Below are 60,948 nucleotides of genomic sequence, written 5' to 3'. Positions count from 1 at the left end.
AATGTTGTGTTCCAGTTTCAGTAACAATTCATCTCCAGCACTCTTACCCTGTGGCCCTTTTCTGTCCTTTTACATAAACAGCAAGGGATCAATAGAGACATAGAGAGAGGCTACCAGAGTTCACTCTCAACCAAAGCGAGTTGTGCACTAAACAAAACCCATGCAAACCCAATCGTGTCCCGCACTGGTCCCCTCACGGTGCAAGTAACTTTGTTTCAATGAGTTGCAACCTACACACAAGACGACGAGTCGGTCTGCAAACGTGCATGGGTCACTGTCGCAAGTCAGCCCGTCTCTGTATCTCTGATCTGCACCCAGCTGTAGTTGACTTGCAAGCGAGAAAACAAACAGGGAAAAAAAAAAACTCCCAGAGCAAACGCCAGCAACTCCGATCTCCAGCTCGTTGTGCAGCCCGTCTTTCCTTTCTGTGGACTCTGTGATTAGCCAGGGAGATGTCGTCACCAGCCCTTTTTCCCCCTTCCTAAATGGATGGGGCTGTCCTGGTTTATACACAGTTCAACAGAGGCCAAAAGATTGCAACAACTTATGAATATCCGTCAGTTTGGAGGCTGGGGTGACGTGCAGCATGCTGGGCAGTTTCGCTGCAGCAGCAACAGATTGACTTTCTTTTCCTATCCCTAGTGCCAGAGCCGGGGAGAAGGGTTTCATTGAAGAAAAGGGGTTTAAATCGCTTTTTCTCAAGTAGATCTGAAGTGGCAGCTTTTTCTCATACTTGCTCTCACGATGGATTGTATTTATTTTACGCTGTCCTGTCTGGTCAGTTGCATATTTTTGGATTCCAGGCATTCTGCAAAATCCCAAGGTAAGGATTGTTATATTTGAATTAATAATAATAATAATAATAATAATAATAATAATAATAATAATAATAATACAGTGTGATGCATAAGGGGGAGATGCTATATTATGCAATTGCACACGGGATCAGTGAAGGACCCTTTCATTTAAAAAGCACATCTTTTGGCAGGTGCTCAAATAGATGCCCTAATTATTAACTTGTCAAAGTTGGGGGATTTTCGCTAAGGACATTTATGTGCATTTGAAAACTCAAATCAGATGTAGGGTCATAAATGTAGAAATCCCAAAGGCAATACTTTTTGGTGTCATTTGTTTCCAGGTAGATTATTTTATAAAGGCCTAGTTTAGCCACCATCATAACAACAACAACAACAACAACAACAACAACAATAACAATCAATCATTTGACAGAAGGGAGTGTTTTTCTGTGTATTGCACCCTGCTTTATCTTATAACTTTGCAATGAATGTGGCTCTGACTTATATCTGTCCCCTCAGCTAATCTCTCTGGGAAGTTAAGCGAATATGGGCTCATGGTGCCCTTCAGCACCGACGCCCGGGGCCGCTACATTTCTCATGTGGTCTCCGCGGCTGGCTCTCCCCCGGGCCGGAGACGGGTGGCCCGCAGCGCCCCGGAGAGCCCGCCGTTCACCTCGACGGGCCAACATCTGTTTTTCAATGTCACCGTCTTTGGGAAGGAGTTGCACTTACGCCTGAAGGCCAACAAGAGGCTGGTGGCCCCCGGGGCCTTGGTGGAGTGGCAGGAAGACTTTGAAAACGTGTCCAAGGAGGGCATTCATGGGGACTGCGTTTTCACTGGGGATGTAACTGACATGCCACAGGCTACAGTGGCTATAAGCAACTGTGATGGACTGGTAAGTTTTTTAGTACAGTTATTACGTGATGCAGTGGTTGCGGAATAAATTCTCATTCGTGAAGGTAAGATTGAATCAGTTAATTGCATTGCATTGCAACAACAAAAAAAGAAGTCATGCCCAGGGGTTTGCCCTAGTGATGCATCAGCCTCCACTAGAGATTTAAATATGTTTCCACTAAGTGTGTGCAAGGCCTTCTTTTGTGAGCAACACTTACATCAGAAGCTGCATATGCCAAACAGCTGTACACAGTACTTCTAAATATAATTACCCAATTGAGGAATGCGAATCAGCCGGTGCCGAATTAGTTCTGCAGTGCGTTTCAGACTCATTGATATCAGGGGTTCAAGAGATTTTCGTTTGTGCCTGGAGGGGGGACAAAAGTCAGTGTGAATGATTGCCCATGCAGTAATGTGGGAGAGTTTGGGAAGGAAGGGGGTGATAAAGTGGCTGGTCTGATGCACTGTAGTGTCTCCTGCTGACTGGCTTTCTCTGGAGAAGAGGAGTGCGCTTTGTGTTTGAGTTGCATGTGCAGCACTGTTATGGCACAAAAAAGCTGAAGATTACTGTTTGCATCATTATTTACATTAGGTCTCAATTAAGAAGATGAGTAAAATGTAGTTCTTATTTTTATTTTAAACACCATTATAGAATAGTGTCATTCCATATAGCCCATAATGCTTAAGTCATTTATTAATTATGCAGTACACAGTTATTGTAAGAAGCTCTCAGTCTGATCTGGGCAGTCAGCAGCACTTTCTGTGAGTCACAGAGCTCACATTTTTCATGCCTCTTCTGCAGCTGCAGTTTAGTCATTTTTTAGATTCTCCTTCAGTTTATAAGTGTAGCCTAAATCTGTACTGCGCTACCCACATAAGAGGACAGTGTGCTCATTTCTATTCATATTTGTCCGAATGTGAAAGGCTTAGCGAGGCACGGGACTGCTAAAAAGAGGCTCCTTGATTTGGTCAACTTTGTAACATGAACCATCTTAAAAAATGAATCTTGTCACTTCACATAAGGGCTGGGAATGACAAGTGAATGCATGGAAATGTAATTAAAATGCCTTTTGGATCACTGACCTTTTCAGCCTCATCCAAGTACAACCCCCACCTTAAAAAAACATTAACAATATGTCCATTCTTTAACCACCTTATCCCTTTCACTTGCTGTGAAAACAGTTTTTGAAAAAGCTGCTAATGTCGGTAAACGTTATTCTCTTTTTTGAAAACTGATTGTGATACAAGCCACCTGGATGCTATACACATAAAAGCCTTTTGCACTCAGACTAAATATATCATTGTTATTGTAAGTAGTTTTAAACATCATCTTAGCTAATTGGTTCTGGTTTCCTTTGCATCACAAAGCATCATTATAGTTGATAACTCAGGAGGCAAAACCTTTCTTTTTAGTAAGTAAATAAATAAATAAAGCAACAGCAGTTAAATATATTGATTGGGACACAGTGATGCAAATGTACAATCTTCAGCCTATAGCTTTTATTTGAGGAAACATAGGGAGTCTGTTTTCAGATATGTTTTATTACTTTAATGAGCCTACAGTTTTCCTTTACAGAACACTAAAGTAGCCTAGACATCATGTAGTCCAGGCTAGACAACTTAGGCAGTATCTGTATGCACCAAAAGATGTCTAATTTTGCTTCAGCAGTTTTGCCTGTAGGTATTTTAAAACTTTCATAGGTACTATTGTTTTCCTGAAGCAAGCATAGGCTTACCAGTGTTAGATAGACACTAAGTGAACAATGAAATCATTCATTCAGGAGACATTGAGTAGCCTTCGAGGTAATAGCCACCAGCCATGCAGGACAATACCATCCTGTGTATGAACATCAGTCAGTTTAGCGCCATCAGATCCTACCAAAGGCTGCTACATAAATGACACTTGCTTTTTTGAAGTCTAGCCCTTATTTTTTTCATTTATAAGCTTGAACAATATGGTTTTTTGATTAAGGAACCATTTAATAAACCATACTTTTCTCTGGTAATCATCTAACACAGCAAGCACCTTTTAATGAAGCTGAGTGAAAGAATAAACATAAGACTCACATTCTTCAAGTCACTTCTGTATACCTCTGAAGAAAATGGAGAAGTGCACTCATTTTAATTGATTAATTTTTTCTCTCTTCTGGAGGAATAGCTGATTTTCTTGTTATGACCTAAAACAAGAAACTATATTAAGTATAGTAAAACACAGGGAATATAAAGTCCAGAGAAGAACTTTGTGAAGTAAATATATTACATTATTTATAATTACTTTATTGCCTCTGTACTCTAGATTGACACTTCGTGCTGCCTGACATATATTCTTGTATTGCGAAAGAGCAATAATGTGTAATGACAACTTGACAATGTCAACTTTTCTCAAATCAGTGAAATCAATACATGTTATTTGATCCCAGAATAAATATTCAGCCTAACAATGGAAGACAGTGAAATATTGAGTATTGTTACAGAAAAATCTAATATACTCTATTTCACATGAAGACCACAAGAACACAATTAATCATTTGACAGAAACAGGTCCAGTGAACTAACTGAGTTTAGTTTACTCTCCAAGAGTTATAGCGAGGTCAAGAAAACACATTAATCCTGTTCTTCAGTGATCCCCAGGCTTATCTATTCTTCATGTAATGTTTTTATTTTATGGGTCTCATGGCTACCTCATATTATTATGAAACTGAAATCTATATTCTGAAATTGCAGCTGTGCAAATGGTTGGTTAAATTGGCAAAACGTACACAAGGGAGATTCACTTTTATTTCACATATTGTACTAACTGAGGTATGGATTTATGCTGACCTGAGCTCCCTTACTTACTATGCAGATTTATTGACCATAGAAATGATTCCAATTCGGAAGCTGTCTAATGTATTTCCTGCATTTGTTGATGTACTGTAGCTAATGAATGGACAGTAGGACAGATATTGATCGCCCCATGGGACATTTGCAATCTGTCAGTGAACCATAATACAATGCACATCTGGTGGTCTAAAACATTAAATCTAGTTCTGTGACTAATTTAATAACACAGCTGCAGATGGGTTATAATTTAGACCTGAAAACATATTTTAAGAAACATTTATAGTCTGTTGTGTGATCTGATGGAATTGCTCATAGGGTTACTAATGACACTGACTGAGGAAATCATTGTGTTTTTAATCAAAGAACACTGTAGCATTATATTTTTAGTTTTACAGAACTGTATGTAGAACATTAAAATTAGGTAAGGTTTTTAGAAATGTACCAGTATGCATTCCTACTTTTCCAAGAGCTTGTTTGAAAAGGCCTATGCTTGTGACACTGGCTTGCCTACTGCTTTTCAATTTGACGTACAGTAAGCCATACTTGGGATAGACCTCAGGTTCCCCAAGTCCCAAGTGTGATTTGTCAAATCCCTTCTTCTAATGCCACTTTTACAGCAGGTGTGTGCAATGTAAACCTGTTTTAGATCGCAGTTAGCTTTAAGCTGTCATTGCCTGCCAGTCCTTATTAGCATACCTTGAACTCAGGAGGAATAATTCATGACACCATACAAATCCTGGCATTATATTATCTTGGATCCCTGCACAATCCCGGAGCAGCAAGTTTTCTTACCATGGGCAACTGACACATGGCAGGAGTAGCATGCTGTGAGTGGAGGAATGAGGGCTATTATTGCTGGCATGTTCGCATTGGGTTTCCTGCCAATATTTTTAGAATACACAGCATGCACAATTCGATCCTGTACTGTATAGATATTATCTGAAACCATACATTGTGAAAATAAGTTATACTAGATATTTTTAGGACAGGACACCACTGGATGACACTTGTTGCTACGGGGATTGTTCCAGGGGCTGTTCTGTGTTTGAAGGATGAACACTGATATTCTCCGGTATTGTGGATATCATTACAAATGATCAGAAAGACTTACAAGCAAGGGACTGAGAATTGTGCAATTAATGGAGCTCTTTACATATGAAACTGTGAAGGGGTAATAACTTTTACACATTGTTCTGAGAATAACTTAGATTTTAAATTCATAACCTTTTTATACCCTACGGGTGATGTACATCTTGGTCTTTTGCTTCCCATAAAATAATTAGATCACTACGTGCATAAAAATGAGAGAGTTTCAAGCTCTTGTCTTGGTTATTTCTCTTTTTTATGATTATGTAATTCATCAGATGCATAATTATTTCCTTATAATCCTTTCACTAATCTCAAACTATGCATGCCATTTCTGGCACACCACTTGGAGAGGTGAAAGCAGATGAAAAGGACTCAACTGGTAATCCCCAGCTCTGAAGACCTGTCTCACAGTATTATTTCAACCTCTAACCCTGTTGAGTCAGCAGAGATTAGCTCTTAATTCATTTTCAAACTCATTGATCCAGCAATGTATAATGGGGTTCACATCTGTACTGTTTGCCTTTCTAACATTAAATTGTGGCAAATTACATTATAATACCACTAAAAAATAATAGTAACCTAATATACCAAATACTTCAAAGCATAATGAAATTTTAGGCAAATCAATTTGTATTGCTCTTAACAGTTTAGAGAATTCAATAAATATGTTTAAATAACTGTAAAGAATTATACTACTGTTCAGTAATTCCCATATCAATCTTTGTATGGCCTTTTTATTGTTGTACTTGATTTGTAAAGATGATGCTTTAATTCAGTTTGGCTCCAGGAGGTGAATACTAGCTTCCTACTGTTAATGCTTTATTTCGGAGTATAGCTCTGGTATGATATCATTGTCTCATGAATCTCTTTGATCAAAATCTATACACTGACTTTCTTCCTTTAAAAAAATGTTGTAATTATTTGCCATCTAAACATTGTACATTGTTTTATTTTTATTTAAAATTAACTATAAGTAGAAGACTTGTATCCTTTTGGTTCTCTATATGTTCCACAGAATACATTCTGCATATTTCATTTCAAATATTGAAAAAATAATAATGATAAAAACTATACTCTGCCCAGATTTTATTTTGGGTTTTTAAATAAACCATCTTGACAGTAGCTCCTTCAACTTGTGATAGTTATTGTGAACTGAAATGCATTGAGTGTGAAGTCATACTGCTTTTCTGTCGTACATATTTGAATACAGTATATATAATACCATTGAATGCAGTAAGCATTTGATATTACAGGAGTTTTCGACCACCCTACGGGCAGGACAGTCAGTGGATAGATGAGAGAGTCAAGGAGCAGGTGCACACGGGGTGTTTGGGGTAGATGGAGAGACAGCTGAGGAAAAGGGCAGGTTGTTAAACTTGTGCTTGGCTTGGATGTGGAAAACAATGTGAGATTTGGATTTTAATCCTCAATTATTAAACACTGCTTCGTGAACATATGGAAACAAAGTGATGGTGAATTTTAAGAGTTTCCATATGGTTATTTATGCATCCCTATTGATAGGAATTTTGCCGCCACATTTGGTCTTTTCTGTATGGCGTATATATTTTGTACCGAAATACTTGTGTTTCTTCAGCATGACTGTAATATATCTGAGTCTTAGATGTCTCTGTGTTCTATGCTTTCAGACCTTGAAATCGCTGTCATTTGACTTTCGTAACTTGAGTTAAAAACAAACATCAGATTTCTGGGCCAGTGAACTGTGACTGGGGTGTTAAATTAAAAACCTGATTTATTCATTTTCGTACAGTGGTGTGTTCAACTGCCGCACAGGTTATATATGAGAATGCTGTGCACAGGAAGTTCTTGTGCTTTCCAAAGTGTCTATGGGAGGTTCTCCAAATTGAAGGGTGTTGAGTTGATTGAGTGAGGAGCGTGAAACTCTATCCCCATGGAGCGGACTTCCATGAGACATTCCCATTAAAAAACATGTAGACTGTGTACACAGAATTCAATAATGAATAGTTCACACTTTCTTTACTGGTATTAGATACAAATGGGTCTCCCTTGGGAAATCAGAATTCTGCTGAAGTAATTTCATTAGTATTGTTGGTTTTGGAAATGCATGCTTTAATATTATTTTTTGATACAATGTCTGTCAGTTACAACATGTCAGTCTAGTGTATGATAAATAGTCTTTCAATGTTAACACCTTAACCCCTCCGGGCACTGTTCACTTAATCTTTTGTGTCATTTATTACTAGAAACCTTATAATGGTAATTCCATGAAAAGGTGAACTTCCATGGTACAACACTTGGCCTGTGCCGTACGACACAATTGCTGTCGTTTCCTTAATTGACTAATAGTTAGATGCTACATTAAGGGACTTGATTTTGAAACTGCTTAATCATCTTGGGATCTATTTCCACTGTGTGATTGGTTTTTGATTGGAATCAGTGATGAAAAAAGTTGTCCCATGCAACCCAAACTATTTTATTTTATTGTAATTATAAAGACAAGCAATTCCTGTCACATGCCTAGTATGCAAAGTTAGGTATTGGCCAATCTCAAAAATGAAACTTTTATTCAGTTTTTTGCAAACCTTTTGAGGATCTCCCTCAACACACATTTATATTTGCCCATATGGGGTTTTAAAAATACAAGTATTTGCATGTGGGTCTCCTGATGACATTAAGGATATTAAGTATATAAGTTGAAGAAGAACAGAAGAGAATTTTAAAATGGTAAAATATAATTCTAACAGCCCAGTATTCCTATAGATAATTGGCAAGTCACTGGAATAAGTACACATCTGTTTTATTCAAATTATGGATATTACAGGGCAATGCCATAAGGGGATGGACACAGCCTTGCAAATGAAATCCCAGTATTGCCAACATCCCTGGTGGGTACGAATGTAAATATTATGTCTGTCTGTCTTTACAGCCAGTCAGCTCTGCACCCATTTTCACACCAAATTATTACTTAAAACTGAGCAAATGTAAACCACAATTCATGGAGTGGAATCAGACGTTACAGAAACAACATGTTTTTCATTCTAGTGTACAATATGGTCTCTTAAAAACAAGCTGACTGAGTGTGGTTGTTTTGGTGTAATGTTAGTGTGTTCCTTAACCTGCGCTGCTTTGCATAAGAATCCTTAAGTTTTGGGCGAAAATTAAACTACTTTTAGATTTGTGAATGTATTTATTTTGCAAAGTGTACTTTTACTGGTCTATGAAGTTTGCTGGTCAAATGCCATCATACCAATCTTAAATCTTAAAGGGATAAAACAGAAAATATAAAAGTGTAACAGTGTCACAGTTGGCAAAAGATACCTTTGAATGATTCTGTTTATTAAATATCAATTTTTTACTAGATCTCAAAAGTTCGAAGGCATGAAATTATATATTTTTATTTCCATATTGGGCAAATTACATTACTTATCTTGCATGCTTTTATAAGCAGAACAGATTATATATACTCAAGGGTTATACTTTTGTAGTTTCTGGCCCTGTTTATATATGAACAGTTGTGTGAACATTTCTTTGTAATTATACTGTATCATGTGGAACAGACACACTTTCTGTGCATGCATTTGAATGTATCACACTATATAATAAATGAAAAGAGCCTTTTACATTACAAACACAAAAAGTATATTTTACAGTTTCTCAAGCACCAACAATACGTACAGATTTAGTAGTTTCCATAGCAATATGGTGAAATAGTAATAACATTATATAATAGATTGAATAATTATTTTTATACATATCTGTATAATTAAAATTTACTCTTTCTTTATTCCACTTTGTTTGAAATGGATGGCTCATTTCTTACAAAATGTGTACAAACAAAAGTCAGTTTGAAAGTTAACAGGGTTGTTCGCTTCTAAAACAAAATCTCTCTATAATATATAAAATATGCAGGCATTTATAGTTAGTTTTTTCTTTAAGATGATAATGAACTTGTAGTCCCTAGGCAGTCTGGCAGAATGAAATATTTATTTCTACACAATTGATTGTGTTCTACAATCACTGTAAGCATTTGCTTAAGTTTAGCATTCTGTTAGTCCCGGCTTAAAATTCTTCTAGGGTTTTTTGCCTTGTTATAGATTTGGAAACTTAAACCATGCCCTTTATTTATACTGCACAGATGAAGTCAGACAGTTGAAACTACACTGTATAGGAGAATTATGAGTTTTCTGTTTGGTTTAATGGGTTTCATCACTTAAATGGAATTAGATGCAATTAGCTGCATTATATAATGCTATGATTTACTAATATTAATAATTTGATGTTATTTATGGGAAGAATAATTAAAATTACTTCTTGAAAACAGTAAAAAGCTACATGGTGAATAGCATGATTTACGCAGAAGTCTTCTTATTGTGTGTAGAATAAGGGTGTTAATTGTAAAACAGTAAAAACCATGAAAACATGATATACAATTCAACTAAATTAAGAATCAATATACATAAATTTTAATACGTTTACAGTTTTGGAATTATGTTAAACAGGATTCTTGTTAAATGTAGATTGCTTGAACCATTTTAGAATTAGCATGGTTATGTTTTTTAATATGTGCACACAAGTAATTGTTTGTTCTTGGAATTTAAGGCATTATGTTGTTTCTTTTAAACCAATGTGGCTGGAAACTTAAAGCAGTCTGGTTTGAAAACATTAGCAACAGGACAGGAATGAATGAAGGATTATCCATCTACAAAGTTGGTAGTGATAGTGTGTGGAATGTGGTGTGTCTGTGAGCTTTAGGTTTTGATGTGTTTACATTTTTTGTCAAGGGTCAATATCTGATGTTTCAGAATTACTACCTGAAGGATTTATTACACCTGTTTCTTTTAGAAAGTCTAAAATATTAAAGCTTGTCATACACAAGAAAGTAAATACAAGTATTCTGATATACTAACATTTTTGTTAACCCATAACCTCAGTTTTTTTTTATGTATACTTTGAAATGTAATGTTGATGAATTTGTAATGAACTCTCCACCACTTTAGTAATCTAGTGTCTCCTGTCTGTTGGTTCCCAGATGCTTGGCTCTTTCAGTGGAGCAGACCGAAGGCTTGACTGTCTCAGTTCAGTTTCTCTCACTGCCTTACACAGAAAACTTCGAAAACTGAAGTGCCATTCTGGCTTTTATGATATCGTTGCCCAGCGGCAAGAATGCTTACCCCTACTGGTTGAAATCTGAAGTTAAGTTGTGTGTATCAGGCAGGTTACCTTGCAGCTTAGTCATGATATTATCAGTTAATAAAATGGTGATTGGTAAAAGAGGTAGTGCAGATATTGAAGCTAACTGCACAGTCATTAATTCATGTTCATGTAATTATGGAAAGCAGTATGAGAGTATGTGATACTCTACTTGACAGTTGAGTAGTCTGTTGTCTCTGTATTGTTTGATTGATAGTCTTGTCGCTAATGCAAGCTGATCCCAGTTGTATTTATATGAGTTATTTCAATGCATAGTTATGTCTCCTGATGTTTCATTGAAGACCTCACTTTGAATTATATAAGAATGTCAAGTAAGGGTTGATCTTCTGTATAACCCTGTATATAATGGGCTTAGTGCACTTACAATCGGTTCATTGGTATTCTATAAGAGTATTGGACCAGGTCGCATGCCGTAGTTTCATACATATATACTCCAAAGGTCGTAAGATGGTTGGGCAGAGACCAAATAACATTTTCAAGCCATCTGTGTGTTTTTATTACATAAAAGGAAGAATCCTCAAAAAAAAAAAAAGTTTATGATTGGGTCAAAGGTTTCAATTCTTATGTAAGCTGGTAAGAATGGCCAGACCTCTGAAATAATGCAATATGACTTCATTTTTGAGTAAGTGTGCTTTGAGATCAGACCTCCTTTGTAGTACTTTTGATTAAGTCGGAAGTGAAGCATTAGCACTTTTTTTTAGTGGTACAATTTAGATGTTACCAACTGACAGTATCACAAATATAGTATAGAATTTAAAAAATATATAAAAGTATTTTTTTACATTTACACTTTGATCTCAGTTTGTGATTAAATAATTTAAGCAGTTTACATCATAAAGTAAACACTAGAGATAACCTATGCTTACTTTTTTTTTAAATAGTGTAGCATCTTAGAGTATATGGTACATTATATTTAATATAGTTTACTAGGTGTAACAGTGTTTATGTGATAATACAATACTATGAGAGTTTACTTTTACTATGAGATTCTTTCTTTTTTTATAATAATTGTATAAATAATAAATCAAGATTTGTTTTAAGAAATAAGATAAATTCAAGCATTTCTAAGCGATCAGTTATATTGGTGGGATTGGGGTGTTGAAATGGCTTTTTATTCCTTCCATTAACTGTTTCTCCTATACTTGAACTGGTGCATAATAAATATAAAGAAACAAAATTACAGAGCTGGAGGTGAGTAATGATTGGAGTCAAAGAGCAACTCTGTCAACTCATATGTCATTAATCACCTCAGTATAATTCACCCATTGCTACTGGTTGCTGCTTTCCCATTAGACACTGAAGCATGTGTACAGTAGATCAAAAAGATTTCATGCAGATTACATTAAAATTAAGTAAAATGTTTTAAAATATATGTATGCTTGTGCTATATGTACAATATTCACACAGATACCACGCTCATGACAGCATGCATAAAGCACACACTTTCCTCATGATACACATTCACACATTCTGGGATAACTTGATCAGTTTGCATAAATGCAGTTTCTCTTGCTGAATCAGAACTGCACAGCAATCAGGTCAAAATACCGTGAGGAGAAAGGTCATGGCCTTTATGTGTAAATGTCATCATTTCTCCCTTTAATATTATTAAAAAGCTGCTTTCTCAAACCGCGAGTGTTAAGTAAGTCTGTTTCTGAAATGAAAACTTCACAGTTGGTGGCTGTCAGGCAGTCAAGGTAGAGCTGCCATCCTGTGGAGAATTCAGTACAATCCCAGACTAATGCAATGTCAACTCCAGATGGGTTTGTGATCATTAAACAAAGGAGAAAAAAAGTCTGAATTGTTTTGCAATCTGTACTTCAGTATCCTCCATCAATGGGAGCAATTCATGTACTTATTGCAAATTAATCCCACAGCATTGGCAGGTTCACTGACAGGCTCATGAATTTGTTATATAAATCTATGCCAAAGATGCATGCTTCCTCAAACAGGCTGTCATCTCATTAGAACTACCTGTCATCAGCATGATCACATTTGCCCTTTAATGATTGAAACAGATTACTCTACACTGCACAAGTGATTTTGTTTTTGACTCGCGTGATCCCAGTGCCTCTTTTGGCAGCAATGGAAGACTGTGAATAAGACTGGATCTAAATAGCACTTGATTGTCCTGTATAGGTACTGTTATAATGGAGAACTCGGAGAACAAGTGGTATTGTTAAACTTAAATGTTAAAGAGGACAAGATACAGAGTCTCCTTAATTGAAAAGTATGGTATGCTGATTTAAGAAGGTTTCACCCTTGTCAATATGCTCTCTGGAATTAAAGTGATATGTGCTTTTGATGTGCTGTTCATTTTTTGATCAGGTTGTCCAGTCTCATAAACTGCACTGCTATTATTTTTACACTTTGTTTTACACTTATGTTGTAAGTCGCCCTGGAAAATTGGCGTCTGCCAAGAAATAAAAATAATAATAATAATAATAATAATAATAATAATAATAATAATAATAATAATAATATTGGGAGACCAGATGTCTTATCTTCCCAGATCTTTCTGCTAGATGACACTACTAATATAGAGACCTCTTTTTGCAGGCAGGCCTGATTCGCACTGATAATGGGGAGTTTTTCATTGAGCCCTTAGAGAAGGGCCAGCAGGAAGTGGAGGAGAAGGGGCGCGTTCATGTGGTGTACCGCAGGTCCGCCGTCAAAAGGGAACCCAGCAAAACCAAGGAGGATCTCCACAATGAAGGTAGGCTTGACATCTGAATTCATGGGAACAGGGGTTGATGGCAGAGATTGTGTTTTTATGTTTGCAAATTTATTCATTTAGATTTTTATCTGCTTTCATGCACGTAATTAAGACAGCAACAATTTCACGTGCAGCAAATGAAGGCACGTTTGACGGGCAGGTCCTTTCAGTGAATAACAGTAGAGTGCTTACATCATAGCAGAAGGATTTGTGTGTTTCCTCTCAAGACCTGTTCCAGTCAATATCTGTAGGCAGATCCCTCCCTCTCAGTACTTCCACCAAAACAATCCTCCCACACAGCTGCTGCAGAGCTCAGATCAGCAGCTGCTAGAAATGAGGTATGTAGGGCTCCTATGGATGTGCTGGGAGCTCTTCAGAAAAAGAGCCACTGATTGTGCTGTAAATCCAGCAGAGCTCTCGCTGTAAACAATAGCCACAACATCTGGAAGGAAGAACTCCATTTCAGTTTTTGCTGTATGATGTTGCTGTCATGTTGGGTAACTTTAAAGGACATTGGTAGATTCAATCATTGTATTTAACCCTGGGTCATACAGTTATATTTGAACAGACACATTTTGAAAGTGTATTTTTTCTATAGTATGGCCCAGATGGAAGATTTATCATTTTGAAGTCTCAATGTCACGGGAATTTACAGTGTTGTGTGTCAAAACAGACTTTATTTTGATCAAGTACAAAAAAATACATTTGAAGTAACGTTACGAGCATAGCCAGAATACCACTGTGCCCTATAACGTGACCCATGTTCTGACTGGGCTTTCCAGCATTGACTGGTACAGTCAGTACTGGTATGTATTCATCCTTGGGCAGGTCGGTTGGTTGCTAAGTTGAAGTTGAATAAAAGTGACTTTCTTTGTTAATTCTGCATTTTGCAATTCTGCAATTCTGATGATTGTGTCCTGTATCGTCATGTTGAGGATTTTGGTGGGTTGTAGTTGTTTCAAGACTTCCTTTATTTTAGGAATGCTACATTTTATGATGAGCAGATTTGGGGTCACACGTGTTTGATTGCAAATGCAAATTTGTTCCTGTTGTCCTGTTGTACTTCAGATTTTGCACTTGAATGCATTCAAATGCATTTAGATCTGGCGACATGTCTGATGTCGATTAAAATTAACGTTAAGTATTTTAGCATAGTTTTATATTGACACAACATAGTCAGTGGTTTTGTTTCTGTAATTTTTGCTTATATGCACATTTTACATGTTTTAGTCATGAGAGTGTAGCTGGGATGACTAAAGCTAAATCTTTCATTAGTTTACAACATTATTTCCCCAGCGGTCTGTATTGGGGAAATATCTGTATATGACAGATTGCCATCCAAACTTTATTATTTTGTTTTTTATTATTAACACTGATGTGATTAAATAATTAATTAAGTACACTTGTAGACTTGCTTTCTGTATTTGCACTGATATGGACTGTCACAAACAGCTTGTCAACACATTTTATGCATCCAGGATGGGACATTTTCCAGGACTTTCATCCTTCCTGTTGTTTTGTTGCTATTTCAGCAAGCGAAGATCTGACGGTTCATTATGCAAAAAGCATTGTTTCTACATGAAAATGTTGCTGTAGTTTTATATAGCTGGATTTAAACTTGTAATATGCCAAGTTCTATGGACCAAATGTAACTGTTTTTTGTAGTATATCACATATGATTTTGACTGTGTTATTTACTATCATTTTATATTGAGGACAAACACGAAAGGGCAGCACCCGGGGTATGAAGTCTGTTGCTTTCTTCATGATACCCAGTCCAGTTTCGCTCATAAATATTTATTTAATGATGCACACTGTTGATATATACATATTGAGGGGGTTAGGTATTTCAATCATTTTCATTGTTTGACCATGTTCATGTCAATGTTGGGAGAAATGATTGAAGTCTGCATTGAAAGCCTTACTGCCTTATGTCCACATTTAAATGTTGCTCTTATTGCTGTCTGTGATGTCAAAAAGATAAATAATATCGAAAATGTATGTGATACAAAGTGAACACAGTGATAATTGTGTTTATGGTTATTTATATTTTCATGAATGCACCTCCATTTATTATTTTCTAAAAAACATTGTCAGCTTATTTCTTGAAAACGTATATAAGCCATCTGTTTGTAATCACTTCCTTTATAGGGCTACTTTAAGCTTATGTGCTGACAATGTATGGCACTTTTCTGTTCATTACATCTTTTAAAGTTAAAACTTTTTCCTTCATAGTTTACTTTAATTGACTAATAAAATATGTCTGTGAGTGGAAATACGTAAATGTATATTATGAGACAATATTCATTTCATAGGTTTTTATTGCACAAACCAGTAAAATTCTAATCTCACTTTTATAGCAGTACAAGAAATGATTGATGAAAATGTGAATTCTGTTCAGTAATCAGGTGCACGCAAAAGCCTACATATTTGCCTGGCAATTAAGAAACAAATATAAAATATTTTTGCAAGGCATTTGCAGTTATTTAATCAATTAAACATTACTTCTCTATCTAACTATAAACAATCTGTTTAATGTATATCAGTTGTACAATGTGTTTTAATAATATTTATGTATACATTTTTAGGTTCAATTAGAAATAATTGCAGTAGTCACATGATTTTGTTACACTGTTTTTTGTAAAGCATATTATTCCTGCATTAATTCAAATTCATTGATCTTAAAGAACATAACATACTTCAACACTACAAGGATTTAAGACAGCTTTATGAAGGTCAACATAAGGATACCTATTTAGGTACACTATCTATATACTGGCACGGGTAGATCACATATATATTCTCAATATAACTGTTGAAATCAGTTTACTCTGTTCTTCTTGCTCTTGATTTATTACCTTTATTATTAGTATTATTTACAATTTACTGTACAAGAGATGTAGAACTGGTCCTTTACATTATCCTTTACTGAGTAAAATAACTTGGTTGCCATTACGTTGTGGCTCTTGATCCGGAGTGCAGATCTAAAACTATCCTGCCTTTAAACTACTGTTTAACAAATTAAGCTTTTGTATCTGTGAGAGGATACCGGAGAGGTGTGCAGGAACCCTTGTGAATCTGCCGCTTCAGATTTATGACTAAGGAACATGAAAGAGGAAAAAGAAGCATGTGCAGCATGTGTCACTATCCTGACTATTCCTTTTCAAGCGAAAGAATGACCATCTTTGTCTTTATTCACATATACTCCTTGCCTTGCTTTGAATATCCATCATCAATCCTGGGAAGGTATTCCTTATTGATGCAGGAAGACTTAATTAAAGGTCTTTTAACCTTTCCAATATTTAACCAATATAGATAAATAATACAATCCTGGTTAGCGAAGGAGTCCAGTTTTTTAAATGCACTTTATTAGTGGTAGATAACTGAAAGAGTGAAACTACTGATCCGAAATGTTAAATATTTGGGGCTCCCAAGTGGTTGAACCAGTCAATACTCTCTATGTATGTATGACAAGTCAGCTGTACCCTAACTTCATGTATAGTAGTACTATTGCTCCCATATAAGTCCAGAAACACTTTTAATTAATGATGTCTACAAAGTAGTAGTACTGTCGAGTGGGACAGTATCAAACTTCAGCTCAAACTAAGCTCCGAACACACGTGTAAATGTATTATCATGAAGCATAACACTGTCTCCGTCATTTCTGTAATCTGGTGCCTGGATTCTTTTCTTAATTTTCCACATTCTCTCGGATTGTAATGGCCTGAGATATATTCTGGGGGTTTCTTTCAACAAACATCTCTTATACTCTGCTTCATCCGTACGGTGTATGGAGTGTGACATGGTGTTGTTCCTCTTGGCACCAAGAGAATGAATTATTCAAGGATGCTAGTTGTGCCAAATGGTGTCAGTAACAGAAAAAGTTATTTCTTTGTTAGGATGCCAGAGAGCATCTGTAATTCAGTAAAAACAAATGTAGCTCCTAACAAATAGGGTGCTGTAATCTAGAAACCTTAAGAAATGATAGATTGGGCCAGCTGGACACAGTAATGTGCTGTTAATACGTAATCTGTTTCCTCTGGAAATTTAAGGAAGTACTTACTTTGCAGAATGAGAAACAGGGATCTGTTGTTTTCTTATTACAGGACAAAGTAATTAGCTATCAAACACAATGTAATACTACTTTTCTTATTTTATATTTTAATAAGGGTTGTAATACAACCAGAATGTTTTCAGAGTATGTTTGTAATAATTACTCATCCGTCATAATTTAGTGTTTTATTGTCTGATGATGCACGATCACAAAACAATCAATTATCAAAGAATGTTATTATAATTATGTGATGTAATAATAATGCAGTTAATAACATATAATATATGTTCACTGTGTAAGAATAATAATTATCATTAATCAAAACGTGATTGGTATAATGTTCAGGGTCAGTTATTTAGTTACATCTCCGAAGTGTTGCTGCAAATGTCCACAGCAAAATAACTATTAAATATGATCCTATTTGACTGTATTCCACTCTTTCCATTCAATTCAAACTATTAGTTTTAACAGCTTTGATGTCAACATTTGCTTAACGGTTACTTACAAAAGTTGATCACCAAAAATTTTATCTGAAGTGTAGAAAACAAGCTTTATCTTCTCTTTCAGTACCAGATTTTGGAATTGGCGAACTACCCAATACATTGGACCTCATGGAGCACAAGCTGACGGATTCAGATCGTAAACGGAGACATGCCAAAAAAGATGACTACAATATTGAAGTACTGCTGGCAGTTGATGACTCTGTTGTGCGATTCCATGGAAAGGAGCATGTTCAAAACTATGTTCTGACACTCATGAATATTGTAAGTTCTCAGGGTTTTGTTGAATCTATTTCAGTGTCTGATAAATCTTGTGCCTGGCTTCTTCAGCCTTCTTAAGTCCTTTAGATAAGGGCAAGATCTTTGGGGAAAAAATGCTGCAAAAGGTTAATGCATTATTTGTGGGAATAAAAGATCACTCATGAGGAAAAAGATTTTGATTAGATCTTTGGGCTAAAATTAAAATAAAATATAGTTTAAGTTGGAACAACATCCAACTTGTGTAAATCTCAAATCATCTCACAGACCACACAACAGACACTAATCACATTAGCTAAATACATTTTGGGCTCGGCACATTTGTTTCTATAAGGAAAATCCAGTATAGAAAGCAGTGTAAATTAATTCAGCTTCATACTCTAAAGCTGCACCGTTCTTCTTATAGGGGAGTTTGATTTTGTGGATTTAAAACACTGGGAAGTTGAAGCCCTTATGTTTATGACATAATTTCTGACTCAAGGACTTATTATTAAACCCTTATTTTTATTATTTATTTCTTAGCAGACTCCCTTGTCCAGGGCGACTTACAAAATAAATAAACACTTGACCTAAAGTGTTACCAGCGTTTATTTAACAGTCCCGTTCCCTGGTTGTGTCACTCTTTCATTCGACCATCTTCTGATAACTGCTGACGGACTGCTTATTAATTAAAAAAAGAAAAACCTCAGCCTTTTCATTAAGGGTTCCACCAGCTCCTGCCACCTTAATCAGCTTACGTTGAGAAAATCCTCCAAGTCAGATTTTCACAGGGTGCTGGTTTCACTCTGTAACAGTTACGATTTGGCACCGGCAGGGTGGTCTGATTTGTAGCGGTAGGCCAATTACGGACATGACTGTTTGAGAAGGGGTTGGTGGGGTGAGGGGTGGGCAGCACAGGATCACAAAGCAAGTGTTCGGATTGTGCTGCCGGAGGTGGAATTCATGGCACTTAACAACAGAGATGTCAGTAGATTTCGGCAAAGGCTGTGTCAGCTATTCATCATTGGAAACTGAAAACCCACAATTAAGAGCTTTATCCTTGCTGTCATTGCCGGGATCTTTTTCCACAACATCTGCCTGAAACAATAAAGAAAACCTAAAAACTGACACTTGCTTACTCTTCCAGTAAAAATAATAAATACGTTCACAAATGGTGCAAATAATTCTGGGATTCAAATTGAACTGCTGAACATAAACCATTTTTAACGAATCCAACAGAAACAACTGTTTTTTAAATTAAAGAAGTTCACTAATGCCCACATACCACTGCGAAAGTGTCCTGAGTCAAAGGTGCTATTATAAAAATAGTTTTTGTACATGTTCTGATATATCTTCAACTATATATAATAGACCAAACTAGGTGATATTAAATCAAGAACCTAAATTGTGGAAATTTCTATTGGTTGTGTGGTTCTTTGTACTTTAAACGTAAATAGATTAATAAAATATGAGGGTTGTATAGCTACTAGAGGTTTTCCTGTGTTAGTTCAGTGATGCCCATCTACGTTTGTGGCCTTTGCGGGGATTTCGTAAGTGGGTGAAATAAACAGTTCTGCTTTTAGGACGTATGTATTTTGGCTTTAAAGTGTATGTGTTTTGAGAGAGACGGTTCAATGACTTTACATGTTGCTCAGTGGGAGGACAGCCAGCCATACAACACCCTACAACACATCATTATTTCTTCAGGGAAACCTCTCCACAGCATGACAGATTCCCACTGTGAAAGGGAGCTCGTACACTCCCAAATACAGGAGATTGAGTTGCTGTCATATTTTATTTTGCAAGGATCCTATTATTGTTACAGTCCTTTTTCCATATGCCGTAATATGTCTCCTCTCTGCCGGTAGTAGACTGCGAATTGTGCCATTGTGTAATGTTTATAATTAACCTTCTTCTTTTAAAGAATGCTGAAGGTGGAAAATAAGCTCTGAAAATGTATGACTGGTGATGTCATTAGCTGGTGGAACTAGTGGAAACTAGCACTGTGCATTGTGCCTTTGTAGTGAACCGTTGTTGAGGTAGCCAGCAAAGAGTAGGCTTTCAATACATTATACGTTTCATATTAAACCTAAAGGCCCATCATGTCTTTAAGATTTAAACATCTACCTACTTTGAAATCTGCTAGAACACTCCTGTCTGTAGAAAATGGTTTGTTAGTTACGGGGACGTCATCTCTCCCTGACCGCTGGGGAGTATACACGTCCCCAGTGTTTGGGGACCGGTCTGTTGGCGTAGCAGGTGTGTTGCTCTGCTGGTGAGGCTGTGTAGAGCAGGGTGCTCGGTGACGTGGGTTTGAATCTTGGTGGGGGCCTTTACCGCACACACGACCCCTTTCAATCTGTACACCCCAAAGCACAGGGTAGAGAGTGTTGTACCACCTACAAGATCCCTACCTTAAGGGCCAAATACTGAGTCTCTTGTTATCACAAGGCAATAGGGACCGGTTAAGTGCTTTTGCTGAATACCTTTGGTTTTATATGTATTGTATAATTTAGATCTGGCATCTAGGACTGTAAACTTAGGACACTAACTGCCCAGGGTGGCACACGTTGCTTTTCATAATTTGTGCAGATATAAATGTATGACATACTTTGCCTCTAAGTGTGCAACGTTACTATAAGTTAGTTTTGAAGGCTGGATTTGAAAGGGAAAAATCTAGTTTTCACTGCATAGCTGTGGATCTTACATTCAGTTATAGTTATTAATCAGTCCTTAACAGACATCTCATGAGGGGGTAGGCACTGTCAATGATACATGGAAAATATTAATGTGATTTGAAACCTGAATGTTTTACTGTTCCATTTGGTTACATGATGAGATGTCTTCAAATTTCCTATAACTGCTTTTTGGCACTTTTTGTGATTAAAATGTGATGAAATGGGTAGACCTCCAAGTGAATTTTTAAACCCAGGATGTTCTGCTGATAATATTACAACAAATCGTTTTCTGTATCCAGGAATATGGACACTGAATGTGTGCGAGTGTAAATGTATCTACATTGAATGCTATTTACGATGTTGAAAATAGTCTCTAGAAAGGCTATGACTATATTTAAAGATGTCCTCATTTTTCAGCAGCTGGTCCATTAAAGTCCCTACTTAAACCCCTATATAGGTCACCATCAAAGTTAGGCCAGGAATTTCAATATGTGAAGCATGTATACATGAATTAGAGACATTTAATGTATGTATTAAACTATTTGGCATCAGTTGAAAGAGGTTCATGGTTTCATTTCTGGAGTTTTAAAAACATGTACATTATTTTATTAAATTAGGGAAATGTATAACTTATTATGGATTATATGAATTATGCATTTAGAATTGTTTAAAATTAAGCATTGTATCCAGTAAATGTTTAACACCTCACATACAAATCTTACTGGTGATACAGTAAAAAGAACCCAAATCCTACAGATTTTACCTCTGTACAAATATACCAATAATATACAAATTACTATCTCAATATTATATCAATAACGGCATAAATTAGGGCTAAATTCAATTAAGGAATTTAGAGCTTCTTTGAAACCATATCAGAGTACTCAGTGTCCTTAGTACTGTGTTTGAATGCTACAGGAAATTGGAAAATGACTACATTTTTAGTAATGCATAATCCTTCTAAACAAAATGTACATATGACAATAGTCAAAGTTTGGAAGTGTGATCTATTGATGGTATGTCTAGATGTTTGCGGTGTGACCTGTCCTTTTTCAATATTTTCATGTTTCAAGATAAAACTGCAAGAAACAAATCTAAACAAAAACAAAAGACGTGTGGTATGTTCATAATTCATTGTATGACTCTGATGTCACTGTTTTTGCAAACTGCCCTTAGGAGACACCAATGCATCCTGTGAGGTGTGTTATAACAAAGCAGCTGAATTGGCATTATTGAGCAGCTGAAAGCTTGTAAATTACTGAAACATCTTGGAAAACAAATGCACCTGCGTGGTCTTTCCCAAACATGGACGTCACAGCTTTCAGTTGCTTTACATACTTTTGGTGTCATTGGTTTGCTTTGTAGGCTTATGCCATTTGGAATATAAATGCTTCTAATAGTGTGTCTAAATAGATATGCAATAGAGAAAATTGTGTTTTGGGGACAGCTTCATATATGGTTTCCCATTGTAGTTTATTATTCTTTTCATCTTCTCCAAAGGCAGCATCACCTATAGTTCTGTATTCACTTTTTTTCTTTGAGCTTTTCTTGAGAAAGACAGCTAAAATCCCCAAAGAATTGTATAGTGTCTCCTGTGGTGGTAAACTCTCTTATCAGACGTGTGTAAAGTACTGCAAACAACCATTCCCTCTTGCTCAGGACCTTCATGAATTTGTACATAATGACAATTGCCTTGTACAGCTGTCACAGATCAGAGATTGTTTGGTCAGTTATGAATGATTTTAACATTACTTTGGGGAAAAAATGTGAACCTTGACCAGAGTTTATGGATTTAGTTTTGACCAGAATTTCCAAACACTTGGTAATCCATACTAATAAATTATAAAGAGAAGTATTATGTATCTTTTTTTAAATGATTAATAGGAACTTACAAATAAGACAGCTCTTTTAGTTGGCACTTTGTGGAGCTGAAGCATTAGTTTATGCCAAATATGTTTCTTTCAATATGCAGACAGTTTTCAAGAAGAGAGAATACTTCTTTCCTGTAATGTTTAGACATATTTAAAGACATGTAGTCTTATTCCTGGAGAGCCATTTCTAATCTAGAGCCATACTGAATTGATATCCATTTGTATTTACATAAAACAAAATCCATATGTCAATACAGTATTTGCAGTGTATATTTATAGATATTTTTATGTTTAGTGTGTTAATGGATACATGTTGTTAGTCATCCAACTATAAACAGAATTAATCTTAGAGCTTTCCTTCCTTCTAAGAAGGACAGATGGATCTGCACATTTTGGAAACACACAAGAGAGTTACAGGAATATTAACTAGTATGCTTACAATATAGACAGTAATTAATTAATTAAATATCAATAACCACCATCCAGTACAGGGTCACAGTTAGGGGACAGGGGCATTCCCCTACTAGACACTTCGATGCATGTAGAATCGCGAGGATTGGGTGATTTAACAGAAGAAACCTTAAAAAACAATGGGGCTTGACAGAGAAGTCTATAGCTGTCTTTGCTTTTATCAGATTCAAAACCTCCATATTGTAGATGTCGATTACCTAAATAAGCTTCCTGATCTGTGTAGACAAGCTAAGGATTATTTCATAGTGATAAAACATGTGCAAATGGAAATTTCAATTACAGTTATTTGAATTCCGGGTTTGTTTCTAATTAGGTATCTGCATTCTTCCCTATCACTGAGTGGCCGAGGCATTTCTAGGTCAAATATGTCAGACGTTACATAATAACTGTCTACTTGTGGAGCTGATATGTTGCCAATGTCTTGACAAGATAGCACCCAGAATTGTTCTTTGAATTACAGGAAGCAGTACAGTTTATTATGAACAGCTTGTTCTGGCCAAAAAGCTTCAATGAGGTGTATTAGTGTCTGTGCTATGAATATTGAAGCGCCTCTGTCTGCTCCACAACTATTTTGGCTTTCCTCAAATGACTTTATGAATTGCAGTATCTTGGTTCTTGTGCCAGCATGAAACATATTTGCCTAAGAGGGTTTTGACTTGGCACTTGCTTTGGGATTCTTCAGATGCAGTAGAAAGAAAAAAAAAAGAATGGTGAGAGTTGGAGGAACAAAATCAGCAGGAAAACTATGACTGACAGATTCAATGGCAAATATTATAAGTATATTATTACAAGAAGCTCCAATTTCAAAAGAATGAGCAGATATTTGAAATATTACTACCTTACTAAGTTTATGAATATATGTCATGCATCATATATTAAACCAGCAGGTAATGATATTTGGTGTGGAATGGGTTTATGATAATTTTGTTTCATCTTGCACTTTTAAACTTACTTTAAATTATTTTCTACCGTAATTTCAATATTATTCAATATTTTCAATACTGTGGCCTAGATCAAATTTAAGCTTTATATTGTGTTTTTACTCATGAATAGCAATTGGCTTCTGACAGTATGATGCATATATTGACTGATTCAGTTTATCAGATTTTATTATTTGTGTGTGGGGGGGATAAAATTGTTTTTCTACGTTTATTTCCAAAGAAAAATTATAACGAACATTAGTTAATCTGCATCTCAGTATGTGTACTTGATGATGACTCAGAAGTATTAAAACAGCTGTGAGATGCATTGTGTGTATGTCCAGACAAAGATGTATTTAAGGCTTATTTTTACTATATGATAACTATATGCTTGCTTTTTGAAATCTAGAATGCTACACCAAGTATGAGAGTAACAACGTATTTCATTTTATTACTTGAAATTAATTTGTTTGAGGCTTGCCAAAGTTTGGTTTTGGATCATATGTAAAATTTAATTTATTTTTCAGTGTTGTAATATTTTTGGTCTGGATAAGTGTTGGGGTTTTAATTGGAAACAGGATCCCAGATTCAAGTCAACCAGTGTTTGAAAATGTTTTTATAGGTTCAGCTCATCATAATTTACATCTGTCACTTCGGTTATACTGCTGATTCGTGCTCAGCAACTCCAGTTTATTTATTACTGAACTGATTTCAAAGCATGCCTTGGTATATTTAGTCCTGGTTATGTTTTTTATTTCTTCAGCAATTAATTCAGTAATAACATTGTAGCTTAAATGTTTGCCTAGGCCAGTATATCCTAGCAGACTTTTATGATAGAAAGACAAATACATTAATTACTAATTCACTTTAAAATCCATACATTTAAAACCATATTCAGTGTTTGTCACCAGAATTTTTAACTTATTAAATATTGTTTTTACGAGAGTAAGCAGCAGACACGACAAGGAGTTTGTGTGCTTCTTCTTTTTTATGTTTAATTTTATTTTATTTATTGAACGTGGGCTGTATCAATATGTGTGAATGTAATGTTCTCTTCAACTAATCAGGATTGTTGACCATTTACTATGTATTGTGTAGGTCAAAGTTTTGATTTCAGAGTTGGTCTATGGAAATATCTAGACTAGGAACTAAGATGTTCTTATTAGTTGTTATAGTAGTCAGTTAGCAGGATAGCATTTATGCAAGTGTCTGACATCTCCCTGATGATTTTTCCAGGTGGATGAGATTTACCACGACGAGTCCCTTGGATCCAACATTAATGTTGTGCTTGTTAGAATGATTATGGTGGGATATCGACAGGTAAGGCATTTACAGTTATTAAGTCTGTTTTATTTTATTCCAAGACACGTGAGTTTTGTTTGCTTTGGAGCTATATTTTGCAGTGGTTGATGCCCTGGCATTTTTTTGGCCAAACAACTTACAACTTGTATTATCTGACCACCTTCCCCCAAAATACATTTTTCATACTGTGAGGATATTTGTAATTCACTAGATTAAAAACATTAAGGTTGCTAAAGATATTAAGCCAGAGCTACTTGCTGTCCTGAAATCAAGGGTACAACATAAATAAAAATGTATTCTCCAGGGAAAGTGAGGAGAAGACTTGTAAATGTGTGCTTTAAAAAATCTTTGAAGAATTGAATCCCTGCCAACAAGCAGTATTGACTTTTACTTTTCACTTTTTAACTTCAAAGTCAGCTTTGTAAACTTGGACTTAAACTGTTAGCTAGCCTAGTGGAATATTTATTTCTTTTTTTGTGTGCTAACTGTAATGTCCTATAATCAGGCTCCTGCCAGACCAATATTAACAATTTGTTACCTTGTCTGTTCATATAGTATAAGGACCACATTTATTTGTAAGAAGTATGATATTAAAGGAGGACAGTTGCAGTTTCAATAAATATGATTTTGTATATCCTCATGGCTAGGTAGTATAAATAAAGTATACATGATTTTTCTGTTCTGTGATTTTATAAAAATATCACTAAAAAGTTTAACCCACCGCACAAAATGGCGGCTGTCAATAGGCTCAAAGAGTTTCAGGTTGTTGTTGGATAACTTCCTGGATAATGAAATTTGTCTTTCCGGAGGCTAATATGATCCAACTGAACAAAACAAAACAAAAAAATAACTCACAGATACTGTACTTATACACTTCTACCAACACATGAGGACATATATTTCTCAGGCTGTATTCGTCCTTAGTTGAATTTCAAGACCATAAATCCTGAGATGCAGTTAATAGGTTTGTAAGAGTTTTATCACTGAAATAAAAAAATCTTTAGCATGTTACACAATGCATTTTTCTAAAGGAATATCAAGTACATCACAGGCAAAAACCCAAGCATTAAATTAAATATTGTTTCACCATTAATCTGCATGACTGGCTGCCTCTCATTTACAACCAAGTCTCACTTCTGGCACCTCTGCAGTGTCAGACTGCCAACCCAGGGGCAGTGTTTATGTAGCCTTGATTACTTCAGCTCAGACATACTGAACATGTCTCAACTGAGTGCAGCATATGAGGGCTTCTTTATTTAACTTTCTAGACCATTTTTGACCTAAAATCTATTGGGTTTAATTGGATATTGAATTTCATTTGAGCAACCCCTACCGTCTACAAATGAAGAAACATGACATCAAGTTCACTGACTAAAAAAGTTCAAGGGCACAGTGTAAATGTTGTGACTCTGATGCATTCTCTAAAACCTCAACCCGCCAATCCTGAAGTCTTCAAACAAATGTGCTTGATGGTATTGAAGGATATACATTCTGAGGTATCTATACTTTGACCAGGAATGGCTGATAAAATAGCACCATCACAGAAATGAAAAACAGCTCTGCTATTCTCTTTTAAATGCCTAAATATTAAGCCTTCAAAACATTTTTTTGTGTGAGAAAAAGTCCCCCTGATTTAAATTATTTTAAAACGAATGAATCAATCCCTTTCCTTGTGTAAATGTTTTTATAAGCTGTGCACCTTCATTCTTCATAGCCTCTCTTTTTTTTTCCTCTCTGTGTTTTCAAAGACTATCTTCAGTTTGAAGTATAATGTAATCATTTTGCAATTCATGAACATCCCAGACAACACAGCTTAAAGTTAAGGCGGCACACTAATCCACTTTCCCTCCCAAGGCAATTTAAAACCACTCTTAGTTAAAGGACCACCACTTGGGTGGACTTTTTTTTTCCCACCAATGCTTTAGTACTTGGATTAGTTTTTCCTAATTACTTCTAACTTGCCACAGGCCCAAATTTATTGTGACAACCAATCCAAAGTGAACATATTATCACATTTATATTTGTCCCATAAATCTTGAACTTGTCATTTAGAGTGGATGGGATACTAAGAGTGGAAACTCAGTTCAGCTAAAATTCTTATAAGGTGCATATGCTTTTGTGTCCTTGCTCTAGTTAATTGCCTTACAGTGGGTGCAAACGATCTTTTACCTGCTCACTAATAAACAGAGCTGCATGCATTGATTTTACTTTTTGTATTTCAAGGATACATATATATGCACTAAAATCTCCAGTCTCCACTCTAAAAGTGACAAGAAAGTAAAGCTTTGACATAATTGAGCTTACTGTGCAAATAAAATGAATATGGATGAATTGTATGAAGGGAGTACTGGATAAAAAAAACGTGGACCAAATATAAATAACCTTTTATTAAAACAATTGCTATCTTATATAAAACTTTCTAAACATTTATTTTTAATTTGCAGCAACCGTGTAGTTGCTATAGCTTTGCATAGATGCTATAGAAGAGTAGTCGACTATTTAATATTGCTAGGCTGTCAGGTTTCCTATGTGACTACCAGATGACATTAAGCAATAAATGAGGATTTGAGTACCTCCACAGTTCAAAGACATAGACATTCTTGGGTCTATCCCACACCATTTTTTTCGCTCATGGTTTGTATAGTGTGATGGACGGCTTTCTCAGATTGGTGAGATGTAAAAGAGGAAGGGAAACACCAATCCTTTATAGAACTCTTTAGTTCTTTAGGATCTGTGCCGAGTCAAGTTTTAGTGACTGATTATCCATATAGACCAGATCAAAAACAGGCGATTTATTATGTGATTATGTGACAAAGTCCCTGGAATTTCAAAAAACGTTATGAAAAATGTATTATAGCAATTTAATAGTACATTTAATAAATATTGATACAATTAAATAATTATTTTCTCTGGGTATGGTGGGATCTGTTACAGCACTGAGTTGTCACTATGCAGAAGTGAACTAGGTCAGTAAAATGTCCCTTTTGTCCTAATTCTGAAGTGTACAATGCAGGGATATCTATATGCTATTAGTACACCATGTACCTTGTATGTATTTGTTTCGTATTTAAGCTTTCGTTTCTGGATATGCCCCACAGTCCATCAGCCTTATAGAGCGAGGGAACCCATCTCGGAGCCTGGAGCAAGTCTGTCGATGGGCAAACTCGCAGCAGCGGCGGGACCCAGAACACGTCGAATACCACGACCATGCCATCTTCCTGACAAGGCAAGATTTTGGTCCCGCAGGTATGCAAGGTACTGTATTTTTCTCGATCGAGGACTGTGCAGACTGAGTGCTGATGAGTATCTGCTTCCGTTTACAAGGGTTGGCTTCAAGTCTTGCTCAGGTAAGGTTTCTGGAAACTTACACAATGCAACGAACCAGGGCATCCAAATTTTAGCCTTCCATGGCCTCTTCTTTTAGTTATAGTACAGAGTATTTTTCCAGCACCTTGCCGACTGGGCATTGGTGCCAACCTCTAGAAAAACTGAATATTTTGCCTCTAATATCAAAGGAAGGTTTTGGCATGTAGCGGAAAAAGAAAACGACAACTGTTCCTAACATTACTGTGGTATACATCTGAAAAATACATTTTCCAGATGAATGTCAACTTTGTTTGTGTTTCTCCTTTTGTTTGTTTTGGGAACCTTTCCTATGTGAAAAAAATGTTTTGTACTTGCTTGTGTTTTTTTTTTTTTTTTTCTATCTCAGAGAAATTTGACACCTACATATCATTAAAACAATAGCCTATACGAGTTTAATTATGCTAATCACTAACTGGAATTTATATTGTCAGCAGCTGAATTAATACACCCACTTAAACTAAAAACAATATTTCTTTGCCTGCTTCTTGATTTTTGTAACAAAAATCTCCTACACATTTTCCTCATCTTGTTGACTTTGACATGCTTGATATTTTGAAGGACACCACAACAGATGACATTGGTCGAAGTTCAGTATATAACTTCAAGGCCTCTACAGCTTTAGTTAAGATGTTGAATTTTATGTGGCAACACTTTACAATAATGGACACCAATCTTAATTAATGAATGTCTGAATCCCACATGTATGCACTTCTCCTGAATTCTCATATTTGATCACGTGTATAAGCCCTAAACCCAAACCAAGTCTGTAACCCTTGTGATACATGTGACAAAGAGCAGATTGCAGATGAAGTGCCTCAGATATTCATGTGTAATTCCTTCAAATATTCATACATCAATTTATTAAGGATTGGAGCCCATAATTGTAAAGTGTGACCCATTATGCATATACATAGAAGAAGTTGACTAGGTGCTTTTGGGCTTAGTACAAAAGAGTCAAACAATTTATCTCACAAAAGAGAAATGCAATACTGTGTCAGCACAGCCAGAAATGAACTGTGCCATTCAATTTGATTCCATGAGTCCATCAGAAATTCCTGTTTCAAGTCATTCGTTTAATGCGCTTCCAGATAGTTTTTCAAAAGGGGGATATTAGAGGTTAGTGGCAAAATGATTTCTGAAGTCAGATTCATTCAACCATTCACTTCATTTATCATTTGAAAGATGCTGCATATACAATACATGTTATATAAACCCTTGGAAAGGAGTTTTAGACATTACTTTGTCAACAATGTTACCCATTTTTTAAATCCCTCAATGCATTCTCCTCAAAGTGCTCAAATGTGCCACTCCGAGGGACACTTGCTTAGTTCCGGTCATATTCAAAGTGTTTCCATAGTTTCAGCTGTGTTTTGGTCCAAACAGCCCAGTCACCAGGTCCTTGAAGCTTGCTTGCTCCTTGTCCTTTATTCAGTTTGAGCACCCTTTCAGACAAGAAAGTAAACACAACGCTAATGTGCTAAAAGTTTTTACCAAAGTTAGTCAATTACATTTCTAAATTTAGAAGGAGGGGAGAAAATATTTTACCCTTTGAAGCATCCCTAAATGTGTCCACACAAGGACAGCCTTACAAACATGGCAAGGAGCACATCGTGTATTTACCCAGCGTGTATTCAGTGACTCATTGAAGGAGCAACAAGATCCAGTCATGTTGAGGTAGTGTGCATTAGAAATGACTGCCTGTGCTGGATGCCCTTCAAATTTAATTGTAACTCATAATGCCTTGGATCTTGGAATTCTTGATTTAGTAACATCTTTTCTCCTCCGTTTCAAAAATGTGCGAAAAAGGATATACATAATGATAATTAAATCACTCTTCTGTTTTTCAAAAGTATTTTTCACAGAGTGTCTGCAGTTTAAATCGCAAAGTGCTGTTTCTGAGGTTTTGGTGTCATTTTCAACACCAGCCATATCATGTTTTTCCTGATGGTCTTATTTATAGCCAATCATATATGTGAATTCAAAGGATGAAACTCCAAGATAATTTTCCTTGATTTCAGAATTTTCTCATGACGGTCATGATTTATTTTTCCTTGTGCATGTTTTGAGCTTATTTGAAAAAAATCTTTATATTAGATAAAGCTGTTTCTTAATTTACATTTCAGTTAAATATATTATATATTTGTGCACACTCATTATATCATCCATCAGTGCGATTCTGAATTGCACAATAGCTGAATCGCTGAATTGCAGCTATTTCCGCAATTGAATTAAACTTGAGCAGCAGTCTGCATTCCTCTTACAATTTATGACCACAGTGCTTTCATTGGCTTCTTCATTGGCATTTACTGAAAATGTTTTTTGTTTTTTTGCCCTTTCATGTGAGCTTTTTATCTGCATTTTATATATATGTTACATGCAGCTTGTACTTAATCATTTTATGTATGCCGTTGGCAAAAATCAGTTAGTGACATCAAAGCCCCCTCTTGGTGGTGGATGCAGTTTTGCGGACGGCAGTAAATAATGTTTATTTCTAAATGGCAACTGTTGTTACCCTGTCATTTTAACACTTCAATGTCTTATTTCTCTTGATGCTTAGTTTGTGTTTGTAACTGATACCTTCTGTGTTGTTTGTGTCTAATTATTGCATTTTGCCTATACTTACTGCTTTTTACCTGCATGCCAAAGTTCTTCAAATGGTCAGAAAGCATGGAATTTGTTTGAAAAAAGAAAAAGGAAAAAAAGATGATGCTTCTGACCCACATTATGCTAAGCTGAATCGCTGCACACAACTTGATCGAGTATAGTACACTTTGAGTTCATTTCAGAATATGTTCTTTGCTTTGTGAGAAATGTCTCTGACAGTTACATGTATGTCTGTTGTTATTTGCCATGCTTGCAATTGCCTATGCTGAGTTTAACACAGTGCTTGTATCCTTTCAGGCTTTTTGTCTTCTATGGGTTGTTTTTACAGGTCCTGCTGGTTATACAGCTGTATAAAATCACAAAACCACTCACGCAACAACAATTCCCGTTATAGAGATAAATTACTCCATATGCATAGTTATGTCTTCAAATATGTAATGTCATTCATCCAAATCCATCCTTGTCCTCTATTTTCCATATTATGTGGCTTATAATTTGTTGCATAACAGCTTTCTTTCACTTCTACTTCATACAATCAGACTTTTCTCTTTCTCTACCCATAAATCCCCAGGGACATTTCTCTAGAGGGATCATAGTTAAAGTCAAATGAACATTGAAAAGTATAAACAAAATCATGATTTAAAAATATATATTATCAGGGTTTAACATTTTGCATAGCTTGGATATGTATTATAGTAATATATCCACATTCCACAAGATAAGCAAATTTCAGCTTATTTTCAGCTAAATTATACAATACAATTATACAATCCTAAATTCAATTTTTTAGCAGTGGTGGGATTTTATGATTGTTACATTGTCATAAGATACAAAACTTAATACTGTCCCTAAATAATCCAGATATAATATCCGTTGTTTAAAAGCACAGTTAGGCATTTAAAATTTTAACAGTTTGTTCAAATTCTCTACATTGCACTTACATATTATATACAGGTATACCCCAGTTTACACATGAGAGGTTCCAGAACAACAATTACATTTCTTTAATGGGGATAGGTTCAATAAACGCAAACACGAATATAAAATAAGTTAAATACTAAAAGTTGTTTAATAAATGAACAATAAAACAAATAATAATAATAATAATAATAATAATAATAATAATAATAATAATAATAATAATAATAATAAACCGATTATATTTGTAATTATTATATTTTTAATTTCAATCTGCTGATGTTTCTGACTGATGCTTTTTCACTTAATTTTCAATTCTCACTCAGAACTTTCACTTTCGGCACATTTTGTCATTATAATTCATTCTTGTTCCTTTTTAACATTCTCTCTAAAATAATTTAGTTAAATGCATCTACCATTGTCAACAAGGGTGACTGCTGCGATAGATTAAGTCTCCCTGCTATGATAGATTTTTAACTCACCTTGTGGATTTGAATAATTTTGCTTTTAAATTACTGAACATAACTGAACATTTTGTAAACAGCTATGCCATCTATCTTTGCAAGGACAGTGTTGCGTTTCAGTTTCGCTAACATTTGATATATTGAAGATTGTTTTTAAATTTTATTTTCTAATTAATTAATGTAATACATTCATGCTATAATTAATCTATGCACAATGGGGTATACCTGTACTTAGTTAGTGATTAGTGTTTGGTTTAGAGTACCACCATGTTGTGGCATTTCTGACTGCTATGATGGGCCTTCAATCTGTGATACAGCCACTTGTTTGTCGTGATGCCTGTTAGTTAGGACCCACCGTTGTGGATCTTACTATCCAGACTGTCCTAGTGGACAGGGTGATCACAGTTTTCCAGGTAATCAGTGTTTGTGATATCTGTCTCTCTCAGGGTATGCTCCAGTGACAGGAATGTGCCACCCTCTGCGGAGCTGCACACTCAACCACGAGGACGGCTTTTCTTCCGCTTTTGTGGTGGCTCATGAGACAGGCCATGTGTAAGTTCAGAGTTCAGCTTGTGCTTCTATTAAGAGACTACCCAGAATCAACTATCTGGAGTTGATGACTCTTAATGAGTCAAAAGCAACAGTGGGACATATATGTACATAACATGTTTTTGTGCATGTACGTATGTATGGGGGGCAGGGAGCTCTGACAATGGGAGATGTTCCACTAAGGAATGAAAACCAAGTGAAACTACTAGTAGGAAAGTCCTGAAATGTTTGTACATCAATGCCAGGAGTATAAGGAACAAGATGTTAGACCTAGAAGCCACAGTGCTGGCGTGTGACTATGATGTTGTAGGAGTGACGGAAACATGGCTTACAGAAAATGATGGGGATGAATACAAGTTGAAAGGATGCACACAGTTTAGGAGAGACGGGCAAATTCGAAGAGGTGGTGGGGTAGCATTATACGTCAGAAATGACATTGAGGCAGAAGAACTCAAATTAGATCCTAGTAATGAAACAAAATCTTTGTGGGTAAAAATTTTGAATAAAAGATCCGGATTAGTGGTAGGAGTGTGTTACAGACCACCCAACTCAGATATTCAGCAAGATGAGGCATTGTACAGTGTAATCAGGACATGAGCATGTATGTAGCAAGGATGTGGCTGTTATAATGGGGGATTTCAATTTCCCAAACATAGACTGGGAAAGCCAAAAAAAAATAAGGACCTAAGTCTAACAATGTTCTACAATTTTAGAAAAGCAAACCTTGAAGGTATGAGGCGGCACTTAGTTACAGTTAGACTGGAGCACACTGGATACAGATTCAGTTGAAAATGGATGGTTATATTTGAAGAATATACTACTTGGGGCTTAGGAGAAATTTGTACCAAAACATTGGCCCAAATGGTTTAATAGAGGTATGCAAAAAATATAAAGAGAAAGAGAAAATGTTGTATAGCGCATACAAAAGGGATAGAGACGAAACAAAATACAAAGAATATGTTGAACTGCAAAGAGATCTAATGCAAAAACTAATGCAAAGAGCTTTTTTCAATACTACAACAGCAATAAAGGTCAAAAAAGGAGGAAGTGAAACAGATAAAGGGCAAAAATTGAAGTATCTTGGAAAAGAACAAGATGTAGCAAATGTTCTAAATGAATATTTCACAGAGGTTTTTACAAAAGAAAAAACGGATAACATGCCACAGGATAACAATCAGTCAGTCCAACCCTACGAGAGATCAGGATAAATGAGGAGGAAATACTAAAGGGACTGCAGAATTAAAAACAAACAAATCACCTGGGCCAGATGGGATATTTCCAACAGTACTTAAAGAAATGAGGTACATTATTTATAGGCCGCTAACTCAAATATTCCAAATGACAATTAGAACAGGGGATGAGCCAACTGACTGGAAGACAGCAAATGTCATACCAATCCACAAGAAAGGGTACAAAGCTGAGCCAGGAAATTACAGACCTGAGATCAGTCTCACCTGCATTACTTGTAAAATGGTGGAAAAAATGATTAGACAGAGAATAGAGGAGCATCTTAATGAAAACCATATTCTTGGAGATAGTCAACATGGGTTTAGACGAGGCAGATCAGGTCTTACTAATGTATTCGAATTGTTTGAACATGCAACTGCAGCTGTAGATCATGTGAAAGCATATGATATGATATACTTAGATTTCCAAAAAGCTTTTGATAAGGTTCCACAGCGAAGACTGATCCTCAAATTGGAAGCTGTAGGCATTCAGGGTAATGTAAGTAGATGGATTATGAACTGGTTAATGTATAGGAAACAGAGGGTGTCGATTAGAGAAGTAGCTTCTAACTGGAGTGAGGTTGTTAGTGGAGTTCCACAGGGATCAGTATTAGGGCCTGTGCTTTTTCTAATCTATATTAATGATCTGGACTCTGGGATAGTTAGCAAACTTGTCAAATTTGCAGGTGATACTAAAATAGGTGGCTCAGCAGATCTCGGCAGCACAGGCTATTCATAGGGACTTCAATGGGAAGAGAACTAGATGAAGTAACGCATGAGAGAGACCTAGGAGTCTACGTGGACTCCTCACTTTCTCCATCCAAACAATGTGGGGAAGCAGTAAAAAAGGCAAACACAATGCTAGGGTATATTGTCAAAAGTGTAGAATTGAGCACAAGGGCAGTGATGTTCAGACTGTACAATGCACTAGTTAGAGCTCATCTGGATACTGTGGACAGTTCTGGGCTCCACACTTCAAGAAAGATATCGCTGCTCTAGAGGCGGTTCAGAGGAGAGCAACCAGACTTATTCCAGGTCTGAAGGGAAAGTCCTACTGAGAGACTGAGGAACTGAACCTTTTCACCCTGGAACAGAGGAGACTACGTGGGGACTTGATTCAAGTCTTCAAAATCATGAAAGGCATCGACCACATCAAACCAGAGGAGCTTTTCCAGATCAGCAGGGACACACGCACCCGGGGACACAAATGGAAATTGGGCTTCAAGGCATTCAAGACAGAAAACAGGAGACACTTCTTCACACACAGAGTGAACAAACTCCCCAGCGATGTGATTGAAGCAAAAAATTTGGGAACATTTAAAAATAGACTGGATAGGAGCCTTGGATCACTTAGTCATTAATGGACACCAAACGAGCACGATGGGTCGAATGGCCTCCTCATTTGTAATCCAGCTTTCTTATGTTCTGATGTAAAAACAACAACAAAAAATATTGTGATTTGGGCAAACTATTTTCGTTGTTTTTCGTTCCTCTTCACGATAATCTAGATAAAAGCTCTGCTTTAGTAAACAACGATATACACTTGTTTTGATCGTTTGATCTTGTTTCTTTAAAAGTCCTATAGGACATTATGGTTAGAAATGTGAAGAAGCTTAATTAAGTGATTTCTCTGCTGGAATTAAACATTAAAACACTTTCAAAAGAGAATGCATGCACTGTCATCCATAAATTAAAATTAATGAAATCCATTAGATTCATTTTTAAATTGGTGACCCACATTCATAAGATATTTAAAAAGCTTAATGGTCTCAGTGCTTTAAGTGTATGTTTATTTTGCTCTGTACTCAAAGGCCTTTCTTCACAGGCCCTGCTGCTGCCATTCGTTCTGCAGAAAACAAATTAGTGCTTGAAATTTAGAAATTAAGGACTGAAACACTTTTTTTAACTAAATTCCTGCTGTTTGTTGACCTCGTTTTTCTTTCTTGTGGAGAAAATTATAGAAATTAAAGAATGGTCACACTTTACAATACTGGGCACCAATTCTTAATAAATTGCTGTATGATTACCCCAGGAATAGCACATGAATACCTGATGCATGGTGAGGGTCAGGGTTAGTGACAGGGTTACTGACTAGGTTTAGAGTTAAGGCTTATATGTGATCAATATCAGAGCTCAGTGGAAGTGCATGAGGCATTCATATGCTTTTCCTGTGGGATTCATACATTAATTAATTTTGAATTGGTGTCCTTTATTGTAAAATGTTACTGAAGAAATGAACAGGCCTGGATAATATCGGGCTCATTTTATGTTGTTTTGAAAAACTGCCTGTCTAAACCAATGTGATACTTTTCTTGTCCAAGGTCTGAATGACCTTCTAAAATGTTTAACATGTGGTTTGAAAAACACTTCAACCTGTGAGTTAATTTGCAGTACTTTAATATGTTTTTACCACTTATGTTGTTTGACATTTTCATACTTAGGGAAACAGTTTTAGTAGATAGAGATCATAATCGATTATTCCATACAAGTTGTAGATTTACTGTCAGAAATTCAATTGATCAAATATGAGCTGGAAATTAAGGAATTTCAAACAATGAAGTCTGCTTTTTTGCTGCAAAAGTGTCACTGTGAAAAGGATTTAATGCTTTTAACAGACTTCTTAGAGGAATGCTTTTGAATATCCACTTGAATGCCAGGACAATGAGCACTCAAACCCTGGCTCAATAGCACCGCCTACAGGGGACAGTCAGCAAACTCAAATATGAGCCACACTGAGCTTACTCTCCATTGTAACTTTAGCATCTTTTCATGTCGCTTAATTATTATTTTTTGCTTATATTAATTGGAATGAATATTAACATCTGCTTGCCAGCAAAGTATATTTAGACTTTTCCAAGAGATATTTTGCATTATGTGAAAAATTACCAAATGACAGTTCTGTAAGTAGGGGGGTCTGTATGCATTTCCAGCAACGAAGTCTTCTATGATTGTTTAAATGCAATATTGAAATAATAATATGCTAAAGTACTTAAATGCTTTTATCCTGAAATAATGATTCATTGTTTCCTGAATCAGCTTTTAATTGTGCCTCCCTTCAGACATGATATGAATATGAAAGCAAGTGCCGCGGTCTGTTATCATGAATCTCATTCAATTAATTTATGTTAATGTGAACTGTGTCTCTTTTGTCTGTATTCAATATCGATTTGCCATTTTAAGGTCAAAACAAAACATGCACCAGGAATTCATGGCGAAAGAGGCGACTTTTGACTTTTTATAAAAAAAATTATCAATCGGGTTTTGTTGTGATCTTTCCAAAACGTTTTTCCAAGATGGATGTTGATGTGATAGATTTTGTGTAGTGGCATGTACTGCCGGTGTTACAGTGTCGTTTTTGTTTGTTGCAATCTACAGTTTGTTACAGTGTCACTGTTGTCTGTTGCAATGGACAGTTTGTTACAGTGTTGTTCTTGTTGTTGTTTTTTGCAACGGACAGTCTAGGTATGGAGCATGATGGACAGGGAAACCGCTGTGCGGATGAGACCAGTATGGGCAGCATCATGGCACCGCTGGTACAGGCTGCCTTCCACCGCTATCACTGGTCACGCTGCAGCAAACAGGAGCTCAACAGATACATACAGTATGTGCTGCCCCCTGGCTTCATTCAATTCATCATTACTATGTTTAAAGAGCTGGTTTCACAGCCCCAGATTAGCACCAACCATGGGCCACTCAATGTTATTTTGGGTAGAGCAGTCTAGTGCTAAAACAGGCCAGAAATATTTTATTCAGCAACTTCTTCACAGTGGTTTTGTTATTTTTGAGTTTGGAAATTATGTGGACATCAAGAAGACTTCAGGATGTGCTTGTATGACAACATGGTCGTGTGTGTTGTGTTTTAGTCTCTTTTTTTTTGTATGTGCTTTTTGCATTCAGTTCTTATGACTGTCTGCTTGACGATCCGTTTGAGCACAAGTGGCCGAAGCTTCCGGAGCTTCCTGGGATCAACTACTCCATGGACGAGCAGTGCCGCTTTGATTTCGGTGTGGGATACAAAATGTGCACCGCTGTAAGTCTTGACGTTCACCTAAAGTTGGTCAGATACTTTACGTGAATCTGTGTTTTTGTAAAACTAAAACTACTGTGTGCACCGAAACAACGAACCGATTAGTGGAGAATGTTTAGTTAGTTACAATAACCAGAAAACACAGCAGCAGCAATTTTTCTCTTTCTATTGAAGCCTTTGCCATAAAACTGCATGATTGTTTTCTTTTCAGTTTCGGACATTTGACCCGTGTAAACAGCTGTGGTGCAGTCACCCTGATAATCAGTATTTTTGCAAAACTAAGAAGGGACCTCCTGTAGACGGGACTGAATGTGCTCCAGGAAAGGTCAGTATCATCCTTATTCTTGAATGAAAATATCAATCAAGTCTGTTAAGGAATATTTCCTGAAATCTTTGGTTAAATGATATCCATTCATGTCCTTTTGTGTTCTTTTCATAATCAGTCATCTCACTGTAACTATACATATTTTAGTCACTGTAGGAATTGTACACTAAGTTAACAAGAAGAATCTGAAGGGTATTTGGGATAATAGTAATAATAGTAATAGTAAAAATCTCCCTAGTTATCCATCTGAAAGGGCAGGCATACAAAACATTAGAAGAGGTTTAACTGTAAGGAAACAAAACCAGTTTATACAACCAATTCATTGATTTACTTCCTGTATATAGAGACTGTAGAAATTGAATTATGTAATTCTATTAAAGCCAGTATTTGTGTTTTTAGTGGTGCTTTAAAGGGCACTGTATCTGGAGGTCAGTGCAACAGCCCTACAGCCATGATGGAAGCTGGGGCTCCTGGAATAGTTTTGGCTCCTGCTCCAGGACCTGTGGCGGGGGGGTCCGCTCCCGCAACAGGCAGTGTGACAACCCAGCGTAAGTCCAGTGACGGCATTGCCTGCCGAACCAGAGCATTTGTACTGAGATTGAGCCAACGTATAAGCTTAAACAATGTGCAAATTGGTTCTCTAAACAGGGGAGTGTGCACCATACTGTCACAAGCAAAGAGTGTAACACAGAAGCTTAAACTTTGAAATCATTTCTCGGCCTGCTAAGATTCCTGATTTCAATCTAATAGATCACCTCTAAGACAAGCTGAACTGGCAAATCTTGAAGAGACTACAGGACGGTGGGAGGAAACGGCACAGTATTGCTATGGTTGTCTTTCAAAATGACGGCACACTTACTGAGGCTAGGTGTGGCTGTACACTGTATTAAATACACTGTGAATGGTGTTGTCTTAATACTGCTTGTGGCATGATTTTGATAAAGCGGGCAGAAATCATGTATATAGTGAATTAAGAAGAATTATGCCAAATCAGATTCCCGACTTCGGACTCATTTATCTTGATAATGTCACATTTATAAACCTTAAGTGATAATGAGAAGAGAAGGCATGTGTGCATAGACTTGCTACCGTAACTCCTGGTGCATCACAGTTTCATTGGACATTGTTTGGATCAGAAGATGCCTCTCATTACTGCTCTATATGGACATTTTTTTGGAATAGACACACTTGCATTTCCTATACAGTATTATAAAATGCACTCTATGATGTAACAGGTTACAAATGATACATGTGATATTAAACAAAGTATTACATGCTCATTCAATCTGAAAATCTTCTATTTAATAAGTTAAATTACAAAAGATCTCTACAAAAATGAATCTTGCATGCATACCAAGATATTTTCAGTGTAGTCTATGTATTTGTCTTTTCATTGATTCACTCCAGACCAGCGTATGGTGGAAGAGACTGTCCTGGATCTGCATTTGAGTATAAGATTTGCAATTCTGAAGAGTGCCCTGGCCCCTATGAAGATTTCCGTGCCCAGCAATGCATACAGCGAAGCAATAAATATCACCAGAATACCAAACATACCTGGCTCCCATATGAACATCCCGATGGTGAGATAAAAAAAAAAAAACATTGCACAGGACCTAAATCATGTGAGGATTGACATTTAAACGTGTGTGCAAAGAGAAAAGAGGGCAAAGTAGACATGAAAAGTAAATCAGTATTCATACTGAGTGTGTTATGTGTTTGTAATACATATAGAAAGCTAATAACGTATTTAAATAGGATGAAAATTAAATCTTTAAATGCCCTGCTGTCACTGTATTTTAGAAGAGCACAAGTGTGAGCTGATCTGCCAGTCTAAGGAAACAGGAGATGTGGTGTTCATGAATCAGGTGATGCATGATGGGACACTGTGCAGCTACAAAGAGCCCTTCAGTATCTGCGCCCGGGGGGAATGCCTGGTGAGACATCAGAACCCTTTTCATTACTTTTTAAAATTGTAAGAGGGCCTTATGAATATGATGAGATAGCAGCCTAACAGATGACCTATAAGAAGTTATTTGGGGGGGATGGAGCACTTGGTTAAAATGTCAAACGTCTTAAAACTTCATGCCAGTATTTTTTTTTATTTTTATGTTTTTATATATATTTTTGTACGTTTCTGGAATAGGTTACTAATCTTTTGTGGTATTGAAGTGTGTGTGTGTATATATATTATAAATTATGCCTGTGCTTTATGCCTGTCCTTTGCTCTTCTCTTCACCTTCCCAGCATGTAGGATGTGACAAGGAGGTTGGGTCTTATAAGCAAGAAGATAAGTGTGGGGTGTGTGGTGGAGACAACTCGCATTGTCGGACAGTCAAGCTAACTCTATCCAAGACCCCCAAGAAAGCTGGTATGAAGCTGTAATGACACTTGATCAGTTTTTTTTAAAGTAAAATGTCCTCTCACTTTGCACAGAATAACATATATTCCAACATGATTAATTGCTTGAAACATTTACAATATGATTAAGACTGTCAGCTGCCAGCTTTACTGACTGAACATTTTAAGTCAGCTTGTTTTATGTCTGGCATATTTGATGTACTAAATGTTCAGTTTATAACTGAAAACTCTAGAACAAGCATTTTTTTTCCCTTGTTGAATTTAATTTCCTTATTTTGATCAGGCATGCTGAAAATGTTTGATATTCCAATTGGAGCCAGGCACATTTTGATAGAAGAAAATATGACGTCTCCCCATGTTATTGGTAAGTGCCCTGGCGTGTTTGGAGGCACACTGATTCAATGTATAGCAATCAATTTTAGGAATAAATTCAAATGTTTATTTCCAACATTAAATGTACGGTTTTACTACCATTTCTTAGAAGTATTACTAATATAGCTTATGTCATCATTATGCATTACTACAAGTAAATAATAAGTAATAATGATCTAATAATTAGTATATCAATAGTAAATAACATAAATATGTAGATGTAAATATTCCAGACACATCTATAAAGTAACTAATACATTTTTGCAGACTCTTTTAGACTTCAGTTAAGCTAAAGTGATCATACTTGAAATGTGTGTGAAACATTCAATTTAATTTATCAGAGTGAACATCTTAGCCCATGTTTCATATGTATGGTAATAATGTGGTATAATTACATGATTCATATTTCTCTTCAATGATAATCTGCATTATACATCTCTGCTGTATTTTTAAAGAAAGGTCTCATTGGCATTGAAATGCAGACATGATACCAGATAACACAAGGAAGGGAAGGCGCAGAACATTAGGAGGGCTTAACGTCACTACTAAAGTGTAAACACTGTTGTATCCTGATTTTTATATGATCGGTGGCATGTGTGTGTCTGTAAGTGCCGTGCAGGGCCTCCGCGGTCCTGTCAGATACAAGCCAGTGTGTGTGACTCTTCATAACGGACGCACAATAGCTCTCTGTGCAGGACTGTGACTTTGAGAGTGTGTGGCAGAGTGCCAAGGCCTCCTAAACAGATCTTTCTAAGAAAGTTATTAATTCAAAGGAAGATGAGAAGGAGCTTTGAGAATTAGCGGCAAAGGAAACGTTGTGGCTCAGACAAGCTAAAGAGCTTGAGTAAAGCTGATGGACAGTTTACAAAGCATAAGGAATAATAAATAAAACATGATAGAGGATTGAGTTCACTGTAGTGTTTCAAATGTTATATTCATAATAGATTTGTTGTCAATTAAAAAGTACATTCTGGTTATCAGTATCTATGAGGTTATTTAAAAATAAAGAATGCCCAAGGAAGATATATATATATATATATATATATATATATTAGTTTTGTATTAGTTAAATTGTGTGAGGTTATGTCAGTTCTGTATAATCTGTATGGCTGTGTAAAAAGTACCAGAAATTATCTAAGGGTCTTTGAGTCAGCAGGTAGAACGTTATTTCATGTCAGAGGTCATGAAATTAGTCTTGTCTTTCTGTCTCTTCTCTACAACAGCTGTTAAGAATCAAGTAACAGGTAATTTCATACTAAATGCAAAAAGTGAGGATGCCAAGTCCAAAACCTTCATTGACAGCGGTTTGGAGTGGGAGTATACCTTTGGAAATGGCAAAGAAACCCTGAAAACACTTGGTCCCCTTCATGAAGGCATTGTTGTTTTGGTAAGAGCATGTGTTTGTATTTGATGATATTTTTTGTACTGCTACAGATGAGCTCTGCCGCCACTGGAACTCGATATTAAAACAGCTGAAGTTTGCATTTTCTCTCACCAGATTATCCCACAGGACGACGACTCCAAGATCAGTCTGACTTACAAGTACATCATTCATGAAGATCTGCTACCAGTTATCAGCAACAATAACGTCCTTTTAGCTGAGCTAGACACTTACGAGTGGGCCTTAAAGAGCTGGTCACAGTGCTCCAAACCCTGCGGGGGAGGTGGGTTTGTGGGATTTTTAAGCAAATTGTTTTGGGGAAATCACCTGACTGTCTATGAATATTGTTGATATTTGCTAAATTGTAATTAAAGTAATATGAAAAGTATGTGAAGTAACAGGTAGTATATGAAGTGAACACGTCGGTTTTAGTGCATGCCAAGAAAGAAATTCAAATGCAAAGCCAAAACACTGAACAATGTAAACTTACCTTTCTGATATAAAAACGTCTAGGTATACAGTACACAAAATATGGATGCAGGAGGAAAAGTGACAGCAAGATGGTGCATCGGAACTTTTGCGAAACAAGCAAGAAACCCAAGCCAATTAGAAAACGATGTAACCTTAACCAGTGCAGCCAGCCAGCGTAAGTTAGTCACTTCTGCTCAAATATTTAACATTTTTGACATAGAGAAATAAGCTCCCGTAGGTCTGATTGTGAACTTCTCAATGGAGCTGATGCTATCATCGGAAAGAGATGTCAAAACACTAATAACAAGAGGAACTAACTTTGAGGCGTTGACCTAGTGCTTGACAACATCAAACAGTGATTGAAATTTACTGCTAGGAGATATAATTCTGTCATAGATACTGTACTCCGTTTTGATTTGCTCTTTTTTATGTTCTATTAACCTACATATGTATGTTAATGTAAAGAATAATCTGTAAGTACTGTATCATTAACTAATAATTTCTGAAAATGTTAGTTTTACATCTTGACATTTATCTGGTACCTCTTCCAAGGAAGAAACCCCGTCTCCTGTGGTCGATATATCACAGAGGACAGTGGTACAATGACAACAGCTTGCCATCTTGCTTGCAGGTGGGTGGCAGAGCACTGGTGTCCATGTAGCAAGAGTTGTGGGAAGCTGGGTTTCCAGTCAAGGGCGGTGCAGTGTGTCCAAGCCCTCCACAATGGCACAAACAGAACTGTCCACACAAAGTACTGCACCGACGAGCGGCCGGAGGTTCGCAGACCCTGCAACCGGACTCCCTGCCCCGCACTGTGGCGGACAGGGGCCTGGTCTCAGGTCTGTTCGGAGCTCATAAGACTGAAGATGAAACTCCAGTCATGAATTCATACACAGTCTTAATACAAGTACTGGACCTTGTGCAGTGAATTATGTTATTGTAATCCTTGTGATACTAAACAGTACTGTATATAATCAAGCCATTAACCACTTATGATCTCTGGATTAATTAAATGTTAATGCTCCTTTCTAATTGTGAGGTGTATATGTATAATAACATGTGTGTAAATATAAACTAATGTTTTTCAGTGCTCTGTTAGTTGTGGGGAAGGAATCCAACAGCGCCAGGTTGTTTGCAGATCTACTGACAACAGCATAGGGCAGTGTGATGGTGAGAAACCAGAAACAGTGTTGATCTGTAAATCGGAGCCCTGTCCAGGTAATGTCTGCACTCTGTGGGAGCTTTTAGCAGACTCTTTATTTGAATGTGTAAAACATGTTAAAGATACAAGTAGCTAGAGGTTTATTTAGCTGAACTACAGTGAAATATTCATGAATATTGTTTTTAATGCTGTCAGTTTTGATAATATCACAATGTACTTGTGTGGCTAGACAGAATTCACTGCACCGCTGTGAGTAATTATTTGTACTGACGTTCTGTCTGTCAACTACTGTAATTGTTATTCCATCAATGGCACAATGAAAACTGTGAAATTCACTGAGACATGCTATTCCATGATCATACGTTCATACTATGCTGAGTTTAAGATAGGGAAGATATGAATGTATTTGAAAGAAACTATGTATTCAAACAACATCTGTTTATACAACAAAGTATTTAGATTAACTGATTTACCTTTTCTTAAATGGGCAAAAAACATTCACTCTGAAAATGAAAGAAATTGTGATTTTAGTGTAAACTATTTTTTTGTGCTTTAGTCTGCTGTTTTTTAATTCTCTGCTGGAGTCTCAAAGGTATCACTTCACTTCCTGTTGGTAGGATGGGATCCAGTAGTTTTGTTAGTTTCTTAAGTATTCATTTGTTTTTAGCAAAAGGATGAAATGGGAGTTGCCTGACCTTGAATGGGAGACATTTAGAAGAGGGAACAGTAGCTCTTTTAACTAAAGAGGAAAATTCGGGGTCTTGAACTATAAATAACCTGAAGGTTTATTACAGGTTTCTGCTGGTACTGCAAAGAGTATTTTCCTAAAGCAACAAGGGGACAAGTTGTATTTTTATTTTATTATGTATTTGTTTTTCCATATCATTAGTACAACTCAAAACATACTTTCAGATCCTAAAATTGTACAAACTGAAGATAAAGAAAAAATATAGGTCTGGTTTGTTGCTGGGTGTTCTTTTAACATGGTTAACTATGGAGGGAAATGTATCTACAGCATTGTTTCCATTAATGTTACAGGAGAATCGTTACCCTCCCCAAGTACGGAAACGGTGGAACAAGTCACCCCAAAGGTTCCCTGGGTCTCTCAGAATGTGCCAGAAAGCCCTGTTAATAAAATTTCTACAAGTAAGTATTCATCAATATCAATGTGGAAGAGCATACAAGTCCATGAAATCCTGATTCTTTAAGAAAACTAAAATAGAGAACCAGGAATAAAACCACTGAAATAAATAACAAGTCAAGTTGAATTGCAATGTATAGCATGGATATATCTTTTTATTTTTATTATTTATAAATATATATTATGTCTTATCATATGGATTAGGTGTTTGAACATATCGAAATATATATACAGTTAATATTTTACAGCCCTATTTAAAAATAAATGCTCAGGAAACGACAAGCGGACTGAAAGCAGCATGTCCGGTGAACTGATGGACTGGTGTGCTTATTCATACAGATGAGCCATGTCTTGGTGACAAATCTATATTCTGTCAGATGGAAGTCTTGGCTCGCTACTGCTCCATCCCCGGCTATAACAAGCTGTGCTGCGAGTCCTGTAACAAGAAAGCAGTTGGAACCACCCTGCCTCCGAATTTTGACAAAGCTGCTTCCGAGGTGGAGGATGCGGAGGCTACCCTCCAGTCCAGCCCTATCCCTCTGCCAGATGTACTAGTTGTCCCAACTGCTCAAAACCAACCTCAGATGACCAGAGCTGCTGCTAGGAAACCGAAAGCGACATCGCCAGCTCCGACTGTAAGTTCCTCGATCCTCAAGTCTGCTGGCTCCTCAAAACTGAACGCCACGGCTCACTCTCAGGGTACCGCCAGCAACTCGTCAGCTGTAGCCAATGAAGACTCTTCTAGTACAGTAACTCTACCTCCAGGCCGGGCTGGGGCAACTGGCACAGACCGTGCCCAGGACGTCCCTGCCTTGCAGCATCCTGTTTCAAACTCACATAGGAACATGGCTGGCAGGAATAGTCGAAACAGCACTTTAGGCTTCTCAGGTGCAACTAGGTCAAGAAGGGATGATTTGGGATCGGAGAGGGACTTGACCCGCAGAACCTTGCCGGTGGTGACATGAATGGTGATTTCATAAGTGAATCCAAAACCCAAAAAGGTCCTCACCGTTATAGCTGAAAGTTTTAACATTTGCTTTTATGAGTTGCTCTACTCTGAGGCACTTTTTTAACCAGTTGCTGCAGGAGACATACTCCCTGTGCGAGTGAACTTCCACAGGTCATGGTTACCTCAAAATTGGCAGAGTACATTTCATGCACAAGTACTGCATTACTCAATCTTCTCTGCTTCAAATAAATGGAAAATAAACAACTTAAGGTGCTGTAAACTAAAAGGACTACAAGGCATACTGAAGCGTACTGAAAGCATTGCTAATAATGCCTTGGATCCATGTACAGGTGTGTTAACCTATTTTTAAAGTGCGTCAGAACTACTATTTTACTTATATTGTGATATATGTGGTATTAACATAATGCCGCAAGTGGGAGCTGTGATGTATGGAAAATACATCACTCTGAATGGGGGACCTTTGTAGTCCCTTTTCTTGGTGCTTAATTGTTAATCTGCTCCTCATAATCTGTCCCTAAACATTTGTCCCCTAAAACGGTTTTATTCTGAAGACTACAGCTACAGCTGAGTCAGCTACAGTAATACATTTTCTCCCCAAATCCTAGCCTGCACATTGCCTTAGTGAAAGTTGCATATGCTTTTTTTATTTTCTGATCATTAAAAAAAAATTAAACGGATATATTTTCACATAATATTGTATATAGTGTAAATTTCTGCATTATGTGAAACGTTAAGCGCAAACCATGTTGTGTAAAGTGTAATGAATTGGGAAACTACAGAAAATAGTTTTAGATAATGTGAGTCTGAGAGAAATCAGCCCCACGTTGCTGCTCGTTGTTATTTCATTCCTGACTTGCATTTAATAACGTCATTATGTTTTGTATAGTTCTTGTATATACATGAATGAAAGCTTTAAATGTTAATATTTATTAAAAATTGAAATGGTAGTAAAAGATAAAAAAAAATTACATTTAAAGAAAAAAATATTTTAATACGAATCTAAGTTTGTAACTGTGCCATCAAAGTGGTGATCAAATAATCTGTTGTTTAATTGTGACTGAGCAACACTTGTTGAAATTATAAGACACCTAACTAATTTTCTTCACGTTCTCTGTGTGGGAAATTAGCTTTCATGAATGCCAAATTATGTTTCTCAGTAGTATGTGATATTAGGCTATATAATCTAGATAGTGTTTTTTAAGAAAACACAAAATCACCACACGTGATGATTATATTAAACATAAACTTAGGATGCAATCTTTATACAACTACAGATATGAACAATTTTAGTGGTTTTAAACGGCCAGTTCAAAAGTGCCCTCTGTTTAGTCTGTGTACTCTACTTACTGGTATGTCTGAAAATGTCAATAGATACTGTTTCAACTTGAAATGTGAAAAAAAGCCTTGCTAGCTTTGATCCCTTCATTGATATTCCAAAGACCTCATCAGCATTTATTAGGAAAACAGTTCAGTTTGAATGTAATCCCATTTGTACTTACATGCAGCTGTTTCATTCTATGTATGCGGGCTAGGAGTTAACATACATGTCCTTGCAGCGAACGAACGTAAGTAAATGTGGAGAACTTACAGCACTTATTTGAAATAGATTGTTTGTTTACGGAGCTTATGATTAACACTTAATTTCTCATGCAAACTTGGTACTTTGTCAGAAACTGTATTCAGTGAAGAAAAGCTAATACATCCAAAGGACAAAGGTATAGATACCACTGGTTAGTCCTAGAATGGATTGCTTTGAAGATAAAATAAATGTTTTTTAAAACCTTTTTTTTTTTATATTCAGAAATGTTAATGTTGAAGTATTCATTAAACTTGTTTTGTGCAAAATGTATTACATTGCTATTTACAGGTTTTAATATGTTTACACATACAGTACAGGCGTATCAGAGAGAACAACATTTGTCTTGGAAAAATGTTTAATAGCTCATTGCCATTTACAAAAATGTTTGCTGATTGAATAATAATATGTACGCACAATAACTGCTTGACAGTTTATGAACACAAATGTTTATTGTTATTGATAATTGGAAAATAAGGATATTTGATCAGCATACCTCGTATAGCACATAGAGCAGTACAAAAAACGAGGTTTGAGTTGGCAAAGAATTCTTTCCTATTAAATACATACATCTTCAGACATTCTAGCTCATGATTATTCAAACATCTTTGTCTTTACGTTATCTTCATGATTCTCACGAAAGTCTTTTAGTGCACCTTGAACCGCCTGTGCCGAAGCAGACATATTTGGCATAACTGTAATGTAGGACGGTCTTTTATAAGAGGCCTGGTATCTGAGTACTGTAGCACACAAATTCATCCGTGTCAGTGCGGCACAGAGAAGAGCCGTGAAGTCAGACGTTTCCGTAGATGTTTGGTAAAATCTACCTGGACTTGTGGCAAGGCTTGATTGACGATAGACTTTGGTATCCAGCCCTAAATAAACAAAATAAGAAAAAAAGATGGAATGAGTGCACACACACACACACACACACATTTATTTATTTTCTAAGTTCTCCATGTCACAGCAGGGCACTGAAACTACAGCACCGGAGATCAATAGTGTGGGGAAACTACAGCAAATCAATCATTAAGACTTGAAAACAAGTTACAGTAAGCTCTCATAGCATACAGAAAGACCAGAGAGATGTACACGAAGCTAAGACTGCATTCCTTGTATATTATATCCCCTGAGCTATCGTGTGTGAGCAGATTTAATTAATGTCTCCTCGTATTTACCTTTCATGGAAATGTCAGGAGGAAATGTCAACCAGGAGGCTGGTAAGAATTCATGTGTGTTTCTAGGCAACCACTCGTAATCACTGTACTAATGCTTTCATATTCTCAGCATGTTACATACTAAACACTAGTCTCCAATGTGTATGTGTCTTAATTAAATCTCATTGAACATAATTATAACATTATCATTAAAAATTATTAATTATTTTATTACAAATTTCACTTGAATGTCTACTTCATCTATAGCAAATGAGTCAATGACTTCAGTATGGGTCAAATATAAACAGAAATAGTTTTTAAGTCATATCTTCCTTTCTAATCATTACAACTGCCAAGAGAAATACAGTTTCCACAGTTCTAATGCATATTTCGGCGAAGTAACATCAACTTACCTTGAGGTCCATATTAAGAAGCCAAGTAAACTGGCTCCTACTCTTGTCGTTTCCAAGTGGCTGTATGATGATGCAGGTAGGTCCATCCTGAGCTCTATACAAGAGGAGGGAAGGTACTTTGTAAGGTTTTTAAAGCACATAACATCTTTAATTTGGTATCAATATATATCCTGTCCCACAAGGCTACAGGCAAAAAAGGTTATTCTTTAAACAAATGTTTATTGAATGAGAACATTTACCTTTTTTTTCTGAAGCCATCCATGTTCAGTTTTGAAATATTGATAGATTAAATTATAATATTGTATACACATATTTGTATCTGGAATGTATGATCTCTACCTGACAAATCCTTTTTGAGGTGGGAAGGATTCCAGATTTGCGGCAACCCCGGCTAGATAAATAGAGGACTTCTGTTTGCAGCAATGTCTGATGCTCAAAAAATCCCTCTGGCCAATGAGATTCCCTGCTTTCTCAGCTGAGACCTCGTGAGTAATCTTAGTGTCCAGGCCAACATGTTTTAACACCTACAGAGCAAAGAAAAAAGGCAACAATATACTTAAAATCACATACTCAAAAGCATATTTTCATACCAGTAGCAAACAGCAATGGCATTCACACAGTAGGAGGCATGAATCTTTGAGAACATACTTTCACTTGTTTCACATCGGGGTTCCATTGATTCATCTCTTCAACTTTGACAAACAGGTGATTGTAAAGCTCCTCAGGCGTGGCATCTAAAACCCCTTCCAGTCTGAAGACCTTTCCGGTTCCTGGGACGATCTTACTGAAGATAACATCACCATTTCCCTAAACAATAGATGAATTTAGATCAGTTTAGAAAAAACCTGTAGAAGAATATCTAAAATATATGCAGACAGGTGGAATATTAAATATACTAAGTTACAATGCTTTGCTTTTCAGGCACTTAGATCAAGAAGATCTTAGATGTCATGAACAGAAAGGCACCAGAAGATGTACATAGGAGAGCCACAAGGTTGCAGTGTCGGTGTTGGAGCAGTAGGGATGCTATAATTGTGAAAGTGTGTCTTCAAGACGAGAATTAAAACTCACCCCTGAAATTTCTATTTTCCATCCTTCTTTCTCTTCCAGGATCTCTAGGGCCCTTTGTAAGGCTTCCTTTCCTTGCCTTACAAAGACCAATTCTTCATCTGTGAAAATCGCCGGTGAGCTGACAGGTTCTTCTTTTCTTGGTTTTGCTGGGAAACGGATGCCTTGTTATAATTAAGTGTGTAGTGAAACAACAACAAATGGTAAACATGCTCTAACATACAGAAACTTCAGAGCTGCCGATGATATTGACTTTTCCATTCTAAACACTGTTTGGAGCAGATATGTGTTGTTTAAATATGGTCATAGCTGTCTTTATCATAAAAGTACTTGTAAACGTTGATCATAACTCTTGATAGAGTCCTAGATTGTTTATAAATTCAGGAACTTACCATTAAGAGTTTTGCTTTCAATCCATTTCATATTGCTTGCCCAACTTGGGAGGGTGATGTGGCCGCAAAGTTTCATAACATTTACTTCTTGCCCAATTGCTGCCATCGCCATTCGTTGTAATCCTAATGAACAGATAACAATATATAATATATAGATAAATCATATCAGCAAGAAGCACCTTATTCCATATTAGCAGGTTCCTATGTTCTCATGCAGATTGTTCTACAAAGGTCCTATCTGAAAGGACTGTAATGTGACTCATTTCTGTTAAAGTGTCTGTGCTGATTCAATCTTAATTTTCCTTATATTTAGATGAATCCCAACAATTGAATGCCATCTATTTCAAACAAAGAACAATGAATGAGTCCACTGTAACATGAAATTCCAAATAGACCTTACATATGTTTATGATATACACATTTATTAATTATCACTCGTATAGGGTTTTCTTAATTACCTGTCATGTTCCTGAAATGCTGGTATGAGATTCCACAACAGAGTTTAACAACTGCTGGCAGCATGCTGTCTGTTTCAAAGATGCTTGGTTGGGAAAATCAGGCCATGGCTTTATAGCAGCTCTGAAGGACAGGAATAGGAGATAAGGAGCAGGTTGTTAGATAGGATTTGACTGAACTCTGCCTTCAAGGTCATGGCGAGAGATAGACATAGAGTTAGATAGTCAAAGAGAAACAATTAATGTGAGAGGCTTATGTGTGCCAGCAATAAAATGCCAGTGTAAATCCCAAACAAATTGAAATTGCATGCCTACTGTAGCTTCAAAAGATTTCCGTGTGACAAGAGTTTATTGTCTGGGGGGAGCTGGGATTACTTTTTAAACCAGTGCTAAGATTTCCCATCTCATGTACAAGTATGCACGGAACTGTAGCCATTAAGAGAAGAACAAATAAATGAAAAGCCATCTGCATGAACTGACCCTTTCTACAATATTTGACTTACCCTAGAATTAGGTTTTCAGAAATTGTCAGGGTGAAGAAGTTTATTATAAAAAATAAATACAGGTTAACCGAGAGCCCTCCTCTCACATGCAGTGAGGAAAATAACTCAGGATTTGCATTGGAGAAGCCTTTTTATAGCTTCAGATAGACAACAGATTGCAGTTTTATGTATTAGAAGTGACATTTTGTTAATATACCACATGCATAATAATTCACAAACGCCCGCATTTGATATGGTTGTCATTGTGTTTGATGTGTTAATTGATCAGCATTCTTCAGACAGCAGATGTTATCAAAGGCATTGTTTTTAGTCCTCAACCGCATACCTGTGCCCCAAAACACACAGCCTTTATACTGTTTTAGCTGATTGATAGAATGAAGACAATAGGTGTAATACAACTCCAGGAAAATAATAATTAAAATAGTCCCCAGAAAGAAGTAAATACAAACTAATTGCTTAATAAATACATAAATGGATCAACTTTAGAATTACGCTAATGCCATTGGTCTCACTCAAGAATATGGAGAAAAAAAGTGTACTCCGTGATACTTTTAATAGACAAAACTGCATTTATTATTATTAATAATAATAATAATAATAATAATAATAATAATAATAATATTTATTTCTTAGCAGATGCCCTTGTCTTACAAAACTTACAAAATATAAAATAAAAACAGACCTTCAGAAATGCTTTAGATTGTACACATGGAACTCAAAACTGTATTGCAGACAAGAGAACTCTTAACAATGAAGCATTTATCTCGCTGTGACCTTGCTGTTACAAGCACAGGGGGCTTTCTGGGCATAAGTCACCGACCTCTGGCCCCCGTGTCCCGAACAGCCATCAACAGCCAATTCTTCAAACCATAGATGAATTAAACTTGGTTGCCCACCTTTTGTGAGACATGATTCATTTACAGCCAGAAGCGAGTTTTTGTTTTGTTTCCTCCTCCAACTGATCGAAACCCATACAAGTCCCCATGTATGTCAATGAGTCTCTGACCTTTTAATATCCTCTGTGCATCATTAGCAGCAAAATTGGAGTATTATGAAAATGACAAAAAGCTTTGTTAATGAATGGATTAACATTGAATGAGTATAGCAGGTCATTTGTAGTCTTTCTCTTCCTAGATCCAAAGGAAGGCTGCATCAATGTCAACGATATACACAAACAATCAAATAATGAAGAGAGACGATACTTAAAGCCCTCATACTCATCCAAGCATCTATTGAAAGAACAGGTTCATGGCAAAGTCCAAGACAAATGTGCAGAATTAACTTTACATGCACTCATTATGTGGTTATTTGTTTTTGATCTGTGTTGTTTGTGTTGTGTGTTTCTTCTACATTTATAAGGATGAGAGAGCCATGTATTTAAGTACATTATTGAATTGCTTTTTAACATACTTGGCTGTATTTTTTAATATAGATGACAATAAACAATGAACAATCCAACATAAACAAATGTGTTAATTTCAGGACATATGGTTGTGGCAAATGATGTGCATAATCATTATATGGTTTGCTTTCCTGTAATCAGGAGTGTTTTATAATGCTTACAATAGTTGTGCTAAACTAAGGTAAAATAAGGTAATATGACCATGCTCTCCAAGTATTTATTAAGTTATTAAAGTGAGTTACTCATCCTGGGATAGAACTTTATTTAATTTATCAAACACATTACTAGTCACTCAGGGTAAAAGGATATGCTGTGCACTGAATGTAATGGCCTGAAGTGCAATGAGTCATATCAATTTGTTTAAAAACTGTTTTGAAAGCAGCATAGATGAATCTAAAGAGAGAGGGCCTGAACTGTAGCTTCACCCAATCTTCCATCCTTTTTATCCATTATACATATATGTTTGAAAGAAAACAAAAACTACACAGTACTGTTATATTACATTGAATAGCTACAGAATGTATATTAGAAGACAATTGTTTGTTTAGTGAATTATTATAAAGATTGATATTGGGGATTGGTGAGTTCACGTATATCAAAACACCCCCCTTCAAAACAAGACCCCCACAACTGTATCAGAATATAGAGAAATATATATTTAAATATAGAGAATTTAAAGGAAAAAACAACATAAAGTGTCTCGGTAAGGTGTTGGGCCACCATGAGCCGCCAGAACAGCTTTAATGCTCTTGGCACAGATTCTATGAGTCTCTGAACTCTACTGGAGGGATGAACACCATTCTTCCAAAAGATATTCCCTCATTTGTTGTTTTGGTGTTGGAGATGGAGAGCGCTGTCTAAAATGTCGGTCCAAAATCTCCCATAGGTGTTCAACTGGGTTGAGATCTGGTGACTGTGAAGGCCAGAGCATATGATTCACATCATTTTCATACTTATCAGACCTCGTGTCCTGTGGATGGGGGCTTTGTCATCCTGGAAGAGACCACTCCCATCAGGATAGAAATGTGTCACCATAGGATAAAGGTGATCACTCAGAGTAACTTTGTAATGATTTGCTGTGACCCTTCCCTCTAAGGGGGCAAGTGGACACAAACCACTTGTAGGGGTCAAGCATTCAGACCTGTCCCGTTCTCTTGGTGTCACCACACATGCATTCGCCCACTTGTCCAGAACACCAGCCAGTTGAGCATCTTTGTGACTGAAGCTCCTGCCATTCGTGCCCAAATAATGACCCATCTTTCACAGTCACTTTGATCCTTTCCTCTTGCCATCTTGATCCAAAATCGAGGTCAACTGGGTCTGCTCAGCATTTGTATACATGCCACAGAGCATAATAGGATGTAAATTGCTTAATTGTATCATGCAGTACACCTTTTTACATTCATTATGTTCCTCCACTAATTGATTCAAGTTTTCCTTTTAATTTGTCACTGTATATTCCAGGCTGTGAAGTAAAAAAAAAAAAAAAAAAAAAAATATATATATATATATATATATATATATATATATATATATATATATATATACAGTGAGGGAAAAAAGTATTTGATCCCCTGCTGATTTTGTACGTTTGCCCACTGAAAAAGAAATGATCAGTCTATAATTTTAATGGTAGGTGTATTTTAACAGCAAGAGACAGAATAACAACAAAAAAATCCAGAAAAAACGCATTTCAAAAAAGTTATAAATTGATTTGCATGGTAATGAGGGAAATAAGTATTTGATCCCCTATCAATCAGCAAGATTTCTGGCTCCCAGGTGTCTTTTATACAGGTAACGAGCTGAGATTAGGAGCACTCTCTTAATGGGAGTGCTCCTAATCTCAGCTCGTTACCTGTATAAAAGACACCTGTCCACAGAAGCAATCAATCAATCAGATTCCAAACTCTCCACCATGGCCAAGACCAAAGAGCTGACCAAGGATGTCAGGGACAAGATTGTAGACCTACACAAGGCTGGAATGGGCTACAAGGGCATCGCCAAGCAGCTTGGTGAGAAGGTGACAACAGTTGGTGCGATTATTCACAAATGGAAGAAACACAAAATACCTGTCAGTCTCCCTCGGTCTGGGGCTCCATGCAAGATCTCACCTCGTGGAGTTTCAATGATCATGAGAACGGTGAGGAATCAGCCCAGAACTACACGGGTTAATGATCTCAAGGCAGCTGGGACCATAGTCACCAAGAAAACAATTGGTAACACACTACGCCGTGAAGGACTGAAATCCTGCAGCGCCTGCAAGGTCCCCCTGCTCAAGAAAGCACATGTACAGGCCTGTCTGAAGTTTGCCAATGAACATCTGAATGATTCAGAGGAGAACTGGGTGAAAGTGTTGTGGTCAGATGAGACCAAAATCGAGCTCTTTGGCATCAACTCAACTCGCCGTGTTTGGAGGAGGAGGAATGCTGCCTATGACCCCAAGAACACCATCCCCACCGTCAAACATGGAGGTGGAAACATTATGCTTTGGGGGGGGTTTTCTGCTAAGGGGACAGGACAACTGCACCGCATCAAAGGGACGATGGACGGGGCCATGTACCGTCAAACCTTGGGTGAGAACCTCCTTCCCTCAGCCAGGGCATTGAAAATGGGTCGTGGATGGGTATTCCAGCATGACAATGACCCAAAACACACAGCCAAGGCAACAAAGGAGTGGCTCAAGAAGAAGCACATTAAGGTCCTGGAGTGGCCTAGCCAGTCTCCAGACCTTAATCCCATAGAAAATCTGTGGAGGGGGCTGAAGGTTCGAGTTGCCAAATGTCAGCCTCGAAACCTTAATGACTTGGAGAGGATCTGCAAAGAGGAGTGGGACAAAATCCCTCCTGAGATGTGTGCAAACCTGGTGGCCAACTACAAGAAACGTCTGACCTCTGTGATTGCCAACAAGGGTTTTGCCACCAAGTACTAAGTCGAACGGGTCAAATACTTATTTCCCTCATTAACATGCAAATCAATTTATAACTTTTTTGAAATGCGTTTTTTCTGGATTTTTTTGTTGTTATTCTGTCTCTCACTGTTAAAATACACCTACCATTAAAATTATAGACTGATCATTTCTTTGTCAGTGAATAAACGTACAAAATCAGCAGGGGATCAAATACTTTTTTCCCCCACTGTGTATATATATATATATATATACTCAGCCAAAAAAGTAACGTCCCTTTTTCAGGACACTGTATTTTAAAGATAATTTTGTAAAAATCCAATTAACTTTACAGATCTTTATTGTAAAGGGTTTAAACAATGTTTTCCACGCTTATTCAATGAACCATAAACAATTAATGAACATGCACCTGTGGAACGGTCATTAAGACACTAACAGCTTACAGATGGTAGGTAATTAAGGTCACAGTTATAAAAACATAGGACACTAAAGAGACCTTTCTACTGACTCTGAAAAACACCAAAAGAAAGATGCCCAGGGTCCCTGCTCATCTGCGTGAACGTGCCTTAGGCATGCTGCAAGGAGGCATGAGGACTGCAGATGTGGCCAGGGCAATAAATTGCAATGCATGTACTGTGAGATGCCTAAGACAGCACTACAGGGAGACAGGAAGGACAGCTGATCGTCCTTGCAGTGGCAGACCACGTGTAACAACACCTGCACAGGATCGGTTCATCCGATTATCACACCTGGGGGACAGGTACAGGATGGCAACAACAACTGCCCGAGTCACACCAGGAACACAATCCCTCCATCAGAGCTCAGACGCAATAGGCTGAGAGAGGCTGGACTGAGGGCTTGTAGGCCTGTTGTGAGGCAGGTCCTTACCAGACATCACCGGCAACAACGTCACCTATGGACACAAACCCACCTTCGCTGGACGTGATTTCCTGCAAGACAGGAATGTGTTCTGCCATGGCCAGCGAAGAGCCCGGATCTCAATCCCATTGAGCACGTCTCGGACCTGTTGGATCGGAGGGTGAGGGCTAGGGCCATTCCCCACAGAAATGTCCGGGAACTTGCAAGCGCCTTGGTGAAAGAGTGGGGTAACATCTCACAGCAAGAGCTGGCACATCTGGTGCAGTCCATGAGGAGGAGATGCACTGCAGGACTTAATGCAGCTGGTGGCCACACCAGATACTGACTGTTACTTTTGATTTTGACCCCCCTTTGTTCAGGGACATATTATTCCATTTCTGTAAGTCACATGTCTGTGAAACTTGTTCAGTTTATGTCTTAGTTGTTGAATCTTTTACACATGTTAAGTTTGATGAAAATAAAAGCAGTTGAAAGTGAGAGGATGTTTCTTTTTTTGCTGAGTATATATATGCATTGACAACTTAAAAAAGTCAAGCATTCAGAAATATATTTGTTAATTGTAAACATTAACAGTAAAATTGTATCTAATTAAATTTAATTACGAAGAATTGAAATAGAAAAAAAAACACCCTTGCCCTTTAAAGCAATAGAAACAGGAAATAGCTTTAATGAAAATAGTGAATAATTCAAAAAAGGTTTAAATTATAAGAAAGGTGAATCACTAGAAGCATACATTACTTTGAAGAGATATAAATTGACAACTAGCTTTCAGAAATGGAGAAAACCTTCCTCTCCGACGAGCAAAAAGCTGTAAGATGGAGACAGTGGAGGGTGACTTTGAATCAATGGGCATAAAAGACACAAATTCCCTACAAAAGCATTATCGCCTATTTAAAAGCTTTTTGAAATCTGTGGGATGATTTTTGGGCCTCTTTGTCTGTGGGGAAAAATACGTATTATATGTTGTTAGTTTAGTTTTTCTGCTGTTTCCTTAAAGAACAATGTAATGTAATATAAATGTATATGAGAAAATAAGACCTGCTCGGATACAGACCTTTTATCTGGCCCAGACAACTGTGAGAGGTTACACTCAATTATGTCTTTGAAATTGCAGCCAGTATGTTGAATCAGAAAGACGTAAGCCCGGCAGATTTAGAGCAGACTATTTATATTTTCTCCAGACAGTAAAAGATTGCAGCTTCTGAACCAAGATAGTCAGAAGATGCTCTGTTTCTCAGGCCGGGAGCAGCTTACAGGTCATTTATTGGTCAGGTAGATTCTATGAAAGAACATACTTTGGAAAAATATTAACGGACTATGAAAGTAATAATACTTTGTAATTTATGAAAGATAAGAATTTGAATAAGAATAAGAATCTGCCAGCAACTAAAAAAGTCCTAAACTTTTCTTTTTATATGAAACATTTGTAATTACTTGGCAAATGCAACATCTTAATTGCATGAATAATAATCTTGTCACATGCAGGAAAATGTGATAGTTCTTGATAAATATTTTGACAGGTGTGGAAGTATGAAATACAGAAGGCTATTATGTAAATGTTACAGTATTTACATTATGAACAGCAGAACAAAATTTAATTTAAACCTCTATGTCTACAATATATAATTGAGTTTATTTTATTTTTCTTTGGCTTAAACTATCAATCCCTTCTTCTTAGACACAGCATGAATACATTTTTATATATTTCATAGTAAAAAATTGAACAATCAGGATGATGCATTCTTATTCAGTGCTTTATTTTTTCTCTGTAAGTTCAATGTATGGAGAATTCACTCTTCTTGCTATAGCAATTTCTTACACATCTCAGAATTTCTCTTGTGTAGTGAGACCTCTTCTCCTGGGAAAGTAAACTTTCTTCTCTTCTGCAAAGTGAAGTTCTTCCCATTGGGAAACCTTTCATATACCACAACGGACTCCCTAAATAACAGAACAATATTAGGTACAACATTATATTTATTTAATGGTATGTTTTCTTGCCAGTTAAAACAATTAAACAACAACAACAACATGTGCATGTTAATGTATAGAAAAAAGTATTTGTACCTGTAAGGGTATGGTTCCTTTTTCATTTGCAAACAGAACAATACTGGCATTTCTGAGAAGCGCACAGTGTTAACAAAAACAAACTGGGTCTGAGCTTCTGTTCTGGTTTCCACTCCAACATTTATGAAAGAAGCATCAATCTCTATTGTGCCACTGATTGCCAAGGTGCCCCTTAGAGACACAAATTGACCACAGTTTGAAAAACAGATATTGAAATAACCATCTGAATTATGTTGGTTGTCAATAAAAAAATATTACAGTGAGGGAAAAAAGTATTTGATCCCCTGCTGATTTCGTACATCTATAATTTTAATGGTAGGTGTATTTTAACAGTGAGACAGAATAACAACAAAAAAATCCAGAAAAACACAGTTCAAAAAAGTTATAAATTGATGTGCATGTTAATGAGGGAAATAAGTATTTGATCCCCTATCAATCAGCAAGATTTCTGGCTCCCAGGTGTCTTTTATACAGGTAACGAGCTGAGATTAGGAGCACTCTCTTAAAGGGACAAAGAGCTGTCCAAGGATGTCAGGGACGAGATTGTAGACCTACACAAGGCTGGAATGGGCTACAAGACCATCGCCAAGCAGCTTGGTGAGAAGGTGACAACAGTTGGTGCGATTATTCACAAATGGAAGAAACACAAAATAACTGTCAGTCTCCCTCGGTCTGGGGCTCCATGCAAGATCTCACCTCGTGGAGTTTCAATGATCATGAGAACCGTGAGGAATCAGCCCAGAACTACACGGGAGGATCTTGTTAATGATCTCAAGGCAGCTGGGATCATAGTCACCAAGAAAACAATTGGTAACACACTACGCTGTGAAGGACTGAAATCCTGCAGCGCCCGCAAGGTCCCCCTGCTCAAGAAAGCACATGTACAGGCCCGTCTGAAGTTTGCCAACATCTGAATGATTCAGAGGAGAACTAGGTGAAAGTGTTGTGGTCAGATGAGACCAAAATCGAGCTCTTTGGCATCAACTCAACTCGCCATGTTTGGAGGAGGAGGAATGACCCCAAGAACACCATCCCCACCGTCAAACATGGTGGAAACATTATGCTTTGGGGGTGTTTTTCTGCTAAGGGGACAGGACAACTGCACCGCATCAAAGGGACGATGGACGGGGCCATGTACCGTCAAATCTTGGGTGAGAACCTCCTTCCCTCAGCCAGGGCACGTCTGACCTCTGTGATTGCCAACAAGGGTTTTGCCACCAAGTACTAAGTCGAAGGGGTCAAATACTTATTTCCCTC

The 60,948-nt window shown here is 36.8% G+C and overlaps 3 protein-coding genes across 3 annotated transcripts in view; 1 reads left to right on the top strand and 2 right to left on the bottom strand.

Annotated features, from left to right (window-relative positions):
* Positions 1-369: 369 nt before the first annotated feature.
* Positions 370-48,726, top strand: adamts14 (ADAM metallopeptidase with thrombospondin type 1 motif, 14). The gene is made up of 22 exons (XM_066693229.1): positions 370-823; positions 1,317-1,693; positions 13,354-13,510; positions 18,132-18,328; positions 25,478-25,561; positions 28,642-28,798; positions 33,342-33,447; positions 38,128-38,271; positions 38,568-38,700; positions 38,909-39,022; positions 39,422-39,570; positions 40,430-40,602; positions 40,823-40,956; positions 41,267-41,390; positions 41,664-41,744; positions 42,976-43,139; positions 43,251-43,416; positions 43,647-43,779; positions 44,236-44,443; positions 44,693-44,822; positions 45,805-45,912; positions 46,247-48,726. The coding sequence occupies exons 1-22, from the start codon at positions 745-747 to the stop codon at positions 46,870-46,872; spliced, it is 3,744 nt and encodes a 1,247-aa protein (XP_066549326.1). The 5' UTR covers positions 370-744; the 3' UTR covers positions 46,873-48,726.
* A 468-nt stretch (positions 48,727-49,194) lies between these two features.
* star2 (steroidogenic acute regulatory protein 2) lies at positions 49,195-52,102 on the bottom strand. Its single transcript, XM_066693230.1, has 7 exons — positions 51,942-52,102; positions 51,529-51,606; positions 51,095-51,255; positions 50,672-50,830; positions 50,363-50,547; positions 50,024-50,117; positions 49,195-49,328 (listed from the first exon to the last, which is right to left on the bottom strand). Exons 1-7 carry the CDS (start codon positions 52,003-52,005, stop codon positions 49,218-49,220), a joined length of 852 nt encoding a protein of 283 aa, XP_066549327.1. The 5' UTR covers positions 52,006-52,102; the 3' UTR covers positions 49,195-49,217.
* Positions 52,103-59,365: 7,263 nt separating this feature from the next.
* Positions 59,366-60,948, bottom strand: part of LOC136716125 (microsomal triglyceride transfer protein large subunit) — a 12,546-nt gene continuing 10,963 nt past the window's right edge. The window contains exons 17-18 of the mRNA XM_066693621.1: positions 59,692-59,862; positions 59,366-59,565 (exon numbers count right to left, since the gene is read on the bottom strand). Of these exons, the coding sequence (XP_066549718.1) occupies positions 59,430-59,565; positions 59,692-59,862 (307 nt within the window). The 3' untranslated portion in view covers positions 59,366-59,429. The remainder of the gene's footprint in view (positions 59,566-59,691; positions 59,863-60,948) is intronic.

Source organism: Amia ocellicauda, chromosome 20 (assembly GCF_036373705.1).
Source record: "Amia ocellicauda isolate fAmiCal2 chromosome 20, fAmiCal2.hap1, whole genome shotgun sequence".
Classification (NCBI taxonomy): Eukaryota; Metazoa; Chordata; class Actinopteri; order Amiiformes; family Amiidae; genus Amia; species Amia ocellicauda.
This window is presented reverse-complemented; position numbering and strand designations above follow the sequence as displayed.

What these genes read in the sequence shown, in the direction of transcription:
- star2 (XM_066693230.1), bottom strand. Translation starts at nt 52,005, where the DNA reads ATGCTGCCAGCAGTTGTTAAACTCTGTTGTGGAATCTCATACCAGCAT. An exon ending in CCTCAAAAAGGATTTGTCAG is followed by an intron (nt 50,118 to 50,362) that starts GTAGAGATCATA and finishes CCTCTTGTATAG; the next exon opens with AGCTCAGGATGGACCTACCT. An exon ending in TTCTTAATATGGACCTCAAG is followed by an intron (nt 49,329 to 50,023) that starts GTAAGTTGATGT and finishes TTGTTTATTTAG; the next exon opens with GGCTGGATACCAAAGTCTAT.
- adamts14 (XM_066693229.1), top strand. Translation starts at nt 745, where the DNA reads ATGGATTGTATTTATTTTACGCTGTCCTGTCTGGTCAGTTGCATATTT. An exon ending in TTATGGTGGGATATCGACAG is followed by an intron (nt 25,562 to 28,641) that starts GTAAGGCATTTA and finishes TATGCCCCACAG; the next exon opens with TCCATCAGCCTTATAGAGCG. An exon ending in CTCCAAACCCTGCGGGGGAG is followed by an intron (nt 43,417 to 43,646) that starts GTGGGTTTGTGG and finishes AAAAACGTCTAG; the next exon opens with GTATACAGTACACAAAATAT.